The sequence below is a fragment of the Macrobrachium nipponense genome, chromosome 17, assembly GCF_015104395.2.
Source record: "Macrobrachium nipponense isolate FS-2020 chromosome 17, ASM1510439v2, whole genome shotgun sequence".
Lineage (NCBI taxonomy): Eukaryota > Metazoa > Arthropoda > Malacostraca > Decapoda > Palaemonidae > Macrobrachium > Macrobrachium nipponense.
Window position 1 is genome coordinate 34,373,311 of NC_087210.1, and position 72,089 is coordinate 34,445,399.

Consider the following 72,089-nt stretch of genomic DNA (forward strand, 5'->3'; position numbering starts at 1 on the left):
AACCTTTTTTCCACTTTCTGATTTTCTGGAACAAGATCCTTCTGTCTCTTGGTATGCATGACTGATGTTTACTTTTCTTCTTCGGTATATATTTATCCACTATTTTCTCTAATATTTTATATAATATCTCCGTATTTACCTTTATGTCATCACTTACGAAAATATTATACCCAATCTTTGTTTAATTCTTCATTTATTTCTGACCATTTTATATTTTTACTGTAGAAGTTGTATTTTCCATATCCTTCCCACTTTTTCATTTCTTGCTTATCTCTGTTTTCACTTGCTTTGGAATGGACTGTTAATTCTATGACATTATGGTCTGAAATACTCGCATTATAAACTATTATTTCTTTAACATAATTCATCTCGTTCACAAATACTAGGTCTAAAGTATTTTCCTTTCTTGTTGGCAGGTGATTTATTTGTTGAATGTGTATTCTAGTAGCATATCTAATAGCTTTTCGAATTGCCTCTTATCTTCTGCACTACTATTACTCTCTTTTTTATATGTATAAGTACACCCACAATCTCCTATTCGTTCTTCCAGTCTACGAAAGGAAAGTTGAAGTCTCCAGATAGGAGAATAGTCCAGTCCTTGTGATTTCTACATATATCATCCAATTTTTCTATTATTAAGTCAAACTCTTTAGTATTAGGAGGTCTATATATACTATGTTCATTAATTTTTCAGATTCAAATTCTACCGCTATTAGTTCACATTCTGAGTACTATATTTCTCATATATTTTTCCTTGTTTTTTGTCTTTCCCATATATTGCGGTTCCCCTTGATTCCTATTTTTCTATCTGATCTATAAGTTTGAAACCCTTTTATTTGATCATCATTCCAGTCTCTTGGGATACCAGTTTCACTTATATTCATTATATCTATTTTCTTTTCAATTTGGGTTAGTTCTTCTAAGTACTCTATTTTCTTTTTGAGTTACTCGTAACTAAACCCTGCGCATTCATCACTATGATGGTTTGCGTGCTTTCTCCTTCATTTAATATTGGTAATAATAAGGATTTTCCCATGTCTCTTTCCTGTTCTGGTATGTTGTTCTTTTTTCATTTCCAGAAATTCTGACATTAAAAAATCCAACTTTTCCATAATATTTGTTCTTCCTTCATCATAATTATTCATTTTGTGTCTGAATCTGCAATTTTCTCCATATCTGCAATATCCCCTTGCATAATAAAAACAGTTATTATCTCTTGAGTAGAATCTTGGAGCTGATGCATTGAAATTTTTTGCTGGCACCTCTGCATATCTCGTTGATGGCTTGCTTTTTTCTTTGTACCATGATATTCTTCATTCCTCTCTTTATTTGGTTTCTTTCTTATTTTGGATTTTATTGCTTGATTGGTTATTTATTTGATTATTTTTCATGGCTACAGGGTGCATATATTTACATGTTTTGTCGAACTTACATCCTTTTCCTTCTTTTAGGTTTTTGCATATTTTTGGATGTAGATCTCTGCAATCATCCTCATATCCATCTAAGTATGCACATTTACCATATATTTCATAGTTGTGACATACTTAGGATGTTTTGTAGTAACATTTTTCTCCATATCTGCAATTCCCTCTTTTCAAAAGGTTGCAGACTTTGTCTTTTTTGTATATTTTTTCCTCTTTCCCGTCATTGTGTAGATCTGGGTAGAGCCTCTTCGGCATTTTCTTTTGTGCTGTCATATCGTAATTTATTTCTTCGTAGGTATGCTGCTTTATAGCCTCATATGTAGTATCAATGAGTATCTCTGCATCCATACTTTTATCTTGTTCTTTGTTTTCCTTATCTTTTTCTGTCATTTCAGTTTTTGTTTACTTCTCTTACGTTTTCCTCTTCTTCTTCTTCTTCTCTTCTCTTCTTCTTCTTCTTCTTCATCCTCAACTATTTGTACATTCAATCTTGATTTAATAACATTGTCTATCCATGGTAGACATGTTGAGCAAAAAATTCTTGTGTCTTTTCTCATATCTTGCATTACCTCAGCACACTGTGGATGGGTCGGAATGTTGCATGCAGCACATTTTCTGATTAGGTTTTGTGGATTAACTATGAGAGAGAGAGAGAGAGAGAGAGAGAGAGATTGTTAGGAAGGAGAAAGAGGGAAAGAGTGAGGGAGAGTTGGAGAGATAGTGAGAGGGAGAGGAAGTGAGAGAGAGAGTAGAGGGGATGTTAAGGATAGATTAGAGAGATAGAGAGAGAGAGAGAGAGGAGAGAGAGAGAGAGAGAGAAAGTTTATTGGTTGCCATTCAGAGTTTTCTTGGGCAGGCCAGGTTGATCAGCTAGTACACACACACACACAGACGCATACGCACACACATATATATGTTACAGTAAGAACACGTACCTAGGGATTACGCGTAATCCCTGAATATTTCAGTGAATACGCGTAATCACCGTTTGCGCGCTCAACCGACCCCTGACTTTGGGATGGCGAGGCTTACCATGCACCAGTGTTCAGTTTGGCCAAAACTTCCTTCAGCTCTGTAATGACTTGTGAAGTGAACTCGGATCCGTTATCACTTTGGGAGAATAATGGGGGCACCAAAGAGAAGAAAAATGTCCAGTAGATCTTTTAGAACGTTAAGGCTCGAAGGATGCAAAACTTCGTCAGGTGATCCTGGTACACCATGATCCATTTCTTGTTGGATCCACTGGGCATGCTTTGCATGTCAATTAGATCCACCTGACCCCTTGACGAGAATTCCTTGGTGAGATTACGCGTATTCACTGAAAATATTCAGGGATTACGCGTAATCCCTAAGTACGCGTTCTTACTGTAAAATATATCATATATATATATATATATATATATATATAATATATAGATATATATATATATATATATAATATATATAGAATTATATATAATATATTGTTACGAAGAGCCAAGTATCTGGTTACTACACTTTACCATTCATTTAATGTTACCTCACAAAAGCCAGACACCTGAACCCTCATAACACGTTTAAACGACTGAATACTCTAAAGGCAACAGTGATCCCTTAACACTTACCAGTATTGCAGAAAATCAGACTAAGTTCATCAAAACAGGTGTGAGGTAATCTTGTAAGTAATTGAAATAATCAAAGGGCATCACTCCTTCAACAACTTTAAAAGTTTAAGTATTTCCCTGATTTCAGAAGTCTAAGTACTTCCCTGGTTCTAAGTCACTTCAAGTAAATTGAAGGAAAGCAAATCAATTACCACTCTATGTTTCTACCTAACATAAATATAGTCATAATCAAATATACTGGTTAAAGACAAAGAAAACACTTGCAAAAATTTTAAATACAAAAATTTATTATTGAATTCAAAAAGTGAAATTCACAATATCAGGGAAAATTACTGTTACTTGAAAACAAAGTAAAGTTTAATTAATTCTTGAATCAAATTAAGTATAATTAAATCAAAATTAATTTATCACAAAATTCAAGAAAATTAATTCAATCAAAATTCAAAAGTGTTAGGCAATAATTGAAATCAGAAATTAATTCACAAGTACTAAACAATAATAAAACTTGAAAAGAATTCTAAGTAAATGCAAATTAATTCACAAATGTTAAATTTACTTAAATGTGCAATAATTAAGCAATGAAAATAACTAAGTCAATTAAATTGTGAATGCAAATGAAAATATAAAATAAAAAGACACACTTCAATAAGAAATGAAATAGTGCACAAACAATGGAACAATCACACACAAAAATACGCAATGTGTTTAAAGTGTAAATCTTTTTCACTCAAAACACTGTAACCAACAGTTTTTACCAAACCTTCACAACCATCTGTTATTAGTTAACCACAGTTCCTATCAATTATTAGTTAACCACACTCCCTATCCATTATTAGTTATTAGTTGTTACCTAACCGTTATTACTTATTAGTTAACCAAACACTTTTCCCATTAACTTTTAGTTATTAGTTATTAACTAAACCGTTATTAGTTGCAACTAATAAAAATATAACACTTTACCTTTTTGGTATACCAACTTCTTTCTCTCTTGCTGCAGCTTGTATATCACACTTTCACAAAAAACCAGGCGCCGTTACGAAACAATGTCTGTTCAGATTCCACAAAAGAAACTAAATAACACTAAATAAACTCTAAGAAATATCAAATATGAAATTCTAAGTTACGAGTGACCAATTTACGTTACGTTAATATAATCTCAATGATTTCGAGTGAGAGAGAGAGAGAGAGAGAGCGAGAGAGAGAGAGAGAGAGAGTGAGAGAGAGAGAGATCTGACTGCCTCGAGGTCCTAAGATAGAATGGAATTTTCTTCCTTTACGGAAATTTGACAGGGCAGATGACCCAAAACGTTCTTGTCACGAATGCTTCCAGTAGCTTGGAAATCTGACGCAATCTTCATAAAGAAATGTGTAACATGCACGTGGTTTTGATCAAAAGATATACGCGTACGAGTCCAGTCTGTTAAAAAAAAGAAAGACGTACTCTACTCGATCGAAACGAAGGCTGAGCGACAATTAAGATTGACATGTTTTGATAACAACGCAAGACTCAATTCTCTCGCTATCACACGTGTTGATAGATTTAGGAAAGTAAACGGATCTCGCAGACCCTCTAATCTTACAGTGTTGACATAAAAGTTAAACATTCGTAGTTTCAAACAGACAGAAAAAGATCTCTCTCTTTTTACATTTTATGTTAATACATATATTCTTTTACAACACGTAATGCGAAATCTGAACGCACATCTTAAAACATCCTATTCTAAGCTATCTAGGAATCTGAAAAAATGTTACACACTCTACATGACATTTCAAAGAGGGGAAATATGCATTTTGAAACAAATACATAGATAATATATATATATATATATATATATATATATATATATATATATATATATATATATATATATATACTTAAGCTTTATTCTTTATCTCAAACTTTTTATCTTATCCCTTTCTTGGTTGACAAGTTTAGTAAAATTATGTTAAGTATCCCTTTGAACTCAGTGAATTAATGAGTAATATTCCCTTTGACAGTGATATATATATATATATATATATATATATATATATATATATATATATATATATATATATATCACTGTCAAAGGGAATATTACTCATTAATTCACTGAGTTCAAAGGGATACTTAACATAATTTTACTAAACTTGTCAACCAAGAAAGGGATAAGATAAAAAGTTTGAGATAAAGAATAAAGCTTAAGTGGGGACTCCTCTCTTATTCCAGACGTAACTTATGCAATTTGTCTATGTGTAGCAAAGTATGAGTGGGCTCTTCCTTCCTTTAGCAGAGTTGGAAGGCTTAACTTTCGGTCGTCAATGGAGAGAGATTTTGGACTGCTCTGTAAGCTTCGAGGAGATTTCTTTCTCTGGTAGCTAGCATATAAAGTACTGTCTTGATTATCTTCAAACAACAACATCTATCTCCTTTATACGACTCCTGGTACTAAAATAGGGTCCAAAGACAGCGAGAGATTAAAAGAATTTGGGACAGGTGTAGCCAGGTGTTCTCTCAGGGGGATAACTTAACAGTGTTGTGGGGAGGGCGGGGGCGAACTTGGACTTGACTTCTCAGCCCCTAAATGCACTATAATCGTCTACAATTTCCTTTGATTATCATAAAAGTGGAAATGTTCAGTTTCTTATCAAACAAAAGGCCCAGTATTCATGACAACTCCCCCTTTAAACATGCTTTCTCAGGGCCCATTCGGGTTGGAAAGTCTGTCAGAGAAGGTCGCGGCCAGATAAGAAACTGAACCTAACCTCCCCAAATCTAGCACTTAAATTCTACTTTAAATATAACTCATAGTAACGTAAGAATCGGCCCTATCTAAGGCTGAGAGCACACTGCCTATGTTTATTTAAGAAATATATTGTCTGTAGGCTGACAACATCTGGTAAGTGAATGCCATACAGAACTTAGTTAACGCAGTGCCGTTAAAATGAAGAACTAGATCACATGCGAATGATATCCCTAAGATCAATGATAATTGTTTCGAAACATGCTAAATATTAATGGGAATGTTGAGTTGCACCCCAAAATTTAATAAAAATAAAACAATTGTAAGGCAAATGTAACATCATGGTAAGATGCATATGCATCTAGTTAAAAGTGACTAGTAAAATATATATATATATATATATATATATATATATATATATATGTATATATATATATATATATATATATATATATATATATATATGTATATAATATATATGTGTGTGTGTGTATGTGTGTGTGCAAATGTTTTAAATAAATTTTTCTGTTAGAACAGGATACGTCTCAAATATAAAAGGCCCATTAAAACACCCTGGCTTAAAAATTAGGACTATAGTTCGGTGGACTAACACCCACTCTTAACAAGTAGTACATAACAGAAGGAGTTGCATTGGCGAAATATATATTGGGAGATATACCCTTAGGTGATGCCTGGGGTCACGCCGACGTTGGTTCTGTTTATTGTCTTAATCTGCTTCACGTTGCCTTAGGAAAGATATTGTCCCAGGCTCCATTGGAAAAGTTGACCCTATTATCTTGTTGTTTTATCAGTGAAGATTCTACCGTCTAACATTTGTATCGACAGCTGCTTTTGTATAAAAGTCGGGATGAGTTCCAATCCATGGTGTGGTTCGTGTTATTTATATGATGAAAAATTGCTGAAGTATGTTGTCCACATCTTACTGAGCGTTTATGTTGAGTTCATCTTTCCGAGAGAGATTTGCCTAACTTACTACAATCCCTACAGGGGATTTCATTAACCCTCATGTCTTTAGAAACTGGTTTCTGCTGAACGTTAATTAAGGATTTCCCCAGTGCATTCGGATAAGTGAAGATGAAAGGGTTAGGGTGGCCTAATGTTTGTGTGATCTCTCATAATTATCCACGTGAAGGATTATGATTTTATTTGTGTATTTTTCCTTTTCTTTGTTTTCTGTGGGTTTGTAAAAAATGCTCTTTGCTTTATGTATGGCTTTTTATATTGTGTGCTTGAGGTATTTTAACAAGATGAGTTGATTTCTGATTGTTTAAAGGTCTTTGTAAAGAAAATCTGGGGAGCAAATTCTCAGGGCTCTAAGTTACTTCCTATGCCGAGTTGAACTGAAATGTCAAGATAGCTGTAAAATTGTAGGTGTGAAAGTGAGAATGTCGCTTTCCTGAGGACAGTGAATTTGTAGTTGTTATTAGTTCTGATGATTAAGACATCTAAAAAAAGGGGGAATTTGGTCACTGTTTTCCCATTCTACTTTAAATTTTATGCTGGGACCAAGGAATTTAATTTCTGTAGAAAGAGATCAAAATCGCCCCGCTCGCTTTTCTGGTATGCTAAGATGTCGTCTATATAACGAAGCCAAATCACATCTACAGGTTTGATAGGGTTTATAATTACTGTTTCAATATACTATACTCCATATATAAGTTTGCTAACACAGGACTAACCATACTGCAACCGAATTTTTTACGGTAAAAGTTATCACCAGAGGAAAAGACTTTATTAGTGACACAAAGCTCTATAAGTTGCATTATTTTATTCAGTTCTATGGGGAAGTGGTCAGCAAATGGCTCAAGTTTATTTTTGAGAAACGTTAATACATCTTTTATGGGTACTTTTGTGAAAATGGGGTCTATGTCTAAGCCGAGAAGTTTTACGTTATGTACGGGGATATTTGCCGACCTAAATTTGGTGCAAAAGCCCTCTGTATATTTTATATGACTAGAAGAAAAATTTCTTAAAAAGGGGGATGGTAACTCAACTAACCATTTTGAAATTATGGGACGGCCAGAGAAATAAGGTCATTTGGGATTACTTTAAATTTCTCCAACATTTCTATATTTTTCTTACTTTTACCGATGTTTCTGATTTTTCTGAAGAAATCTATTGGGACATTATGGCTTGAGTTTTTTTTGTTAATTTCTCGTAACTAGTTGTATAATTTAAAAGTTCACTGATCTTTTCTTGGTAGAAACTCTAGTCCATTAACACAATTTTACTGTCTTTATCTGATCTAGTGAGTATAACTCCGCAAACTTGATTAAGATAATTAACAGAACCAACGTCAGCTTAGCGGTGACCCTAGGCATCACCTAAGGGCATATCTCCCACTATATATTTCGTCAATGCAACTTCTTCTCTCTTTCACTACTTGATAAGGGTGGAAGTTAGCCAACCGAAACATAGTCCTTAGCTATAAACTAGAGTTTTTTTTAATGGGCCTTTTAATTACTTGATATATATACATATATATATATATATATATATATATATAATATATATATATAGTATATGTATATATATATAAAATAAATAAATAAAATAAAACTACTGGTCATCTGTGTACAGACCTGGACTGTGATTATTATTTTTATTTGTTAGCTGTACTGATGCAGATCCTAAGATATTTCTGGCAGCAATATGATTAAACTAAAGATACGACTCCTTTTTAAAACAGCTAAGAACATACCCGCCTCCTTCACAGCTTCAGTGTAACGCTTAAAACCTTAAGCTTTTTAAGTTTAAATAATTAACAACAACCTACCAATCAAACCAATAAAACCACTACATAAGTCTTGTTCCTATTTTCCTGAATTGCTTGAAGGTACTCAGAAGATTTTATGAGAGTACTATTTATACTCTGTCCCCCAGAATATTCAGACCAGCCACCATCCCTCAGTTGTAGATAACAATGGCATAAACCATATAGACCCAGAAAACACAAAAGCAGGGTATAATCTCAGTGACTTAAGCTTATAGTTCTCTACCATAAAATTTAACACATACCCCACAAAACCACCAACTACACTGACACCTAAAGCAAGTAATTTCATTGACAAAGTCAAACAAATTACAGTAGGAGATGGAAACACAAGTCAGGAAACGGCAGGCCCTCCACTACAGCGCCAATACTCTATAGGTCAAGTCATTAAAATATCCAAATCTCTCACAGATGAGATATTCACCCCTAAGTCTGTAATATACAAGACAACCCCTATGACGAACAGTGAGAACAGTAGCTAAAGCTAATAATCAGAAACAAACTTCATTTAAAGGAATAAAAAAACCACCTCGAGAATAAAATCTTTAGAATGAAATCCAGCTAAAAAAGGAAATCCGCAGAGAGCTAAATTAGCTAAATAAATACACACAACCCTAATAGACATAAAATGAACTAAACCCCCCATCATACGAATATCCTGATAATCACCAACTCTGTGAATAATAAAGCCAACACACATGAACAAAAGAGCTTTAAATAAAGCATGAGTCAAAAAATGAGAGAAAGCCAAAGTAGCATACCAAAGCATCAGAATAGTAATTATAACACCCAACTGACTTACTGTAGAAAGAGCAATAATTTTCTTCGAGTCAGTCTCAAAATTAGCCCCCAGCCCAGTAAAGAAGTCATAAGCCATAGACTAAATCGAATTGAAAGATAAATTCAAGCAATGACTAAAGTAGAAGAATGAACCAAAGCGGACACAGGAGTAGGAGCGGTCTTTGCCGCAGGTAACCAGGTAGAAAAAGGAATCTGAGATCTTTTAGTCATAGCAGCTAATACTACTAAATCAATAACATATCTCCTGGCCAAAGACTCCTCGCCCACATAAAAATAAAAATTTCAGCCACCCCAAAAAAGATACCTAATAGGATAGCCACATCCCCCACACGATCAGATAAAGCTGCTAACATTCTTGCCACAGTAGACTTCTCATTCTGATTGTAAATAACCAAGGCATAAGAAACTAAACCTAAGCTGTCCCACCCAGGCAAAATACTGATTACATTAGGACTAATAATTGCATAGAAGGTACAAACCCTAAAACTAAATACATAAAACACTCAATATTATAATCCCTAGATATATAGCCTCCCCTGTAAAATAGGACCATGAAGAAATAAAAGACAAAAGACATAAGCATTATTGACATTCAGTCAATAATGAAAGCCATTTCAATACTAGCCCTATTAATTCAAAGTAACTCCCAGTCCATGAAATAACAACAGTCAGAAGAAAGCAGACTCAAAGAAGTAACTAAACTAGAAATAGACCCAATCAACAAAAACACTATCCTACTTCAATTTATCTTATTATTCTATAATACTACTCAGAATAAAAAAATTATATCTCTGTAGCCATAAACCAACATTTTACTTAAACTATCTAAGCTATTAACAGGTCAAAATAGAGCCCTTCAACACTAAAACATTCAAAGGCAATCAATGAAGAATTAAAACGAAATACAAAGCCCTAAAATACTTTTCACGCTGATTTAAATAAAACATATAAAGACTGCAAGCAGCCATGAAGAATGAAAGTAAAGCAAAGCAAAATAATCCAGAAGAACCAGATAGACCTCATCATCTAAAAACCTTAAGACCACAGAAGACCAGGCCCATATGGGCCACAAAAGAGTAAGCAGTCAAAGCCTTCATATCAGTCAGATGTGAAAAAAAAAAAAAAAAAAAAAAAAAAAAAAAAAAAAAAAAAAAAAAAAAAAAAAAAAAAAAAAAAAAAAATTCATTCAACAAAAATACTACCCACCAAAACTCACAATCATCTAAAATCCATAGCCGACTGAATAAAAAGAGGACATATTTGCACTTACCCATACCCACCCAGTTTCAACAATACGCCAGCTAAAATCATAGATGAATAAATGAACTAAATAAACAAGTAATTTAACGATAAAAGCCATACCTCTACAGACATACCACACAGCCAATGGGTTAGCCACGCACTCAGGAACCAACGACAAACCGAACTTCAGGAACCACCCCTCTAAATAAACTCATGATAGAGAGAAAGAAAAGTAAAGAACCATATAAAGTATAAAATAACATATAAACCCCAGCTTGTGATCGCTTAGGCTGATATCCTCAACTTTAAATCAAAATCATAGTAGGAATTAAAGAACTCTCAAAGCAAGCATAAAATATTAAATAATCAAGGCACGCAAAAGTCAAGACTAGGATAAAAATAAAAAAGTTGACTAGCAAAAATACCATGTCAAAATCTCTTATATTCTTAACCTATTTGACTTCTTTTGACTACCAAAAACAATTAAAAAACTCAATAAAATCAAAATATATCCAATATAATCCAAACCCAGCCTTGGCTCAAACAAGGGAAAGTAAACCCATTTTAGGAATAAACCCCGAAAATAAAACTAGCCAAAAATAAAGACAACTGAACAGACAACCAACTATCAACAACCAATGTTATCAATAAAACTATTAAAAAAAATTCTAACATCTCAAAAGATTAGTTTCCAAAATTATCATTCCCATACCTACGAACAAAAGAGCTCCCTCACATACAGCAAGGATAAGGAAAAACAGTACAAAATACAAATCCTCCCTAAAGGCCCAAAAGCCTGAGCCATAAACCAAAAAAATATTCACCATAATATTCAACATAATAAACTCCAAACTCAACAAAACATTTAATAAATGTTTATTCTTACCCACAAAAGGCAACCGGTAACACAAACAAAGCAACAGAACATATAGTCAGAAATTTAAATTGTAATTAGTTTCAATAGTTTAAATAATATAATGGTCTTGTAAACCGCAGATAAATGATAATTTTTGAATCTCAGAAAGGACAAATTATTCCCAGCCTTAGTCCCCAAAACTAATATTTTCTGTATCAGTAGACTATTACTATCTTTTTTAACATTAACAACAACTTCATTATGTTTCTTACAAATAACACATGTGCTCGTCATAGGACTAACTCTAATTCTCAGAACCGTTATAATCTGTGTAGCATTAGGTTTATTACCAAAATTTATGATTTTCTTTAATCTTATTCTTGATCTTTCTGGGAGCAACTCAAGTGTTATTCATCTATGTGTCATCTCTCGCTTCCAGCAAAACATTCAAGCTCTCAACCAAGATAATTTCAGCTTTTATTATCCCAATAATTGCATTCCCAACACTTCCATTCACAGACCAAATGATCATCCCAACTAAAGGCACAATAGAACTTTCAAAAGAAACCTCCAAAATATTCAATCCACCCAGATACTACTCATTATCATATATAAACCCCACTAAGCAACCCTGAGAGGCAGTCATTTTATACTTACTACTAACTCTTATTGTAGTAGTTAAACTAAGATCAACTTGCTCTGGCCCCTACAGACATCCTAATGACGGCACCCTTTTGAAAATCAGACCCACTATTCAAAATTGCCAACGGAGCTCTAGTAGAGATACCAACCCCAGACAACATCTCAATCCTCTGAAACTTTGGATCCCTTCTAGGGATATGTCTAATAGTTCAAATTACAACAGTGTTATTCTTAGCCATACATTACACTGCAAACGTAGACTTGGCATTTTCAAGAGTAGCACACATCTACCGAGACGTAAACTATGAATGACTCCTTCGAACAGTACATGTAACGGAGCCTTATCCTTCTTTATTTGACTCTACAGACATATTGGATGAGGAATTTACTATGACTTACATACACACCTGATCAGTAGGATTAATTATTTTATTCCTAACTATAGTAACAGCTTTCTTGGGTTACGTACTTCCGTGAGGACAAATATAATTTTGAGGGGCAACTGTAATTACTAATTTAATTTGTAGGAACAGACCTAACTCAGTCAATATAAGGTGGATTTGCACTAAGTAACACAACTTTAATGCGATTCGTTACATTCCACTTCCTATTCTCCTTTATTATTGCAGCAGCCTCCATAGTGCACATTTTATTCCTTCACCAAGCAGGATCTAATAACCCACTAGATATTTCCAGTGAACTGGCAAAAAATCCCATTCTACCCATATTTTTCATTCAAAGATATTGCAGGATTTGTAGACAAGCAGCTCTAATTATTCTAACACCCCTAGATCCCTACCTACTAGGAGACACTGACAACTTCATTCCAACTAACCCCCCTAGTTACCCCAGCCCACATCCAACCAGAATAAAACTTACTATTCGCTTATGCATTCTTACGATCAATCCCCAACAAACTAGGAGGAGTTATTGCACTGGTAATATCAGAGGGCATTTAATTTATCCTACCATTAACACAAAAATAAATTCTGAAGACTTACGTTCTACCCCATTAGTCAAATTCTCTAATGATCTATAATTAGAATCGTGATCTTACATGAACTGGAGGCCAACCCGTGGAAGACCCATATATCTTAACCGGGAAAATCCTAACAGTATATGTTGGTGTCTCTCGTAGGTTACTGAAAGTCTGCATCGATTATCACAGAGGAGTTAGCTAGCTATCATACTGGGGTTCAGCTGTCGAATCCAGAGTTTTCCAGTATACAACATACTAAAAAATGAAAAATGAATATTGAATATGACAAATTTCAAATTTTGTCGAGGGTTCGCTCACCTCAGCAGCTGGCAATCCTCGGGTCACTTTGTATAAAACAGGTACAAGTTCCGAAGTAGAACAACCGAGCTGCCTCCATCCCTCTTTTCTTAGCATAAGTTTACCCTGGACTTTGAACGCTTCTCCTTGTTGTCACTCGTATCATTTCTTTCCACTTGGATGGTAATACCGTTCTCCTGGTATTTTAAAACAAATTGTTTTGTATTTGCTTTTAGCATATTATTTTCAAGTCCGAGCCTTTTATGATGTTTTATTGTATTTGTGTATATTTTTACAGCTTTGATAATAAGGCTAGACCTTGAAACGTCAGCTATAAACTAATAAACTGTGCAAATGCCTGAGACGTCTTCCTCAATCCTTATGGATATATATATATATATATATATATATATATATATATATATATATATATATATATATATATATATATATATATATTTGTGAGTCATATCACATTAACGTGATTCATTACATACATCGAGCTACAACTGTCCTTTAATATCTAAGTCGCTCTATATCGGAGTTAATATATTTTCATATATGTTAACCGAAGGGGAATTTTTTAGTCGATAAGAAATTTGTTAGCTCACGGGTGCGAACCGTCGAACCCAACATTTTCAGGATGCACAGTGAAGTCTTAAACTAAAATTTCAATCAAACATTCGATATAGAAATCATAGGCTTTAATTTTCAGTTAAGAATTACGATTTTATAGAAAAACATAAAATATTGAAAATCCAGATTTTTCTAAATTTCCAGTATATTTTTCTTGATTACAAGAAATGTAATTATTTCTTGAACAAAAATGTAAACAATACTTTCCATAGTCTGTGGATTTGCACCAGCAAAGATAAATAAGAATCAAATAATTCTGAAAAGGCTTCAGTTATGACTAGAGGCTCCATTAAAAGATTTATTGGTTGAAAAATAAAACACAAGTTAATACGGAATCTAATATAAAGGCACATGAATATTGATAGAGAAATAACAGCAGAATATTCATTTACTAATAATTATAATGTGCTGCAGTCTGCAGATATATATATATATATATATATATATATATATATATATATATATATATATATATATATATATATATGTCATGTGGATTACACTGATGCAGCTTTCAAAACATTAATTAGTGTCACAAATGGAGACTGAGTATTTTCTGTATGATATTAATTATCATTTAGTTATTGGGCAAAGCTATTTAGTATTTCAAGAAATACATGCCAGCTAAAAAAACCAGATCAGTTGTTTATATTTTACTAGATGACGCTAAATTTACCAACATTATCATCAAATGCCGATAAAAATTAATGCCGTTCGTTTTATTATCCATACTATTAAGATTGTACCTTTTAATCCATTTATGCCAATCCGGTGGTCCGAAGTTAGATTCCCGGCTCTGCCAACGCGGAATCAGAGGAATTTATTTCTGGTGATAGAAATTAATTTCTCGATATAGTGTGGTTCGGATTCCACAATAAGCTGTAGGTCCCGTTGCTAGGTGACCAGTTGGTTCCTAGTCACCTAAAAGATATCTAATCCTTCGGGCCAGCCCTAGGAGAGCTGTTAATAAGCTCAGTGGTCTGGTAAAACTAAGTTATACTTAACTTAATCCGTGTAAAACATTTACTTTGAATGGTTAACAATGAAAATATATCTAAAAAATAATTCTATTTACCGGGAAAACCCTGGATTATATTTTAATTGTCTAATCCCGGGATCCAGAATCGGGCTCAAACTGGAAACCCTAGTTGTGACTGTTACAACCTCCCAGGTTGCAGTACAGGTTCTTTTTAGGTCTTTATATTCTCAAGGATTGCAGTCAGTAAATGTACCTCAGTGACAAGGAAGGACGGAAACAGAAACTCAAGAAAACTTAACAATATTTATTATAAACTAGAACAATGACTTAAATCAACCTTGTGAGATTAAATACACTTAATTTCACAGAATATTCAAGAGAACAAATACCTGGTTCTCGGGAACTCACAAGAAAACCTAAAGCTAATACACTAAGCCCTAAACAAGAGAAAATTTCAAGAGAGAAAACATACTTAATATATAACAAGTTGGATCCAAAATAAGGCTAGCCAAAATCACCAATAACCTAATAATAATAAGATAGAAAGAAGTAGGAGATGAAAACAAGGAAAACCTTAATATTCCTACCTATAACACCAAGCTAAGCAATGTGGAACTCAGTCCACTAAATACCAACATACAATAAACTATGACAATATATACATGTAAACATACATATATATATTTATGAATAATGAAAATTGGCAAAAATATATAATTTCACCTTCAGTGAAATACCAGAAGAGTTGAATTCAGGGCCGTGATCAGTCCATCAAGCTGCTAACGGAAGGGCAAATACTGTACGCCAGGTACTGAAGGGCAACACATCTCCCGATACGAGAGGAACGATAGTACGTCTTACCTGGCGACAGACTCCCTACTAGCCACCTCACGAGTCAAGTAGCTCTCACTCCCGTATAACAGCTGGACGAGGATGACACGGCAGGTAAATCCAGATTCCAGTGCCGGGATACAGCGATGACACAGGTTTTCCGTCAAAATCCTCAGACGGGAAAAAGGGGCAGAAACAGCGGTCGCAGATGACAAAGCGTCTGCTAAACTCTCAACAGCAGTGTGAAGGTCGCAGGTGACAACAACACCTGGGCGAGAAAAAGCCGTGATCCAGGGACACACTCAACAGACGTATATATGCGTCTTCCAAAATCCGTGAGGGAAATATCCAAGTGCGTGGTCCAAAAGGTAATTATCCAAAGTCGTCCTCCAAATCAAAATAAATGCTGCGACGGGAAAACAGTACTGGTGAGAGCTTGTCAAGACCCGAACTCCCGTTGACCGGTCGACCATGTCCACTCATCACCTTCCCAGTGTTTATAAACACTCAAAGCAAAAGAATAACAATCGTTAAAACGATAGTTCACTAATACACAAAAAAGGAGGAGGAGGCGCAAAAACACTGAAACAATCGTAAAGCCACTTAACTTACGGAAACACAAGAGTAAACATACTCAGCAAAAATTTAACTTAAAAGTAAACAAAAAAGTAAACAAGGCTGATTTAAATCAACAAAAGAAATAATAATAGTTTTACGTTAACCTAATAGTGACCTAAGATGAGTTTGTTTCACTTCTCATCCCAACCGACAGTACAGACTAGTGAATATTGGCTGTTAGGTATCAAGGTATTGAACCTAGGCTATCAGTATTATTATTATGCCTATGGATGAAGCTTATATGGGATGACAGAGTTGGAGATAATAATTATTTTACCGTAATGTTGTCAAATTTTATTGTGTCAATTTGACCCATGAATAAAGAACAATGATAATTAATTTTGCCTCTAGAAAGTGCAACAGTACTGTAAATTTATGGTGGAGAGAAAGGCACATAACAGCGACGAATTGGTCAACTATATTGCTCAAGTGTCTAAAATCTACAGCAGAGAAAATTAGAATTTTTATTTCTACATACAGTACACATTGTCCTTGGTAAATGCTGCAAAGATAATTTACCAAGGTTTAAAGACTACTGAGAATATTGGCTGTCAATGCAGCACGACCATAAGTAGTTGCCACCTTCTACAAAACTTTATGGCTTAACTGAAGAAAAATATAACAGGAAATTTAAATATTTTTATTTCTGCGTACAGTACATATTGTATTGTAGTAAATGGTGCAAAAATCATTGACAGTATTAACAGGACATCCTAGAAAACACGTTTTAAAGAGTATTGGGTTTCCCATTAGATTGTATGGGTTTGTGCCATTCTTTACATAATAATCGCATAGCAATGGCGCCAGGCACTGCACGTCATAGGCTGGCTTGGCTACTATGCGCTGTCCAATCTCTCTTCTTTATATCTATGGGTGGAACTGCAATAATGATAAATAAGAAACTGAATGCTAAAATAATAAGCTCTTATAAACATGCTAGGTCTAGATTAAGTATGATTAGAGTAAACATTCAAGGGGAAGAAATTAATATTATGTGTATTTATGCACCGTCTCTGGGGCGAATTGTAAGTGTGAAAAAGAAGAAATTTTCAAGGAAGTTTTGCTTCCCCTAATGCAAAACAATGTAAGTAGATGTATACATTTATGAGGAAAGATTATGCTGTAAGATGGGATATACATGGCTGACTTCATTGCAAATTGAAATGAAAAACAGCAGCAGTATCATTTTCTGATCACTCTTGCTTTTTATGTGATGTTAAATTAGATAATCTGTTACAGTCTGGAAAATTATATTGGAAACTTAATGTTTCTCTCCTTGAGGATTCAAGAGGTAAGGATGATTTTAAAGACCACTGGATAAAATGGAAGAGAGAGAGAGAGAGAGGTAATTATGAAACTAGTAGAGATTAAAATTAAGGGATTTTATAATAAAGTGGGTAATATGAAAAAGAAAATGAGATTTAATATGTTGAATATTCATGACTCATGTGGATAAGTGAGGAACTGAATTACGGTCCTTTCCAGCCATTCAAAAGTCTTGTATGGAGGTTTACTCAGATTTGCACCTTTGTGATATAGGAGATCAAGATTATGCAAACAAGACTTCTCGAATATATAGCAATTGAACTTGATGATGTTGACAGGAGATTAACAGAAAAGGAGTTTGATAAGAAAGAAATATTTTGCACAATGGAAAAACTTGCAAAGAATCGAACCCCAGGTATTGATGGGCTCCCAGTTGAATTTTATATAGCGAACTGGGACATTATAGATGATGATTTTATTGGATTAGTTAATTTTGTATAAAGGATGATGAAATTAGATGGTTCTCAATATAAGGGCATAATCACACTTATAATGAAAGATGGTGATGAGAAAGATTTGAAAAACTGGAGGCCAGTTTCTCTACTCTGTGTAGACTATAAGATTATTGCAAAATTACTAGATGAAAGAATGAAATTAGTGATGGGGAAAATTATTAATGATGGTCATTACTGCTCAGTTCCCGGGAGAGGCATTGTACAATGTAGCATGATCTTAAGGGAAATAATGTATTATGTTAATAAGAATGATGAGGAGGCAGCATTTTTGAAGCTTGATTGGTACAAAGCATTTGATATGGCAAATATACAATTTCTGCTAAACTTAAAATCGGATTTGGGGAAAAATACGTCGGTTGGACAAAAATGTTGTACGAAAATGCATAGCGCATTATATATAACTTCATTGGTGAATTTTTCGCAGTATTTAGATCGGTAAGACAAGGGTGCCCTGTGACCATGATGTATGCCATAAACCAGGAACCTTTTTATGTACACCACTATCCCTGCATAATAGTTTTTTGGAAGTCGATAGAATAGTTGAAAAATTTGAAAAGGCAACTGGAAGCAAAATTAACAGAAATGGAAAATCTAGAATTTATGGTATGTGGAAATGGAAATTTAAAACTGTATGGCCTATTGATTGGATGAAAAAGAAAATAGTGTATTTACATATTTTGGGAATTTTTCATTGCAACAATTACCAGCTTACGATAAAACATAACTGGGATAAGGTTATCAATGCACTAGTGTCAAAGTAAATTGCTCTTTGGTGAGCGCTGAATGGCCTTAGTTGCCCCATTGCTTGGCATTATGCCAAAAATCTATATAGATCAGATTCCGCAAAGAGCCGAAGAAGGTCCAATCTTCAAAGAGGTCGGTGCAGATTCTGAAGATATTATCTATGAGCCACCACTGTGGTATTACACCGAGATGGAATTTCTTCAAGACCAGGAAATTCCTCTACGATAAATGATGATGCTGATGGCTCTGACTCGGCAGGTGAATTCAATTTGGTAAGTATTCTTAAATTTTATTATGATAAAACTTACAATGTGCATGTGTATATATAATGGGAGAGGCAATTTTGACATTGACTGAAATGATAAGATACATGCAGCATTTATGTGTGCAAATATTCACAAAAAGTATCACTGATTTGCTTAGCTACAACTGAAGAACGATTGCTGTGAGTATGTTGCAAATCTGTCAAATTTGTATTTGCTCTGCATGGCTCTGGACCAACCTCTTAAGTTTTCAACGTTACTAATTTCTTCAATGTATTCATGTGAATTTCTCTTTGCTAGATAATTACATATATAGATAGCAATAGGCCAAAACAATTAGTTGTGATTTGATTTCTCTAGAGACAACAAAATAGTCCGTCTCAAGACCCCAAACTGAGCAGTTAGCATGCTAAATGTATTTTCGACTATGCGTCTTGCACGACTTAATCTATATTTAAAGATTTGCTTTTTCGCATCCACTAATGTATGAGCTTCATTAGATTTTCTGACAACGGGAAAGCATTATCACCAACAAAGACAAATGGAAGTTTTCTCGTACTATTTGGCAAATACAATACTGAGGCTCTGGCAAATTAAGAGATCCTTCATGAAACATTCCTCCAAACTTTGTTTCATCAAATACTCCTCCATCAGACACCCTACCATTAATACCTACATCTGCCATTAAAAATTCATATTTTGCTTTTACTACCGCCATAAGGACTATGCCGAAATGATTCTTACAATTGTGGTAAAAAAGACCTGGAATGGGCTGGCCTCTTGCTCTCCACATGCTTCCATCGATGGTAAATTCCATCTTTTATTAAATTCCTCTGCAATATTATTTCATTCATCTCCTGTGGCTGGTAGCTGTAAAGACAATAACCGTGAAAGTACTTATTAATTATAAGCTATAAATTCATCCAGCAATTTGCATGCATAAGTTTTTGTTACATGATTTTAATACAATTTTTTTTATAATTTTAGACCGATTCTCGTGAAGCAGAGCGTCCCCGTGCAAAGGGAAAAAGGAAGGTGGGTGAGCAGCGAGAAATATTATCCCTTGCATGCAAACGTCTTCGAGGAATTGAAAACAAGTATGAAAGACTGGCATCTGTTGGACATTGGAATTACAGGAATTGGATTCAACACAGGCAGTATCTGCTAAAAAGACTATCAATGGCTTTATCATCGAGGGTCAGATGGTGACTGTTGTCATTCAGCGGTTACTTAACACTGCAGACACCTCGGCCACAAATAAATACAAGAAAATTCCCAATGTAACTATGGCCACATTTGATACCTCCCAGCGACAAAATAACATTTCTGAATTCTTCTCTAATTTCAGATATGTACAAAACCATATAAAATTGGATGCGAAATAAAAAAAATTGTTCTTACCTTGATATAATTTTGGAGGCATTTTATAATGGCTATGCAAGTTTCCATATCATTGATGCTAAAATACTGCGGAGACACGGCAGTAATAAATTTCAAATCTTCAAAAGTGTTACCTGTAGGAAGATAACGCTAGGTGATTGATAACCGTTCAGTTGGTGAGATAGCTTCTCTCATAACTGTATTTCTTTTGGAGATCAATGGAGTCACCATAAACAAAAACTCCTCAAAGCATTCACTGTTTATCCTTAAGGAATTCTTAAGATCATTAGGCTCGCTTGATTTCAAGTTTGTTAACAGATTTCCATGGCTATATTCATGACTCCTCCTCCTATACCAGTCCTTCATCCAGCGACGCCTTTTGTTTTTCATATTCAAACGACGTATCAATGCAACTGATATACATACCGTTTCCAAAACAGCTAACAGTTAACGTCATGGTTGACATGTGTTTCGCAGATAAAAGTTTTCGGTGTTATCCATCATAGGAATATGAAAATCTCTTGTGAAAAGAATTAGCAAATACTTTTGAATAAGGTACCCTAAAACCCAGGAAATTATCTTTGTTTCAGGAAGCCATTTTCATAAATAGTTTGTTGCTATCCAGGATTTGATGTGTGACTCTTACGTTCTTCCCTTTTAAAAAAAATATATAACTAAAGTGAATTCTGTTATTTTTCAGTATATTTGAAGTGGAATGTCTCATCCCATAAACAGAAGTACACTATATCTAGAACTGAAATTTGGTGGTACAGGAGTAACTCATATTTACAGGAAGCCATTAACTATTTATTGTAACACTATGTTAAAAAATGTCTTAGATGATATCGGTGTATGACTATAGGTATGGCCAGATACTATTGCACAATTAGAGTGAGTTATTTAATTCAGTGCGAACCTCTGTGTCTCCCGATCACTATGTTTTGTTTATCACCTTTATACAAGTTCACAAATCCACTGGTTTTCCAGTATTATCAAATAAATTATGCTACAAAAAACTGTTACCGAGCGTTATGCATCCAGCTATTATGAAGAGTTTTCTGCTACATAACTGGTATAGGATATGGAAAAGGGTTAATCTTCCTTTCATTTTCCTTGAAGAACGAGATTTTCTGTTCAGATTTATACATGGTGTATTGTCCACAAACCTAAGACTTAGACTCTGAAGATCGCAGATAGTGTCACGTGTACCAAGTGTGGAGATAAGAGTTTCAAATGCATGTCTTATTTTTGTGAGAGTATTCAGTCCTTGAGAAGGCTTTTATGTGACACACTATTCGCTATTTGTACTACAGGCAGTGAAAAACTTTTGCATACAGTCATGAAGGATTATCGGTGTAAATACAAAAAAGGAAAATTTGTGCATTTATTTTCATTTTTGATTATTTGTGCTTTTTATGGAATAAGAGGAAAACAAATATTGATATGGAAATTTTGTCTGAATTGATAAAATCAAAATGGAAAATGAGACAACTATTATTGATAAAATATAAGGACACCTTGAGAAATTACTTTCCAAAGAAATATATCAATTATAAATTTTAATTGTAATTAAATGGCTTCATTGGTTATAGTGTATATTTATTGTGTATTTCTTTAAAATGTGATCCAAAATATATTGTAAAACCTATTCCCTTTTGGTGTTAGTATAAGGAACCTATGTTAACCCCTTTTTTGTTTATTTCCATAATTTGTAATGTACTACATCTTTTGTAGATATTACATATGTACTGAATTTTTGAAATAAAGAAAACTAACATATCACCACTAAAAATCTTTTACAAACCACTTACGACACAGAATATCAATAAAACTTAGCTCTCTTTATTTCGGGATCTCATAATTAGTATGGTAATATAGTTAACCCCTTATACCAAAGGCACAAATACCCAATACTACTTAATCTAAATTTTAGATAATTCCATCACTGTACTTGTTAACTATAATCTTTAAACAAAATTCTATTAATCTTTTATGAAATTAAACTCCGAACAACACACGTAATAATAACACTTAATCTTTAAGCAATGGCCCAAGGCAATCCCTCCAGCATAAATGGAGTGCTTAAACAATTGGCTACAACTCATACTACTAGATGCATTTTCCAATGCAACAACTATGTGACGTCTTATCTCACTTTATAGCCCGTCCCCACTAGCGAGCATGCCCGTCGGGCACTTCCAGCTATATTCTCTTCTGAAGCAGTGTTACCCGACAATCGCATCGTTCCTGCTCCATACTCGGGCGGTCGGTCTAGTGGAACAGGTTATAGGAAAAGTGTTTGCCCGTCAGGCGTCAGCAGTGCCCGCTAGTGTGGCCTTAGATAATGAGAGGGACGGTCGATGAGTAAATATCCTAGAGCTACTATCACTCTTACATATTAAAATAGAAATACAATTAAATCCACCTTCAAACTTTTTTTAAAAGCTATCCATCCATAACATAATACATTGTAACCCACTGATAACTGCCATTAGCAGCACCTTGACCTGATATACTTAATACAAATTACTTTTAATGGCTATATTAATACAACACCTAATAATGGCGGTATATACATACTGATACAAATAAATCGACCAACTGACAAATAAATAGTTGAGAATGTTAGTACATTAGTGAAATGCGAGGAGAATCGTTTCAGGGTAATAATGCATTGGTTCCACAGTCCGACGGGGTGAGGAATAGCCTCTGGGAGACTGTTCCACAGCCTGACGGGGTGAGCAAGACAGAGTAAGATCATTCATGGCATATCGTTTAAATGGCAGGTTCCTCTAACTACATAACTGATACTAATCTAGTAATATCTTTCAAATCTAGTATAACAGGGTATCTAATCCTGGTTCAAGTCTACAACATGACTACTGAACTATAAATTTCGTCTCTCAACTCAGTTAAAGAGAAACTTACAAATACACACCTTTTAACTAATTAATTCAAAGCCTCCATCTTTTCTCTCAGTCTAACGGCGGCGTCTGGCACAAACCTAACCTGAAATTCCTAGAATTACTGATTCAAAGAACTACTCCAAAATCTGACTAAATAAATCTATCAATTTTAATGATCCCGCATTTACTTACATGTAGATTATTCTTTAAACAGGACAAGCAAAGATCAAACTTTAAATCTCAAAATAATTAAAAAAAGCAACGGTAAAAACGTAATTTAAACTATTATAAATATTAGAATAATATTTATAATAGTTTAAATTACATTTTTACTATAACCGTACTAGACAGCTCTTTGATCTTACTTCCTTGTCCTTAACATATAAGAATCCGTCCATTAATGGCATGTCCCTGCCTTTCTCGCTTTGAATAAATTTAGCCATTTCTTTACGAAGGTTGTATCCTTTCGAATAAAAATTTCCTATTCAGTTGTCTTGGAATTCAGATGTCAAATTACATTTTTAACTACTGGTTCGAACAATTACTAAATCGAACAAGTGGTTTTCGAACCATAGAACAACTGTTTTCAAATAATTGTTTTCGAAGAATAGCCCGAAAACCACTTGTTTGATTTATTAATTGTTCGAATCAACAGGTTACGGACAATTCTTCGAAAATGTCATTTGATAGCTGTATTCCAAGAGAACTCGATAAGAATTTTTTTAGTTGAAAGGATACGCCCTTCGCAAAGATATGGCTGCATTTATCCAAAGAGAGAAAGGTAGGGACATGGACGGATCCCTATATGTTAAGGACAAGCAAGTAAGATCAAAGAGCTGTCTGGTCCTATAGCAGTATAACAACGTTTAATAATAGCTGCTAGAAATATCTTAGAATCTGCTTCACTACAGCTACCAAATGAAAATAATATTAATCAAAGTCCAGGTGTGTACTGTATTATGCAAAGGATCTTACATGTGATTTCAGTTTTCTTGTGGCCTTATGCTCTGCTTATAACTGAATATCCCATTGTTATTCACCAATACCTAAAATCCCGAAGACGCACTCACCTCTCATCTTACTAGGTTTTTGCTAAATTGGTCGTTTTCGTCGTTGAAGTGTTAACCAAGAATTTCGGGTAACTAGTCGGAATGTTTCCGACTTGGTACCTTTTATTTACTTCTTATTTTAAATTTTTATTTTCATTGATTTTATTTACCTGTCAGGAATAATATGCCATTTGTGTGCGTTCAGTAATGTTAAAAATTTCCTCATTATTTCACAATGACATTGTGGTTTTCCTTCTTGAAGAGTTATTTCCATTATTCGACTGAGTTAATTAATGTCAGCCTCCTTCAGAAAGTGTTGTGTTCCTGCACCCTCGCAGTATGAGCGGCTACTGTTTGTGCCAGTTCTATTTCCTTAGATTTCTTTCCTTGTCATGTTTCATTTCTTGCGTCATGAGAAAGAGGCGTGATCCGACCTCTAGTTTACTCGGGCGCGTGCTAAAATCTACAGTCAAATAGACCGTTGTTTTACCAACAAAAATAAATGTAAATATGCTATATTTTATTAGAAATGATTGTTCCGTATTGATAACCATCCACATTATTTATCTTTTACATTTTCATTCTAATAAATAAATCACAAATAACCCATCTTAAGCTTCCTGTATCTTTAACTCAAGGCGAAGCACACTTTTCAGACATTTTCAGGTTTTTCCAAAGACCTTTTCAAGCCCTACCCCCAACAACAACAACAACAACAACATCATCAGCAACAAAGTACTTTGTAGCCTTTTACTCTCCGAGTAAGCGAAAACTGAAACGTTCCACCTAATAACAGTGGACTCCGATGTCCTCCATCCTGTTTTAGCCTTGCCCTTCTCAAATCTCTCTCGGAAAGTATATTGCTTTCCTCTCCAAGCCCTTCAATACCCAACTTGACTGGGTACGTAGAAATCGTTCTCTCTCTCTCCCTCTCTCTCTCTCTCTCTCTCTCTCTCTCTCTCTATTTTTTTACTTAAATTCTACGCAGAATCTAGATTTTCTAAAAATTTTCCTCTAAACCATAAATCAGCCAGAATCTATTGCTCTTGTAAATACTGAATATTATAGAGCTGAGAGAAGAGGAGAGAGAGAGAGAGAGAGAGAGAGAGAGAGAGAGAGCTTTCGTAGATAAAGGTCAATCTTTTTGCGAAGTCTGTGCCGAACTTACAGGATTTTATGTTTTTATCGTGAGTAACCTATAGTTTGTCAGAACTGAAGGTTGTAAAAATCAATGGGTCTTATAACAGCTTTTTACCTTTAGGACGTGTAACCTGAAATCTGCACTGCAACAAAAGCCAATTTCATTCTTATAATTGAATTTTCTGAATGCTCATTTCGTCTGTCACTCACCTTTCCCAAACTTTTTTCCAAAATTCCTTAATGCCTGTTTGATCATGAAGTAAAAGTTTGTTTAAACTCACGATATAGACCATGGAAAATTAAATCATATCAAACGCTGGTATTTTAGCATGAGGTGAAGTAAAGGTGACGATTGTTAGACTCTACTTATTCGTGTGAAGAAGGAGGAGCCTAAAATACACGTTTACAACGCGTCCCAAAGGAATCAGTCGAAGCCACGCCCTATCCTCTGGCTCAACTATTAACACCACAGACCAACCCTCCCTTCATCCCGACCCATTTTCCTTCTTCCACTACTTTCATTTCCCCCCCTTCCTCTTATCCCCTCCCAAACACCAACAAAACCCAGACCAAAATCACCCCACCCAAATGTAACGGTCAAATTCCTTATCGGGAGCAGCGCAGCCAAGAACTTGTAATATCGAAAGCTGTTCAACTAAAGCTTTCGGGTAGCTGCCGGAAATCATCAGCGCTTTACATATTCTGTATCGACAAACACACCCATTTTCAAAATTATTTTCAATACTTATTGTAGTTTTCTCTATCTACACTGCAGTACTACACACGCGCGCTCACGCACACACAAGCATACGAGTGTATATATATGTATATTTGTATATATATATGTGTATATACATATATATATATATTATACACACACACACACACACACACACACACACACACATATATATATATATATATATATATATATATATATATATATATATATGAATATATTATTCGAGCTACAAATGTCCATTAATATCTCATTTCTTCTCTATCCGCTGGGCACTGGTTCGAACCCACGAGAGGACGAAATTATAATCAACTAAAAAATTCCCCTTCGGTTCGGTAGTGCGAATTAGATATTAAAGGACATTTGTAGCTCGAATGTATGTATATGAATCACGGTTATGTGAAATGACTTATATATATATATATATAATATATATATATATATATATATATATATATATATACATATTTTTAATGCACATGGCGAGACAGTGATTCACCTGACTGTTTCGCCGTGTTTAGTACTAGCCCTGGGGGATCAAATATCTCTAAGTGGTTTTCGCTACCTGCCTGAAAATTTCAGATTTCAGGCAGTTCTCGAAATGCTCTGGTTTCGCTATCTGCTTGTAACCTATATATTATATATGTATATACATATATATATATATATATATATATATAATATATATATAGAAATATAAATGTATATATACATAGTATATATATATATAAGTATATACTTATGTATATATAATATATATATATATATATATATATATATATATATATTATATATATTATATAGTATATATTCACAAATATTAAGCGACAACACACACACAATTATTCGAGCCACAAATGTCCATTAATATCTATTATACTATATATATATAATATATATATATATAGTATATATATATATGTTATATATATATATTATATATATATATATATATCTATAGATAAATATATATATATATATATATATATAAGATAAAAAAATGGAAGGTGTAGCAGTAAACCACTGGTTCTCCTTCCTTTGTGGAATTTGTCTTTATTTATATATTCATCACATTCCATATTTTCATATCAAAGGTTATCATTTTTTTTTAAATGTTCTAATTTTTCTACTTAATTGTCTTTTTCAGTTTTCTATTCTTTTTAAATTTTTTAGATTTTTAGTGAGTTTCATTTCTTTTAATTTTTAGATTTTTGTATCTAAATATTTTAATTTTTTATTATTTTACCTTAATGTTTTTTAATCAAAATTTTTGCTTCGATTCTATAAATTTTAACGTATATCTTTACATATCTAATTATTAATTTCCCAATTTACATTTTATCTAAATGTTTCTATTTTTTATTCTTTTACCTTAATATCTGTTGTAGATTTTGCTTCCCTTGTATAATCTTTAATGCACATGTTTCCATCTACGTATAATTATTAATATTTAAAGTTACATTTTCATGTAGATATTTTCAAAATATTTCCTTATATTCATTACTCTTTTTTTATATTTCTTTACTATTCCTTTTCGTTTCTTTTGATTTCAGTTATTTTTCACTATTGGTATTGAAATTATATGTTCATTATTTTGAATATAAAATGTTATAATTTTTATTTTCTATGTAATATTCTGATTTTCCTTTATTTCCTATTATTTTATGTTATATAATTGTTTTCGTTTTTTTAATTTCTTATGATTTTTATTTCCCTTGATTTTTTGTTTTTTATAATTTTTGCTTCGATACTATCATTTTTTATTCTTATTTTTCTATATCTTTATCTAATTTTCAGTAATCAAATTTATATTTTTATATGATTATTTTCATAATTTTTATTTTTCTATCTTTGATATTTTCGTACCATTTTATTTCGCTTATTTTTATTTCTGTTACTTTTAATATTATAATTGAAATTACATATGTTATCTTTATTGATTATTTTTATTCTTAATTTATATTTTTTATTTATATCATTTTTATTTTCCTTTTAAGCCTATTTATTATTTTTGTTTTTCATTTCATTTTATTTTTATTTTTTATCTTTTATTATTTTTACTTTTTGCTTTTATTATCAATTCACATTGATATTCCTTTTTTTTTTATTATTATATTTTATATCATGTTTATTTCCTTTTAAGCCATTTATTATTTTTGTTTTTCATTGCATTTTTATTTTTGTATTTGTTTATCTTTATTATTTGACTTTTTGCTTTTATTATCAATTCACATTGATATTCCTTTTTTTTTTATTATTATATTTTACTTTTGTATTTTCAAATTCTTATCTTCATTACGCTAAAGTTTACTTTTCCTTACCTGTTTAATTCATCAATATTTTATATGATTATTGTTATATTGATTTGGTTTTATTTTTATGACATTTTAATTTAGATTTTTTGCTTTTATTATTGATATCTTCATTTTCACTTTTTATATGCTATTATTTTATCTCTTTCAATTTTATTGCTTTCATTGGCGAGAACGCATACATCATGTTTTCACTTTTGCATGGCCGACAGAGATATCATCCATCGTAAAGACACCGTAAAAATGTCCTCAATTTGGTTAAGTTACCCTGTGATTGTCTGTTTAGAAGCTTTCCCCTTAACAATTGCCTTTTGATGCAGTGCTGCAGTGTTGCAGGTGCCAGTTGGTTAATGGCATGTATCATGGAGGAGTATAGCATTACGTGGTCTACCTTGTAGGGCATCAAATCATCCAAGGATAAGCTGAAAAAGTAAGCGACAGACTTTGTGAAGAAGACCTCCAGGTAACAGGACCAGATAGCGATGATGGCAGAACCCTGTCATTAGGAAATAGAATAGTCGACCTTGATCTGGTTACCTCAGCAAAGGGTGGGTTGCCTGTGTGCATGTGCATGGTGCTAAATTGAAGGCTGCTGCAATGGAGTTTGCAGATCTGCATGGGGTTGTAAACTTTAAGGCAGTTGGCTGTTTTGGTTCAATTCGCCATGTGATTTACAACAAAACGACTCATGGCATAGCTTTGGATGCTTCAGAGGAGGGAATAGAGGAATAAAAGACAAATTGTAGTTGGACATGGACAGCAACCACAGTGATCTGGTGTCATTTAGTAGTCTTGCTTTACTTTCAAGATAATTTCCAATTGGTGACATAACTTTTGTAAGGAGGTTGTTCATCATTAGACACAGGAGTCAGGACCTTCGAATTACTAGACAGTTGATGAAGGTTTTGCTTCTCGTGGACATGTACCTACACATTCTACCACAAACCAGTTGATTAGTAATGAAGGTCATATTAGGGTCAGAATTTTGCATGCAAATATGACTGTTACTCATTCAGCTGATGGAGTAAAGTGCTATCGTTACAATGAAATGGAATAAGTACCTGGAGGAGGTGATGTTGGTGTTCAAGAGTGAGGAGAAAGAGCAATGACTCTGAAGAGTCTGCAAAGGAGAAGCCTGGATCATGCTTGGGACTTTATCTAGAATGGAGAAGAGTATATGATCAACTTCCAAGGTTTCAATGTGGAACATTTTTGTGAATAACTCGCCAAGGGTGACTACTTTCCTGAGGATGATGTGCAGTTGGGATCCTGGCTTCCAATATTTGTTCAACACTGAGATAGTTCCTGCAGTTGCTGCTGATGAGATTGAGGGGGGAAGCCCCTTAAAATGATGAAGATGAGAAAGACAAGTTTGTATCACAACTAGTGCCTTTGTATAAACGCATGAGGATGGTCTAACATGTCATTCAGTGTTATGGAGAATCTCAACATTGACTATAATGCCTTCCCCAGGGCTTTGGGGTTAGCTAAAGACACTCGAGAAATCTAGCAGACAGTGATTGTGATACAGAATTGTTGATCTTATATAACATCAGAGTGCCACTGACAGTTTCTTCAGACCCTTAACCCTCTTGCACCCAAACCCATCACCATCCATTCTTCGGTAACTAAGTTGCTCAGCTCAGAAACACAAGCAGAAACATTAGCACGCTTTGCTCATGTGTGAGCCTCATTTATCCAGGAATCTGATGAAGCTCTGCCACCTCTTGGCAAATCAATGCCTCTACTGACCAGTTCACCACTTCATGACCTCGAGGAAGGACAGGAGGTACAGAAACTTGGTGTAGAGTGTGTTGGAGAATGAGGAGGAGGAGGAGGAGGAGGAGGAGGAGGAGGAGGAGGCTTGTGAACCTTTCCACCAGTTTCTAAAAGTCTGACTGTCTTACTCATATTTTGCAAAAATATTCTATGGTATGGTAGTGTACTGTACCATAAGTAAAGTTCCTACAGTAATGTGTTGTGTATAAGCATACACAGTAGTGTATGTATATCTTGTTACAAATATAGGAAAATAAGGCAACTAATTTTGGTTTAAGATCAGTTTTCAGTTTTGCGTGTGGGTTGTTGTTTACAGGCATGACTAGTGTTTATGGTTAATCAGTACTGACAAGGTTGTGGGGAGGTTATGGTTATGATGTTGCCATTACACATCTGTAAAGCATTTCTTTTATCATTCTGGAATTTATCACTCTGCAATTTCATGGGAAACCTATAAGACAGCACATAAATCACCTTATTAGTCTTTTAACATTACTTGATTCAATAGCATTTGTTTTATCCAGGCTGCTAATGATGGTACTAAAGATTTGATTCCTATGCAACAGGTTTGTATTTCCTCTCTTAGATGAATATCAGGAATGGTAATGGCTAGCGTATCATTAATAGATTTGAGAATTTGTTCACCCTCAGAGTTGGGACCTGATTTACTTCAGAAACTTATTACTCAATGCTGAAATACCTTGATGTCCATCAAAAGTGCATGTTATTTTAGGACAAATCTTTATTTAACGATTGAAAACCTTTACTATACGTTGTGCCATTAGCTGCTGTAGCATTGCTGAGATTCTACCACTGAGAATACTAATAGTCTCTCATATCACCATGCCCAGATTTAGCTCAGTCCTACCCTGTTTCATGCATACTGAAGGAAGTCACTGTGGATTCATTCCAGAACTGTTGGACCCAGTTTCAGTAGTGTCCAATATAAATTGCTTTGTCAAGGGATTTCTTGAAAGAATGGAGGTTGACATATACTTTGATGCCATGGAGTTTGACGTAGTATACTTTGACGTAATACATTACATTGAAGACTTACTCCAATTTGTTTTAAAAGGAACTGTAAAGTGTTGAGAGTGCTCATTAACGTAACCTGGGGTGCACTTTCGTAAACGATTCACGTGGGTGGAATAAACCAATTGTGAGTACACCATGTTTTAGTAGTAATGTTGAAAAAGAGTTTCTGAAATAGAAGGAATTTGTATAAACTTCCTTTGATTTCTGTAAGTCAACATTTTCGTCACTCTCGGGAATTATTACGTCGTAGTTGTAGTAATGTTTGTCGTTATCTGCTTGCTATGTTCACACGAAACTAACAACCGTTTACGGTCCTAACTCGTTTCGAAGACAATCAGAGTGAACAAAAAATTTTGTTAAATATATTAATAGAGCCAATTTCAGTGTAATCCTTTAGATTATTCTCCTTTTCATTTGCTGTTATTGATGAATATTTTTTTCTGTGAAATAAACACCTTTAGAACTGCGGAATAAGAAGTATGTCATTAGAATATGACCAGAGTTGAAAGATGATAGAAAGCGGAACTTGAATTCAGGTGAGGTTCACTGGAAAATAGGGGCAATATGCTTTTGCTTGTTTGATGGTTCTAGTCTCAATCTTCATGTACTCATTCGTAGTCTTAGGAAAATTAACTTCTCTCTTGATGACTTTTTTTGGGCGAATTCTTGGTTCATATTGCGTTAACGATGGCATATCTATTTTGGAGAAGAATCTCCCTTTCCCAAAGAATTGAGCATCATTCTGTGCAGCTTACAATGAATCGCTCGCAAAACACCGTTACCTTAAAAGCCGACTGGTCTCCTTTCTTCCGGAAAACGGTGGCAATTTTGCTCAGATTTTATTGAAGAAAGTTGTGTTATAATTTAATTAATCGAATAAAGGCAAAGGCACAGAAATTACCTCATAAAATCATATAAGAAAAATGAATAAATTGTCAGACCGATGAGACAAAACAAACAGAACTCTGAAAACTCTATAGAATAGTAATGTCATCACTAAGCAAGTCAACTGGATTACTTTTCCTCGGGTTTTTCATATAGTATATTTCACCAGATGTTCATAAGGAAAATGCTACATTTAGAATCATTCTAGCTACTTACGAATTAAACGAAGTTGTGAATAAATTAGTTTGCGAGATTTTCAAAGGTCATCTTAATGCATGGCATATAATGCAATGGTATGTTTTCAAGGCAACCTATCCTCCACTACAGTTAGAGAGGAAAAAAAAAACCCTTTACAATAAGGTCAATGTCCAACTCAAAGTATATATGTGTGTTGTGTACGTATGTACAGGAACTGAAGGCGTGTGTGTTTATATATGCACGCGTCAACGATCTCGTGTGCTCACATGTGCATGGTTGCTCCGTCCTGACCACACCCACCCCCGAAGCGAATGCCTACGACACTAACCTCCTCTTCGTTCGCATACCTTTCAAACCACCCCCGTTCATTGCCACGCCCACCGTCATTAATCTCAGCAGATGATTGGTCAGCTGATATATATCTATTTATCTGTCTACCCAAGTAGGTTCATATACTGTTACCTTGAAAGAGATGCCTCCTCTTCTCACTGAAGAACAGCGTTTAGGTTCAATAGGGTAGAGAGGGTTCGGGGTCTCTTAGATTGGTGACCCTCAACCCAACCAGGGTTGTTTTCCAATATTACTTAATATATGACATCAGCTACAAGATATGACTTTAAGAACCTTGATTTTATATTACTCATATTGCTGTTTTTTCAGCGAAATCTTTTATAGTGCTTCTGCAAATAATAATAAAATTAAATAAATAATAATAATAATAATAATAATATAATAATAATAAAATAATTAATAATAAATAAATAATAATAATAATAATTAATTAATTAATTAATTAATTAATTAAATTAATTATTATTATTATTATTATTATTTATTAATTAATAATAATCAATAATATATAATAATAATAATATAATAATTAATAATTAATAATTTATTATTATTATTATTAATTTATTATTATTATTATTATTATTATTATTATTATTTCTTTGGTAAAAAGCAAATTTAAATGAAAATCAAGTCATGGATTCGTACGGTTCATATCTTCATTAAGTTTTCATTGTTGTTTTTGCTTTTGTTTTATAGTGTTATTGCTGGTGTTAGAAATGGTACTGGCAGAGAGAGAGAGAGAGAGAGAGAGAGAGAGAGAGAGAGAGAGAGAGAGAGAGAGAGAGAGAGAGAGAGAGAGAGAGAGAGAGCGCTGGAATGATATGTCTAATTTTAGGCTATTATGTTTTCACGAGCCAGACGATGTAAGAAGAGAAGGTGAAATAGATTCCGTGGGGAATATCGTCAGCATTAGTCCCTTTGGCGTTGGAGAACCAGTTCTTCAAAGATACGTTTGGTTAAATCTCACAAACGAAGGGTGTCACTAATTTTTATATGTGACGCTGAGATGTAAATGTCTCTCTCTCTGAACACAATCCAACTTGTACCCAGCTTGATGGAACACATGGAGTACAGAACTGTGTAGTGTCATTGCTTGTTGGCGCATTTCAACTTTTTCAGTAGTCTTTTCAGATTCTGACACACTAGAAAGCTGACAAGCATTGCATTTTGCTGCTGCCTCAACGAACTTATGATGAGTGTCATTTTTGTAACATGCATTTGTATTGTGATAAGCAAAGTCTACAACTCCCCTCTGCTTCATTATCTTCATTCTTTTAAAAACTACGTCATTCTTTTACATTGGCGGCTCTTTTCAATGATTCACGACCAACAAAAGAGTGCATAACTTGTCTTCTTGACAAATTAGGCACTTTATAGGAACTTCTTGGCATTCAACGTCACTAGTAAGCAGAGCACCAAATTTTTTTATATCTATTATTGCATTGTCAACTTAATAGGGTTCCATATTGACTACAATAGTCAGTACTGTAATTGTTGAGTTATCAACCTACCAGGGTTCTGTGTTGGTTACAATAGTCAGAGTCACAAAATTGAATTATTTCACTTATTATTCACTCTCCAGGCTGATACCATAAAAAATCTGTAACTTGATAACACTCCTATGGGAATCTAAAACAGAGAAGTAAAAGAGTAATTAGCAAAATGGAATGAATGAAATGAATTGACTAACATTCCATGTCAAAACCACAATCTTATCTTAACCACCTCGGTGGCGTGGTTGTTATGGTGTTAGCGTCCCACCTCGGTGGTCGCGGGTTCGATTCTTGCCCATTCCATTGAGGAACGAGAGATGTGTATTTCTGGTGATAGAAGTTCACTCTCGACGTGGTTCGGAAGTTTGTAAAGCCGTTGGTGCCGTTGCTGAATAACTACTGGTTCCATGCAACGTAAAAGCACCATACAAACAAACAAACAATCTAATCTTAGAAACAATGGCTGAGTATTATTAAAATTTGACAAAAGACAGTATTAGAGTTGTTTGGCTGACAGATTATTAGGAGCATAGGCATTATTTAATTATTTTTTCAGGTAGACTGTTGTGTTAAAGGCTCTTTTACATTTACTCATAATGGCTGTCTAACTGGCATAATGGAAATTATTACATTTCGGCCAAAAGCCACATTTCTTTTATACCCACCTCAGTAATTCTTAAAGTTAATGACCTAATAACCTTATTTCAAAAGGAAAATTTTCTGGACACTGAAATGTATAAAGAGCCATAGTACAGAGACGGGACTATGTTAATGAGTGATAGATAAATAATTTGTGATAGGAAGAATATTCATTATATGGGAAGATGTGCATTTCCCAGTTCTTACCTGTGCTTCATTCACACTCTCCTTGAGTGCCCCAAAGTCTTGCGAGACTTATTTCAAGAGCACCACCATCACAGGTTCTCCTCCCTGAAGTAGGCTGCGTAGGCCTCACTTTTATTTTACCTGTGAGTGCTAGTGAGTGCCCCACAAGAAGATTCTTACTCTGAGAGCAACGCATTACTCAGTGCCACCTGCCACATTTGACAGACCAGACCTGTGAACTTCAGCCTATAAGTGCCACCATCACTGACACTCCACTAACCGACATGTTGAGTGCCACTAGTGCCTCATTCGGTCCTAGTACCCCAAGGTACTATACCTGCTCGTTGCCTGTGGAGTTTCCCTCCCACAGACTTATCCATAGCCTGCTCGCTATGACTACTTATGAAGAGGCGGTGGATTTTCTACATCAAGCTGGAAAGGAGTATGGGAACTCCTGAGGATTGGCTCCCCATTGCCATGGCAATGTGGATGGGTGGCTGGCTGTATCAGGCCCATGGCACCCCCCGGATGGGATGCCTTACCAAACCTGGTACCTCCTCATTGAGCCTGTTCAAATAAGCTCCCCAAGCCTGCCAAATGCTCGGACGCCTGTCCAAACTCTAGCAGACTCCTCTGCTTGAATCTCCCTCATCTGGGAGGACTGCATTCCCGCCACAGCTGTTGTCAGTGGCAACAAACTCGTATAGTAATCTATAATAGTGAGGATTGCAGGAAAGCCAGGCTACCCTCGTTATACCTGAAATTGTACATAGGTTACCACATTCAAATATGGACCATAGGCATAGCGAACTTCCTACCAGAAGACTGCGAGCTACTCAGGGGGGAAGACCTCCTCACTTGGGTACCCGTCTCATTTAAGAGCTGGACCCACCAGAAGCTAGCCTGGTATCTCCAATAACTGATGAGCTTTCTGAATACCTCACGGCAGCTTTCCTGGGGTTCAAAACATCGAACTCACCCTGTGAGCACACCCCGAGGTCTGTGCTGAAGGCCAGGACGACTTCTCACTCCCAGACTTGGACCATGAGCACTAGTACCTCACCACCCTCATGGACCAGATTGAATTTGATGCCTTAGAGCCCAGCCCAATTGAGATCACAGAACACCCCATATAATCACCCGGCTTTGTTCCTGGCAACTCGGAGAACTACCAGAGAGTCCTGAATATGACTGAGCATGATAGCCAAGACCAGAGCTATGACCCTTGCACTCCAAATCAGTGGATCATCACCGTAACCGCGGTGCACCAAGAGGTCTAGATGGGGCCTGAAGGGAAACCCACAAACACCAGGGGCTCCGGATGCTGCCAGCCTTTCCAGATGCCCCCCAGCCTAAATGCAGAGGGCCACAGGGACTGCCATGAGGGTGCAGAAACCACGGTAGTCAACCCTGGACCTTTCCAGGGGAGCAAACTTAATACCCAACTACTCGGCAGCAGGGAATACCTTGCTGGAGCAAGTTCCAACTTACTATCCCAGGCCTATTGGGGAAGAGCAACTGTCTCCACAGTTTTCAACCCCTATGTCACCAGGTTTGTTCCCCCGTGGAACAAAGGACATACCGATGAAGATTGGTCCCTATGAATGGTCTGAGGCAGAGGTACCCTGTGCCGAGGACAGCACTCTAACCCATGCTATTTACAAGTATGGGGAGGGCTACTCACTCCGCCTGCTCTGCTACGTGATCCTGGCAACCACCAACATCTCCCCTGAGGATCCATCGGAGCAGTACTATCAGAAGTCTTGCATCGTCTTATAGGGGGAAACTTTTCACCAGTGAACCCCGACTGTAGTTCTGCTCGAGTCACCCTTGCCTCTTTGAACAGGAAGTCTAGTAGACTCACCTTTGAGCAATAAACCTTAAGGGCTGTGAAAAACATTCGAAAGCTCTTTCATCAAATGTTCTCCATAGCATTTCGCTGCTCTATCCAGAGGCAAAGCAAATGGCTCCCATGATAAGTTACCTTCTTTACCTCATTTGTGTATCCCACTGAGAATATTTTCCTACCCGCACTGTTTCCAGTGCCTACCTGTTTGTGTAAACCTCTGACATCGATCGCAACGGGGCCTTCGCTGAATAAGGACAAAAATTTTTTTGAAAAAATTGAGCTGCAAAAGTAAAAGATACAGGCAAGTCTGCTTAATGATATAGTATAATCCTAGAGTTTTTATTAAGAATAAATAAAAGCCTAGTTGGATAGGATTCAAACTTGATGCAGACTAATAAACTTTATTTTACAGTGGAGAGAGAGAGAGAGAGAGAGAGAGATAGAGATAGAGAGAGAGAGAGAGAGAGAGAGAGAGATTCAGAACGTTTGTCCTTGTGAAGACTTGTGAGATGTTGACAGTCGTAAGACTGTCTAACATCTTAATTGAAAGGGGAGGTATCAGGGCCAATATAAAACGAGGTGCAGTCCAAATCCTATAGATTATGTTGTTGTTTTCCTTAAGGTTATTTTTCTTATTAACATTCCTTTTGGTGTGTTATCATAGGGAAAAACGAGGTTGACATTAAAAGATTATGAGAATGATTTTATTTCAAAACCATTAAAGTAAGGCAGGCTAAGAATGTTCTTAGAGGTTTCTTTCTCCATATTATTTTCACTATAAAACTTTTTGTTGGTTTATTATAACAAATATCTAGTACATGTGAAGGGTAACATAAATCTGTCCCTATTTTTCTTAAGTTATCGATTTCTTGATCCAAATACTGAGGACTGACAATGCGCAATGCTCGTAAAAAAACATAGAGGAAAAAATTGATATTTTGATATCAAGGTGATGCCCTGAATAGAAATGGACATAAGTTATTACGGGATTCAGAACTAATTAAACATGGTTTTTCATCAAAGCACTGGAGAAAGGTGAAAGTTGGCAAGAATATATTTTTTAACCCTACCTAATTTTTGCAAGTATTATTTAGTACCTAAATTTAATACTTTTGATATTTATAGAGTAAAATTAAGTCGCTGATGCCGGAACCAAGAAAATCACTGGCAAGAATCCTAAAACAATTTGTGACATAAACATAACATGATGTCATGAGCCTCGCGCCCATCCACCAGGGAAGTAGCAACTCACTAACACAGTCTAGGATTCAACAAATTCGATAATGGCCAGCAGGATACAGAATTGTCCCCGTGGTTGCAAGATTGCATTTGTGATACAGTTTGCCACTTGGTATACAGGCGAGATGACCCCTGGTAAGATTTACTGTAGCGTAAACAGGTTATTATTTCTATAGTCGATAACAGTTACTTGGAAACAATCATCTCTTGCTACAGCAAATAGAAAGCTATAGTGTCGAAACCTGAGTTAAAACAAAACCGCCTGTTTTTGTATTCCAACCCTAATTGAATGTAGATCTAATAAATGAGCTATAGAGTGATTCAATATGTGGATGAATTATTACATTGAATTATTTGTAAAGGAGGAACAATGAGAATATCAAGAAAATGGAAGAATTCCAAGCTAACAACTGAGTCCCATCAGGACTGCTCACTTCCCCTCAAATCCCCCATGTAGGCAGAGCTTTGTCTACTTACTTATTGCATCAGGAGGTGAATTGCCATGGTGAGCAGGTTCCTCTAAGATACATCATCGCCTATGTAGTTACCCCATTTGTCTCTCTAGGTCATTCTTGGCCTTGGTCCCAACAACTGTTGTGAAAGTTGCATTGAAACCTCCACATAATAATAATAATAATAATAATAATAATAATAATAATAATAATAATAATAATAATAATAATAATAATAATAATAATAATAATGCTAAATTGAGAATGACACTGCAATTAATGGGACTATGATAAATTCCGCTCATCATCACTGATATCCCTGAAACCTAGGATGGGTAATAATATCAATTAGTGAATATGTCATTAGCACGTGGGAAGAGCCACAGTGAAGAGACATTTTCTCCATATGTAAACTTCTCTTGACTGTGGGAGGAGACTCATGACGTCATAGGCTTACGTCACTATTGTGTTCAAAACCCTCACCTACGATTTTGACGGATCTGGCATAGGAAACTCACTTTTACTCTGATAAGTACCAGAACTATTGAATATAGGTGCTAAATAATACTTGCAAAAATTAGGTATAGTTATAGAATATACACTTTCCAACTTTCACCTTTAGGCTTTGATAAACAGGTACAGCCGAAAAACCGTATTTCATCGGCACTAAATCCCTTGTCAGTTGGTATCCTATAAATACAGAATTTGCATTGAAATGGTTCTCTGTGTATTAAAACATCTAGGAAAAGGAAGTAATTGTCTTTTTCTAATTCTAAAGTAAACTTAATGGGTGGAACCTGATTATTCAAATTAGAGAGTAAATCACATCAATACCAGCAGGCAAAGCAGCTCTAATATCGTTAACATATCTATACCACTTTAAAGGAGTATAAATTATATCTGGTAAATATCTTTTTTAAAGAATTCCATATAAAAGTTTGAGAGGAGCAAGGTTAAAAGTTTGGTCATTGCCATACTAAATATTTATTGGTAAAATTCACTATTGATCAAGTCATAAAAAATTTCAAAGGGACAGTGAAAAAAATCCTTAAAGATATGAAAATTTCCCTCGTTACCTTACTTGTACGGATCAGTAACAATGCTCAAAAACAATAATCCTATATAGCCTATCATTGGCACGTTTGGCTTAGTGTCATACACTCTTTCGAAATATATTACCAAACTCTTGTCCGAGTTACTTGGAACTATCTACGACTTGCACATATATAATTCTCTAGATTTAGATGATAAATTAAACAAAATAACTTTTTTCCCCAGAGATAGATTGGTTAGTTTTGATGTTTGTTCTCTTTTACACTAAAGTCCCTATAGATTCTATTTTAGAGTATCTTAGTAATGAACTAATCCATCATGAATTACCTCTACCCATAAATCATTTTATTTCACTCACTTTGTTTGATTGTAAGTTTATATTCAATGATGAATTTTACTAACCAATACTTGGTATGTTAATGGGCAACCCCTTATCCTCATTTCTCTCAAACTTGTATATGGAATTCTTTGAAAAATGATACTTACTTAATATCATTTTTACTCCTTTAAAGTGGTATAGCTATGTTGATGGCATTTTAGCTTCTTTTGTTTGCTGTTAATGCTGTAAACGATTTATTCTCTAATTTGAATAACCAGGTACTATCCATTAAGTTTACTTTAGAATTAGAAAAAGACAATTACCTTCCTTTCTTGGATATTGTAATACACAGAGAACCATTACAGTATAAATTCAACTAGTCAGCAACTTAACTTATGTACATTTCTATTCAAGCCATCACCTTACTATCAAAATATCAATTTTTTCTCCTATGTTTTTACGAGCATTGCACATTGTTAGTCCCCAGTATTTGGATCAAGAAGTCGAGTACTTAAGAAAAATGAGGACAGATTTATGTTATCCTTCGCATGTACTAGATATTTGTTATAATAAACCCATAAAAAGTTTTATAGTGAAAATAACATGGAGAAAGAAACCCCTGAGAACATTCTTAGCTTGCATTACTTTGGTGGTTTTGAAAACATAAAATCATTGTTATAATCTTCTAATGTCAAACTTGTTTTTTTCCTATAATAACACATTAAAAGGAAAGTTAATAAAAATAACCTAAGGAAAATAACAACATAATGTATAAGATTCCAGCAAGGATTTAGATGTACGAATTAAACAGCATAAGTATTCTGTCAAAACTGGGCAAACATTTAATTCCATATTCATTCATTCAAGTGAAAACTCTCACAGAATAAATTTGAAAGTTCAGTGATTACCAGATCGGAAGATTTCTCTTCACGTAATCTTTAAGAATCCAGTTGTAAATTTAACCTTAGCCCTGGGATGTCCTATTTGGGCCCCTGTATTAGTAAAATATTCAAGAATGACCTTAAAGATAAAATCACTCAATTACAAATTAGTTACCTTATATATATTTTGTATGTAATCACATGTTTGATACTTTTTGTGTAAAAATGTTCACCTTGCAAAAATTGTTAGTTTACCAACTGGAGAGTTATTGAGTTGTATATTTCTAAAATCTTTTGTTGGTCAGTCATCATTTTGGTATACTCTCTAAATTGCCTTGTCCCTGCTTCTGAGATGTTGGGTTTGATCTTTTGTAAAACCTCTTAACCATGTTTCGGTAGGTGTACTAATCCTTCAGTTGTGCTGGATTGCAAGTACATATTGTTTTCTTTGTAAGCCCCAACTGTCATTTATACTAACTCCATTGCTTCTCTTTCCTTCGAGTATTTTGTCTTAATTATATATATATATATATATATATCTATATATATATATATATAGATATATATATATATATATACTATTAGGAAACAGAAACCTACCACCACGAACCATTCTATCTAAAAGAGATGGATCTGTGGCAGAAGGAGAAATCCCGCTCCCTTCTCCCTCCCCTCTCCCCCTTCCCTCTTCTCTCCCACTAACACCGTAGACTGTTATTCAGTTTTCCCGGGCAGTGATGGGTTGGCAGCTAGCAGCTATATAAATATATATATATATACACACACACATATATATATATACATATATATATATATTATATATATATATATATATATATATATATATATATATATATATATATACATACACACACACACACACACACACACACACACACACACACTATATATCTATATATATATATATATATATATATATATATATACATAGTGCAACAAAGTGCCAAGTATCTGGTTACTACACTTACCATTCATTAATTGTTACCTCACAACAGCCAGACACCTGAACCTTCATTACAGGTACGAAACGACTGAATACTCTAAACCTAAAGGTAACAGTGATCCTTAAACAACTTACCAGTATTGCAGAAAATCAGACTAAGTTCACTAAAACAGGTGTGAGGCAATCTTATGAGTAATTAAATTAATTAAAGGGCATCACTCCATCAACAACTTTGAAAGTCTAATATTTCCCTGATTTCAAAAGTCTAAGTACTTCCCTGGTTCTAACTCACTTCTAGTAAATTGAAGGAAAACAGCTCAATTACCACTCTATGTTTCTACCTAAGCATAATCAATCACATAATTATTTACTTATACTGGTGAAAAAGAAAACACTTGTAAAAATTTTTAAATACAAAAATTTATTATTAAACTCAAAATTTATAAGTGAAATTCACAATCCCACTGTTACTTGAAAACAAAGCAAAGTTTAATTAATTCTTGAATTAATTAAATAAAATTAAGTAAAAATTGATTTATCACAAAATTCAAGAAAATTAATTCAATCAAAATTCAAAAGTGTTATGTACTAATTAGGTTTTGGAAATTAATTCACAAATGCTAAACAACAAAAACTTGAAAAGAATTCTAAGTAAATGCAAATTAATTCACAAGTGCTAAATTCAATTAAATGTGCATAGATTAATTAATGAAAATATCTAAGTTAATTAAATTGTGAATGCAAATGAAAACACAGAAAAATGTGGAAAACAGCAAAATTATAAAAAGCACTAATCACACAGAATATAAAATAAAAACACACACTTCAATAAGAAAAAATGGATAAATGCACACACTGAAAAATCACGTCAATAAGAAAATGGATAAAAGCACAAAAAATCACTTCAAATGAAACACACACAAAACATAAAAAAATGTAACTATTAGTTGTAACTAATAAACATAACACGTTACCTTGGTACCAATTTTCTTTCTGGTGCAGCTCGTTCAAAAATTTTCACCACACAATTCACAATATTTCTCAAAAAAAAGGCGCCGTTACACACTTGTAAAATGTTTGTTTAAATTCCACAAAAACACTAAATAATACCAAATAACTGTAAGAAATCCAAAATCTAAGATTTATGCGTGACCAATGATTATGTATAAAATCTTTACAGAGAGAGAGAGAGAGAGAGAGAGAGAGAGAGAGAGAGAGAGAGAGAGAGAGAGATCTAAACGCTATGAGGTTCCAAGTCTGAATGAATCTTTCTCTTCACACGAAAACTGAACAGTGGATGTCACACAAAACGTTTTGGGCATGGGAAAGATGGTGCAATCCTTCTAGAAGCTTCTAATATGACATAACTTTACAGAAAAATCGTGAAATCTACATGTGGTTTTGGCAAAGACATACTCGTATGAAACCAGCCATGAATTGTATGCTTAACAGAGACACGTACTCGTCGAACAGAAGTCCCTTATCAGACTTGATGACAGGTTTGGAAATCAATACGGAGATCTCAAGATCTCTTAATCTGAGGTGTTGACATATTATGGAAACAATTTCTATCTTGGAACAGACAAAGTTAATCTCTCTCTCTTTTCATATTCTACGTTATATTAACTTTTACATCATGCTATATGAAATCTGAACATACATTTTAAGACATTCTATAACTCTAAGCTAAATAAGGAATCTGTAAATGTTGCAAAACTCTTTCATATAACATGTCATACAGTCAAAGAGAAGATATATGCATTTTGAAAGTAGCAGCATATATATATATATATATATATATATATATATATATATATATATATATATATATATATGCTGCTACTTTCAAAATGCTATATCTTCTCTTTGACTGTATGACATGTTATATGAAAGAGTTTTGCAACACACACACACACACACACACACACACACACACACACACACACACACACACACACACACATATATATATATATATATATATATATATATATATATATATATATATATATATTATATATTTATATAGCTGGTAGCTGCCAACCCATCACTGCCCGGGAAAACTGAATAACAGTCTACGGTGTTAGTGAGAGAGAAGAGGGAAGGGGGAGGGGAGGGAGAAGGGAGGAGGATTTCTCCTTCTGCCACAGATCCATCTCTTTTAGAGAGAGTGGTTCGTGGTGGTAGGTTTCTGTTTCTTAATAGTAGCAGTTTTGATTTGGACCATCGATGGATAGTCTTTTATTTTGTTAGTTTTTCATTAGTCGTATTTTAACAGAGATCTTTCACATTCACACACATCTGTAAGTTTCGAAAAAAGCACGACATAAAGTTCATTCATTGTAATTCGTCAAAAGTTTAGAAAGGCTCTTCATTCATAAAAATCATTTAAACCCTCGGAATGGCATGAGAGTGGTTCATTCGTTGGGATTCTGCGAAATGCTGTAAAAGAATGAGACAGTTCATTTAGTAAAATTCTGATAAATCCCAAAAGGCACCATACTCACTTAATTCATTAAAATTCGATATATTCCCGGATTAGCGCCAGATTTAATCTTTCCGTTATGATTCTGTACGATCACAAAAAGGCAATAAGCTCAGGCTTTTGATTAGAATATTATAAAATCGGTATGTACTGTACCATTAAAAATATATAATATCGTGGAAAGGAATCTGAATCAGTTCATTCAATTTTATGAAAACTTATAAAGGCACCAGACTCACTTCATTCATTAATTCTAATGCCATGAAACATAAGGTAAGCGCCAAACTAATTTCATACATTAGTTTCTATAAAATCTTAAAACGGCACCAGACTCAGACTGTCCATTGTAGCTATAAAATCTAGGAAAGGTACTAGACTCAGTTCATTCGTGAAAATATCAAATTTCAGAAAAACGTTTAATTTAGCCCTTATAAATTAAAAAGAAATATTAAAAATGCGCAATACCCAGTTCATTAAAACTATAAAATCTCGGAAAGTTCATTCATTTTAATTCATTAAAATAAGTCAAGTCTTCGCTCTCCGTACATTCATTATAATAAAAAAAATCTGTTGAGGCAATAGTATAGCTTCAGTTCATTCGTCAGGAAATTATAAAACATAAAAAAGCTACTTTCATACATAACAATTCTTTAACTTCATGGAAATACATCAGACTCAGTTCTTTCATTATAATTTTGTAGAATGCTAAAAAGGCAGAAGATTTGATTTAAGAATTATAATTCAGTATCATTCCGGAGGGGAAAGAAGTTAAAGCCTTTAACTATTACTAAGTAATATCAACAACGAAAAGGCAACGGCCTCGGTAATTTCATTCAAATTCTTTCACTCCCTTGAAAGAGGTCAAGATCAGTTCATTCAAACAATTCATCGAAACCTTCAGAAGACACCAGATTTGCCAAGTTCATTCATTACAATTCATTCATTTTAATACTATAAAACATTAGAGAAAACACTAGGGTATGTTCATACAATATAAGTCTGTAATATGTGCGAAAAGTCCAGCTTATAATTTTGATTCCATGCATTCTCAGAAGAGCCCCAAACCAATTTCATAAATTAGATTTTCATAAAATACCGGAAAGGCACCATATACATTCATTCATTATAATTGTATAAAATCCCAGAGAGGCACTGGAATCAGTCCATTTAATATGTTTTCACGAAATGAAATCTGGGAAAGACGCAATGCTCCATTTACGTATTATGTGAAATTCTAAAATTTTCGGAAATGCACTGGCATCAATCCACACATGTTGTTTCTGTTAAGTCTTGAAGGGGCCACCAGTCATATTTCCTCCATTATTATATAGAATACCAGAAAGGCAGGGCACAGTTCGGATCATTCATTACAATGTTATCTAATTCTAGAAGCAAGAGGTTTAGTTTCTTCTCTAAAATTCTGTATCATGAAAAACTGCCAGACTCAGTTTTTTCATTAAGATTCTTTGGAATTTCAAACAGAAAGAATCCAGGCTCAGTTCAACCGTTATGATTCTAGAACGCCCGGAATGGCACCAGATTCTTTTCTTTCTTTTCCATGCTACAAAATACAGACCGGGCTCGTCATCTCAATAGACTCAGTTCATTCATTACATGTTCATAGAATGTTGAAAAGGTAGTCTATTCATTGTATTTCTGTAAAATGCTGGAATGGCACCAGCCTCAATTCATTCCTTAGAATTCTGTAACATGTGGAAGGCTGTCAGGATCATTCAGACACTTTAGTTCTAGGATATTTCAGATAGGGATCTTGCCCAGTCTAAAAAAAATGTGAAGGGACAAGGCTCAGTTCATTCATTATGAGTATTTGAAATTCAGGCAATACAAGTCATTTCATTTTGTATCAAGACCGATGCTGCTCTACTTTTCAGCTACAAATACTTCTAGGAAATTCACGTACTTCAATAGTTGAAATTCTTTAGAAGTCCTGAAACAGCTACTCATTCCAGTTGTTAAAATCCTGTTGAAAATGGCCAAAATACCTTCACTCAAATTCCATAAAATCTTGAGTTCCGCCTCACATTCATTGAGATCATACAAAAGCCTCTCTAGAAATTCTTAAGTTTAGTAACAGGAATTCTACACAAGTCGCAGCTTAGAACGTCTCTTGTCATTTGAAATTTAATTTTGAATAATTATGACAGTCACAGAAACACCGTCATCTCTGTCGTGTTAATCTGACATGTCTGAATAACGCCCTGACTTCAATCGCTCAGTTCTAATCAATTACTTAATAAAACAAATTTCAGTTCAAGAAATTGGCCAAAGCTCTAAAATATCTCACACTTCAGTCATTGAAATTGCATAAGTTCTCTTTGAACGCTCCACATAGCTTACAAAAAGATAACATCATACTATACTCACTGGAGTTCTCAATAAAACTAAAGCAATACGAATTTTACCTTTTGAAAATTCTGCGTAATACAAAAATATCAGATTTCAATGACAGAATTCAGTGCAGGTCTAAAAAGGCCCCCATAAGAAAATCAAGGGATTTTATCATTTAAACTTATATAACGCCCCACATCCGCCTTGAACTTACTACTGACTGACGAAGTGCTTTGAAAATGAACAGTTTCAAAGGGAGGGCCCCGTTGGCTTTATCTCTTCAAGAACAGGGATGTTGTTATTAAAAACAAAGGAAAATATAGAATACGAGTACATGCTAACAAGATGTACTTCGTTGTATAAGAGTTATGCTAATGCAAAGGAGGCTTTGCATCTTTCTGTTCTGACTTACATGCACACTCACGACCACATAGAGAGCGCCTCAGTGGCGTGGTTGGTTTGGTGTTTGCTTCTCACCTCGGTGGTCGCGGGTTCGATTCTCGGCCATTCCATTGAGGAGTGAGAGATGTGTATTTCTGGTGATAGAAGTTCACTCTCGACGTGATTCGGAAGTCACGTAAAGCCGTTGGTCCCGTTGCTGAATAACCACTGGTTCCATGCAACGTAAAAACACCATACAAACAAACAACCACATAGACTTTCCTAGGGGATTAATCAATGCAATCTATGGTACTCGTTAAGAAAATAAATGTTTAAGTTATGTTAACAGAACTAAATGCTTTCCAAGTGCTTAAAACATTGATAACTGATACGGATGAACTTGCAAAAATAAAAGTGTATAAAATTACAATAGGCAGAAGGAAGGCAAGTAAAATGAATTAGGAAAAATAAAAACAAAAATAACAATTAATGCCTTAATAACTGCAATGAAAGGACAAAAAAATATAGAATACTAACACCATAATAAGCAACTATAAAAGTTCTCTCTCTCTCTCTCTCTCTCTCTCTCTCTCTCTCTCTCTCTCTCTCTCTCTCTCTCTCTCTCTCTCACCACTTAATAAACTTGGAATCCCTTCTCTCTCTTATTTAGTTGAACTATTCAAGATGGCATCCAAACCGGCAGGGAGCATTCGGGCTTTGTATGTATATTGTTAAGTAGACTTCTCAAATAAGAATGATTTTCTCATTTCATTTAAGCATAGGTGTCAGGAAACAAGTAATTATAACTGTTGTTCTGTTACGATAAAAGGCCTTCTTTCAGATTATGTATAAAAAACACGACAGTTCTGGTACTTCAGTGTTGCTTTGATGATACTAACTTTTTCATATGCCTTATTTTGGTGAAAGTTATAATTAATTATTTCACAATAACAACAAAAATGGTGGGAGTTTTTTTGTGTGAATTAAATAACGGCATTTAGATGGGACACGAAATTTACATTAATTAATGAGCATAATGTTTGTAAGGTTAGAAAACATGGGGCTGAAAATGCTACAGACTGGATTAATGGTATTTTCTGCTAAGCCACACCAAGTGAAAAGTTTGGAAAGCCATCTAACATAGAAGTATGTAATAGACATTTTGCTAATGGTGAAAATTTCTTTCAAAGATAAAACTTGAAGAACAATGTGGAAAGTATGATGCAGGAAGTATGATGTGTATCTGAAAGATTAGCCAACCGATGCTAAAACCACCAATTTTTCACTCTCTGTCAGGAACTTGGGTATAACCCTGAAAAACTAATGAAAGGTAACTTCTGTAATTAGCGTTATTTGTGGTTAGCTTATACTCCAAGTAGGTCACTGACTTTGATAGGATACAGGAAGAAAATATCTCCCCAAAACGATGAATGTCAATGGAACCCATTTCTCTAACACGAAGCATCCTCCCACATCACAGGCTGGCCTCATGTGGACAGAATTGGTAATGTTCAAATTCTGTCAAGTACAAATCATGGAGCTAGCTGACAGAAAAATCCTACCACACTCGTAGCTTTTCTAAGTCTCGTGGTGAACTTTTCCGCTGCGGATACAAGACAGTTTGGAACGCTCCTCGTAAATGTCAGATGTCACACTTGTAATTTACATACATGTGGCACTACCAAAGTTCTTGCACTAAAGAAATGAACTAAAACTGTTATGAAGTTCATATTTTATCATATAAACAGCACATTATGTTGTAAAAAAACTAGATTGTGTATTTTTTCTGTAAGCTTAGCTCAACACTGGATAAATAATGCTGCTCAATAAATTTACTTAGAAAAAGTGGGCTATGCATGCCAGTGTAAATGCAGAATACTGTTTTTAATTAGCACATTGTTTGACGTGTAAATTTTACTGGTCATTTTCAAATAATCATTTAGTCTTTGAAACAATCTGGATTTCAAAGTAAAAATTTTAAAAACATTGAATTTCTCTGTGAAGAACGTGTGAATTAATATTCATTTTGTTTTCACTGGGAAAAAGATGCCTGCACAAAGAAAAACTTTTAATGAAGTCCATCTAGACAACCGTCACGACTACATTATTAAGAACACTACAGTATGGTTCTGATCTTGTAAGACTTCTGAAGTCTTTCAGAACAGTTCTGTATTATCTCATGATGCCCAGTTGTTACTGATGCAGATCGGGATCTTTAAATGTCAAATCCTCTACGATTTCCTTTAAGTTTATTTTGATAAGATGAGGTGTTGATGGTACAGGCTGGCACGATTTTATGTGTTAATGCGTGAACCAGTTTTATAGATATTAAAAGATGTCTTACTTTATAAACGTGATATTTGTGTAGATGGTAGAACTTCATTATGTTCGTAGAACTGTGCAAACAATTAAATTTTATTTTAATATAAGTTACTGTGCTGGAGTTGAGGACTTTTACATAAATATACAAGACCGGAACCTCCCTTCATTTAATGTTGGAAGCTTATACAGATATCTCGCTGCAATAGCAACCAGTTTAGATTACATGGTTGACTGGCTGCAGCTGAGAGCCTCACGGGCTGCCTAGGAACACGACCCTGTGTTGGCTCACGGTTAGCAACATCGAAGACAGACAGAAAGGGAGTTAAAAGCCTAACATGATCAAACGTTCTCTCATCTACTATGACATTCAGGGCCTCTGTAACACGGTTTTTTCGCAATAACTTTTTATTTATGCAGTTCATAAATATAACACTTATTCAGAATACACATTATATCTACACATAAATTTTGACTGTATTTTGCATTACGTAGGTTGAATAAATTTGGTACTTATAATGTAAAAGTGACTTTTTTTGAAGACGGGCCAACTTACTCAGAGAAAAGGTTTCGAACGTACTCGTTACGTAACTTATGACAGCATTTCTTCCCTCTTTCTCGATGGATGATTGGCTATACGTAACGAAGGCTAAACCTCTGGCAACAATGACATAGAAATTTAAATACAAGCAAAGCAGTACACCTTTATGAACTCTGAAACCTCTCCACTGATAATTGTCATAATGAACAAACCAACAAAATATGTTAATAAATACAAAAACACTGCGATTATTAGTCTAACTCCCAAAATAAGTTTCCTAAGAAATTACAGTTTACTTTATAGGTCACAATCAGATTGGCAAGATGTAGGGAATAGTTGGTAATTTTCAAAAACATAGTAGACAAGCTTGATTTGATAACATCTATATCCAATGTCAAGCAATTTTTATTTATTGGCTATCTACCTATTTACTAAAAAAAAAAAAAATAGCCGGTACCATATTTTGGCTTTAAACCTTCACCAATAATGATCGTCAGAATGATGGCTTCATGAGGCTCCACCCACTTTGGCCTCGTTATAATTCAGGATAACACTGAAGGCTATCATGGGCATTGTTGGATTAGAAAATTTAACTTCTGGCTATAAAAACTCATTTCTCGAGTAGTTGTAAGAAGTGCTAAATGCTAGCACCTCAAGGATCCCAGCAGTAGGCTAAACGTTTAATTCGTGTATATTACTGCTATACTGTTACGGCACTACTGTTACAGTAGTATTACTACGCTAGCACAGATACCCCACCCACATCTATGTATCGTTCCGCCATTCATAAAGTCTTTGGGTTTCAGAGCCGATGGAGTTTCTGCCTGGTAGATGGGTGGGGCAACATTTCGTCAAAAGGTGTTTACCTTGCTTACGTAATGAATGTTTTTCGACTCTTGGCTCGTAATCATTGGCCATGGCGTCGGCTAGATAATTTTTACTCTATAAAAATTAAAACCATCGGGTTTAGGGTATTGATAATGCTGACAAAATTTGTGTGTGCTTGTAAAATATGCATATGTCAACTTTCAGCTACATCCGATGCTTTGATAAGGAGCAAAGTCCAAAAAACCGTGTTACAGAGGCCCTAAATCTCATAGTAGATGATTTTAGTGGCGATTCTTTGAGCAAACAAAGCAATTTAAATAAACTTTTTCAGTGCAAGGACTACGTACAACAGGTTATGAAATAGGCCAAATAGACTACTAATAAATCTTGATGTTTAGAATGATCCACTTAATTTTTTTCCTCTGAAGTAATGCTGTGACATTTTTCCGACTTTGAATCAATGATAGGCAAAATTAATCTAGCAAAGTAAAACAAAAGTAGAAGAAAATATTCCTTAGCATAAAACATATACAATGAACTTGTTTTTTCTAAATGACTAGGTTCGGTGGCAGAATGAGATAAAACATTAACAACAAATGACAAATCTAAATAGGTGCAAAGTTTGCAAGGTGTTCAATTAATACTTAGAGTCGTGCGCTCTGTTATCATTAGTCATTTACAACAAAAACTTTATACCGTCATGATAGCGGTCCATGCACTTCTTGAGCTCCCAATCGGTTTTAGCATTCTAATTAACAATAATTATAAACACGCCTAGTCTTACAAGGTTATTTCAGAATGAATGGAAGCACGCAGTAGTTTACCTCCTTTCAGTCATAATGACTTATTTTAAAAACAAGGTGCTAAAAAACTCGTTACCAACGTGCTATGGAACTGTCTTCGCTAAAACAATCACCTTTAAGGCACCCACTACTGTCTTCAAACATTTTTACCTTGAAACAATCTTTAATCAAGTAATGGGAATAGTTTATGATGCTCGTAATATTGATGAAAAATAGGATTTCCCATGTGCTACCTATCGAAACTATAATGTTTAACTCATTTTGCGATTATTTTACAGACCTAACGCGGGCGAAGGAATCGGGTGTATATGAACTAAAAAAAAAATGTTGTGCTATAGGACTTGATTCTAGGTCCAATAATATTCAGTCTCTCCATAAATGAATTTCATTATTTTAAGACACTGGGGTAATGTAAATAGCACTAAAACTTTCTTTCAAAAGAAAAAATAAACATAGAAAGGTTAAATGGATAACTATGGCTAAAACACTTTCTAAGGTTTCATCATGTAGGGTTCCAGATATTTGGAAGTCTTCCAAAGTATATTAAACGGATTTCCATAAAAAAATATTCTAAAAAAGTCTGCTTTTACATTTACTTTTGTGATAGTCTTTTTCGACCAACCTTTGTGACAGGATTCTCGTAAATGGCATATGATATGGCTGTAGCGTTTTGTACTGCGTTTAGAGGAGATATAATCATAGGCGTTTCACTGTATTAGTATTTGTTGTCATTAGGATAAATCTAATACCCACTGTAAATGAGAGTTAGCAAATAAAGATTATTATTATTATTATTATTATTATTATTATTATTATTATTATTATTATTATTAGGCTTCATTACCACACAGGTAACGGCATATTTAGGATTTTTGAAATCTTAAATATTGGCGCATATGATTCAACAACGTTTGACAATTGTCCAGTCACAAACACTTCAGTGAAGGGGTCAGGTTCCGCTCCATGCCTGGGTTTGGCAATGTCGGATTCATCAGACATTTTGCAGTGTTCGGGGCCCGTATTCAAAAGTGAAGCTGAAGAGTGTATGTTTAATTAATTCGTAAGTAGAGTAGATTTTAGCAAGTATTTTGCTGGTGTGAACGGAGAAAGTGAGAGTAGACTATAGCACAGAGAGAGAGAGAGAGAGAGAGAGAGAGAGAGAGAGAGAGAGAGAGAGAGAGAGAGAGAGAGAGATGGGAGGGCATGCGTAATAAGCGTACTTGTCTGGCAGCTCATAAGTGAGGAGATAAAGATATATCCGGTGGGGGAATGTGGCGTTCATCAAATGACAAAGAACAAAGACGTCGCCCCCTGACTGGGCTGCTGATATGATGGGGTACATGCGTGTACTCACACAAACGCGTACATATAAATGTATCTAAATATAAATAAATAAATACACGCATATATATATACATACATATATATATATATATATATATATATATATATATATATATATATATATATATAGATATACTACTATAATATAAGCATTAAGCTACAAATGTCCTTTAATATCTAATTCGCTCTACGTCAGAATCAATGTATATTCATATATATTAATCGAAGGGGAATCTCTTGGTTGATAAGAAATTCGTCGGCTCATAGGCGCGAAAAACGGAACCAAGAATGTATCCAGGACACACAGTGAAGCTCTTTACCCACAAGGCTATCATGAGAGGTATAAGTTAACGCAGCCTCTCACTTACAAATCCCTAATTTCGCTCAGGTATTCGTTGTTTAGAGTCGGCATCAACCCACCTCGACCTTGACAACTTTGTAGTGCTCTTGTAACAGGTAGTCATACGATGAGTCTTATCACATCACCGTGATTCATTTATACGTATTAAGCTACAAATGTCCTTTAATATCTAATTCGCTTTACCTCGGAATTAATATATTTTCATATATGTTAACCGAAGGTGAATTTTTTAGGTGATAAGAAATTCGTGATTGCCTTGTAGGTAAAGAGCTTCACTGTAGGTCTTGAATTCTTGGTTCCGTGGTTCGCTTCCATAAGCCGACGAATTTCTCATCAACTAAAAGAATCCCCTTCGGTTAACATATATGAAAGTATATTGGTTCAGGGGTAGAGCGAATTAGATACTAAAGGACATCGCACGCGCCCCCCCCAGCCACCCCCCCCCCCCACCATTATATCAAAGCAATTTCAGTGTGTCCACATTGTGCGAGGAAATCTAGAAGTAAAAAGTCATTTGATTAATTTACGAGTAGATATCAGCTTAAAAAAGCAGAAGTTGCTAAGGATACAATTGGTTGGAGAGATCTAGTAGCTAGTGAGTTTGGAGGGCTATAAAGTAATTTTCCACTTTTTGCTTTAAATCTGCCTTGTCTATCACTCTGATTACTCAGACAGGAGTATGCTTCTAACGATAATTATGTTTTATTTATATACTCTACATGATTATAAACAAGTTCAGCTTCTTTCATTCTGCTTATTTACTGGAAGACAAAGCAACTGAAGATACATGTAGTAGTGTACTGATATGACAAAAGCTAGATATGTCTGTATATTTGTCTTCGGTCGAGAAAATCAAATGACATTCTTCGTCATATTTTTTACTCAATACCAGTTCAAGAAGACAGGGAAATTCACTAAATTGGCAAACATATTATTCATTTCCGCTATAGAAAAATAAAAAGATTTAGGTAGTCATACGAATATCAATGTGCAAGCACATACTTTTATGACAATATAAACTTATTGAAAATTACTAGTAAATTTCTTATGGGTGAGCGTAAGTAATCATGTACTGTAGTACTATGCGCATAAAAAGGCGTCAGATAATTGAGATGAGTTGGGGGTGGGATGGAGTTACTCTCCTGAGAATTTTAGAATTGTCCTGACAACCAAACAAGAATGAAATTACGTCATGGAAAAGAAACAAAGCAAAAAGTGAACAGATTGTACACCTATTATTAGAAGCTCAGAATTTTCAGACATCATTCCTGCCAAAGACATTGTTACATTCAACAATAAGATTATTGTAATTCCTAGAGCTTGTGTTTCTTAAGGAATAGGAACTTCGACATCGCTGACACATAGCTGTTAAATAAGAAAGGTACATTTCAATGGTTACACTGCATTGATGTTTAATGTATGAAACTTCAATCATTTTCCATAATTCTAAAACTTTTAATAAAATGTACAGTTGGCTTTAAACAGGCAGAATTCATTAACTTGAATTTTTGTTCATTTCCCCGCCTGAATCGAGTATATAATCGAATTTATGTAGTACATAACAAACTGCAGGTTGGAACCGACTATAAAACCTAAATATGCTCATTTGATACATTGGCTTTCGCATCTGCTATCCCGATACACAAAATCTAATTCATACTCAAACTTTATCTGAAACCCCGTGGTTCTCTTTTCTTTCTCGCTATTCAGAATCACTGTGTTATATCTTTATGAGTCCTGAGTCATCTCCTAGACAGAAAAAAAGCAATAAACTTAATGTCAACCTTCATCCCGGTGTTTCTTCGAATGTAAACAGTTAGAAATGTTCTCAAAATTTCATAAAGGTCCCACGGGACCTTAGGTGAGAGACCTTAGGCTCAAGGCGCTCTCACAGACCATGATGAACATAACCTAAATTGTTGCAGTGACGTAATACATGAGTCAATTTAAATTCTTGTATATTGTTGGTAGGACGAAGGGTATCCCTTGTTATATACCTAGTTTATTTCTAAATCTGAATATTGTTCACACTTGTTCATGCTATTTCAAGAAAATTGCTTTCCTAAAATCTGTCATATATGATCTATTATATATGATGCTAATAATGTGTTGCTTAATTTTGATCCTTGTCAGCTAAAGGAAGGTACTATTATGCCGTTTTCTTCCAATCTTCCGGCATACACGGGGATGAAGATCTTTGCTTACCGGATGGCGAATGTGCGACCTTCGAAAGGAAGATGACAAAAGTTGCCATAAAATGTGCTCGTGAGACGGCACCTTTATCCTACCTGCCTCTCCTCTTCCTTTTTTTTTTTATATAATTTTTCCTTGGCTATGCCTATTGATTGTAAACTCCATGAAGATCACGTCTCTTTCTTGTGCCAAGCAACCAATCGCTTTTTTTAACAAAAGAAAAAAGTTTGAAAACCAGAATACCCTCACTCTGCCATGATAGAAAGAAATCAATGGCGCTAAATTTCTTTACTTTTTCGGCTAACAGCAGCAAACAATTATCTTTGACCTGAGGAGCTATACAGCATCCTATAAATCAGGGTTCTCTCATTTATGACCAACGTGTGATCTTGCAACCAGTTAAATGTTGAGTCTTCCACTCTTCCTACGAAATTACCATGTCATTATATAGTCAGTTTATAACGTAGGCATTGAATTTATCTTGCCCCAGGTATGACATCAATCAATTTATTATCTCTATAATAAAAAGTCACGGAAGCTCTATAGAATTTATTTTTCCAAATGTGGGATAGGATACAAAGTCATTTTTCTGTTTTAATCTAGCCATGGCTACTTTCTGACATCATAATTACGTATAAACATCCAACAATTCAGTTAATTATACAAATAATTTCATTTCCAACCAAAGATTCATAACTTTTTACTACTTTTGCATATCACGTGGAGTATTAGAGAGGTAACTTCTGCTTCTGCAGCGCCCTTAATTAAAACGGTATCACTTTGCAGCGTCATAAGCATGTGATAAGTTAATAAAATTTTGTATTCAAATCTGCCACACCCGGTAACCCATCATCTTTCTTATCTTATCATGCAGCGTTCTTTTTCTTATGGTTTTCCCATAGGAAGCGTTATGAAGGCCAAAGCCAAAATCTGATATCTATCTATTATCATTTTGTATGTGACCATCAGATCTACTTAAACAATGAGTGTCAAACATGTGGATTGCCTTATTTTATGCCTATTCATACGCACACTTACATATATATATATATATGTGTGTATACACACACACACACACACACGCACATATATATATATATATATATATATATATATATATATATATATATATATAAAAAGTGTGCGTATGAATAGGGATAAAATATTTTCATATTTAGAAATGTGCCTGGCTTATGGCGTGTTCTGCCGTATTCCAGCCATATCTACTGAAAATTAATATCTGATACTTGACAATGTCGTTAAAATTAATAAAAAAAACTTATCTTAAAAATGGATTGTATTTAAGTATAGTTCTCATAACTAGGCTCAATGGTTACAATATGACGGTGTCACAAGAACAGGTTTACTTCTGTGTTTTACATACATCCTGGGATGATGTCAAAATAAAAAGAAATGATAATAGAGGCGTTCATGCTTTTAGATGGACTGAATTTTTTTCTTACATAAAAAGAAGTTTTTTTTTTTTTAATTCACAAGGAATATTCTTGCTTGTATTAATCAAAGTTGTTTTGTAGAAGCAATTATGATTTCAGCCGTTGTATATGTGCAGAAATTGATAATTTTCCGCAGTTAAAGCTGTAACAAGGTAGTTTACGTGTCATTGGCATTTCCTATATTTAAGACCGATAATTACAGACACTACCCTATTTACAAACGATATTTAAGTTCCGAATGACCCTTCGTATCTTGATTTGTTCGTAAGTTGGTTTTTAATATGCAGTGCAAAGGTTTTTGTTGATGTTTACTTTTAAATTTTGCACTGCTAGTAAGAATTTTTGCAAAGAACATGAAGAAGAAGAAGAACCTGTTCATTTAATAACTTCCCTGATTATCTAGAGTATTCTCGTGATTAACTATCACATATTCTTACAATCATGAGATTATTTGTCCATACTTTAGAATATTTCTTCTTATTTCTATCTTCCCGATTTTGCTCAGCCTGTGGTGAATAAAAATTTTCTATATTTAGTTTGTTTAAAATTTTGAATTTTGTTTTAATTATAATTTTATATTCGTATTACCTTTCTAATATCCAAAGTAGTCTGTATGTATATAAAAATGGATGTATGTATGTCTGTGTATGTTCCAGCATATCTCTGAAATGCATAAGTATACTAAACTTGGTCTACGTATGACTTATTATCTGGAAAAGAATACTGGACCTAAAGGCACCAAAGGGGGCGAGGTTGGGGTGGAGGTAGGAAAGGCTACCCTGAAACGGGGCTGGTTCTGACCCTAGAATTTAGTAACTAAATAAACTCTACGGTGTTATCACACCTCATTTCGGTATTCATATGTCTTACTATCTGGAAAAGAATACTGTGGGCGTTAGACATCACTGGCGCAAGGGGTTTGGGGTTGAGAATGGGGCGACGTGTAAAAATAAAAAAAGCAACTTGGGAACGTCGACCTCAACGAACATCTGGCATCGACCTTAGAAAGAAAACTGCGTGTGTCATCCCTGCTCAGAACCATTAAATCTAGGGCTAGACCAAACTCCAAGATACAAAAATTGAATCTTTATTTCCCCGAAAACTAACACGATGAAAAAATTAAGTGAATTGAAAACACAGCTAAAATTAACGTAAAGTCATCTCAAATGATTACCACACCAGTTCCCACATTAAGTCAAAATAGCTCACATAGATATCACTATTTTCCCTAAACTCAGAAATGTAAACATATTAGTAAACAAAAATCAGAATTTCGATTGTGGCGACACTGAATCCACCTGAGAGAAAAGAAATCATAACCTTCAGAAGTCAAAAATAAAAATGAATGAGCATAAAATAATGGAAATAAAAATAAAGTTTCTTTATCCATGGGAGAAAAACTGATCAGAAATTCAATGTATTTTCCACTGCACTTTAGCTTGTCTTGGGACACCTGTAAAATGTTCAGTGTTCAACAAAAATCTTGTAACTGCCAACACTAAATAGTTATATGTAGTTCTTGTGCGCCCCCTCAGGCTAGATTCACTGGTAATCAGTGAAGAGCTTGTTGTCTAATCCCGACTTATGCACTCACTATCAGAATATATTGGATTTTTTTTTTTGTGTGCCCTGATAGGTATAGAAACTCACATATGCTAGTCTACTCACAGTTCTGATGTTCATGTGTACAAACACACTGAATTGTTCTAGAATGTTCTATATGACATCATTATCAGGTGATATCCGTGACATCCCAGTAGGTCGCTCTGCATGCTTTTGTGCTCGCATCCTCGATTCGAACTGTTTTATGATCGTCAGCAAACACTGTCCGTCTATCCAGAACATTCCTGATAGAGTCTGTTGCTCTCTAGAAAATATGCATGTTCTTAACCTCTTTAGTAGGGTGGCTAACAAATAGATATTAGTGTCTAATCCATAGTTTTCGAGGTTGCTGAGATGAATGGTTACACTCCCGATGTATACTTTAAGTCCAAGTTCAGTCTTAATAGGAATGTGAGAAGGGGTGAAATATAAAATGTTAAAAATGCTGGGCAATGTAATTGAAGCAGCTATGTTAACAGGAAAGGGAGAAAGTGCGAGAGGAGAGGATGCGAGTAAATGAGAAGACAGAGGGAAAGAGGAAGGGAGAGCTAGAGAGAAAGAGTGAGAGAGAGAGTATATTAGTTGTCATTCAGAGTTTTCCTAGGAAGCGCTGGGTTGGTCAGCAAGCTTTTTATAATACTGCATAATTTAAAAGATATACATGATACAGAAAATGTGAAATTTAGCAATAATAATTTAAGAGTAGGAACTAATATTCTTGTGATTGTAAGAATACATGAGAATGCTTGTTGTGAAATATTCCCTCACAACAGTGTTTACTGATTTTATAATTTTATTACAATAATAAATGATCTCACGTCTACCCTTATGGAAACACTGGCCTAACGAACAATAACACAATTCATATTGAATGAGAAAAACACTGACACCAGTCGGGGAACGTTAAGGAAATGCATAACAGTAAAATTATGGCCTCAGCCTAGCACAAATTAATGAATTCTGAATCCTAGCGAGCCAACTTACAAGACCCGATGTGTAATGATCCATTCAGCGACACGAGAGCTCAACGTGTCTTGCCTCGATGGTCTCTGGAATAGGAAGGGCATATTTGGCCCAGGTAGCGTCTCCGTACGGGCACCTGGGCCACCAGTTAGGTTTTTTCTCAATGTAGGTTTTACTCAATCTATCATTTTTGTGACAATCTCAATATAAATTACATTACAATATGAAATGCAGAAGAAATTCCCACGACTTTATCGATTTGCCAACTCAAAGATACGTACAAAACACATTAATCAGAGGAGGAACCATCGCTCCTGGTGCCATCTTTCTTCTTCTTTATTTCGTCCTCGAGATGCGACGGAATCAGGTCGAGAGAAAATGGTGCACTCCTTTTTTCACGAAATAATCTAGGTAATCAAGGAAGGGGTTAAATGAACAGATTTTCTTTTCTCATGTCCTTCTGTTCTTTGCTAAATGAACAGGCACCTAGAACAAAATTTGAATTTATGGTTGTTAAGGGGAGTGAAAGTTCGTAAGTTGAAAGTTTGTAAGGCCGAAAAAAAAGAATGATTCCCCTACAGGTTTGTCGATGTCCACGGGGAGACCAGCTAAATATTATTAGAAAATTAATTCATTCATTACGACTGTTCTCATGCAAGTCTTGCAAGAACGACCAAGAAAAATGGGGAAATTATAAGAGGACGTATGCTTAATATTCTTCTTATTACTGGCAGCTCCTTTGCTAGCTGTAAACATCAACACTTAATTTGACACTATCTTAATTCTAGTCTGAAAATCACCTTGTGCCATAAAGAAAGAAAGAAAAAGAATTATAGCCGTCAGGCGGGTTATTACATAATTAGCTTGAAAACTCCTTCACTTGTGGTGTTATCCATGATTTCGTGGAAAAATGGAAATGCAGGGTCTGAATGATTTCAAATTGATGAGAAGCCCTTTTTCCATAGCAACAATAAGTATATGAATAACACAATAAACCAGAAGGTAAAGACAAAGAGCTTGCGTAACCACCGATAATTTGAAGTTATACAAAAGTCTAAGCTATAAAAGAAAGAAAAAAGTTTGCCAGCACGAGTTTTTTTATGCGCGTTTATTTGTGGCACGTTTTCCTTTTCGTTTCCACTGCCGCAGACATTTTTAATTCCATATTTATGGTTTCGCAGCGATGTGGCTTTGTTAAGGTAAAGAGTCTCTTTCTGATTACGGTGTTTTGTTGGTATGATAGACATACTTTGTAAAAGCTCAAAGTAGCAATGTTAAGAAGATCTAAAATCAGTCTCTTGACGTCAAAAAAAGTCAAAAAGAAAAAGAAAGAAAGAAAAAAACAATAATCAATTACTCTCTCTCTCTCTCTCTCTCTCTCTCTCTCTCTCTCTCTCTCTCTCTCTCTCTCTCTCTCTCATTTACATTTAGATTCTAAAAGATTCCAGATACATAAAAGAAAGCATATACATTCCCGGATTCCAGGTGTGTGAACTAAAACAAACTCATAATCACGAAAAGGTGGAAATCAAATGGTTCCAGAAACACGAAGGAAAGCGAACACCCAAATGAATGAATTAAATATGAAATTATTGAAAGACTGACTTTAGATTCCCGAAGGGAAGCAGAGGAGTTAAACAATACAGATATATGAACGAAGCCAGATGTTAAGAGAAAACTAGATTTACGCCAGACGGCAGAAATGTTTAAAGATTCCTGATATGAGAAGGAATAGATAGACAATAAATTAAACATACCAGGTACCCAAAGAATGTCAGACTCACTGAAGGATTCTAGATGTGCTCAAGGAAGCGGGAACGCTGAATGTTCCTGATGAATTAAACAATGAAGAGATTCCTGATGCAACCGATAAAAAAGCAGTACATAAGTTGTCTTTCGTAGGGGTTGGGTGGTTGGGGGAAGGGTGGAGTACTGCCGTCAGTACATGTCAGAGTAGTGCAGAGTTAACTCCTCCTTACTTGAGGAGTTCTTTGCAGCGTCCCTTCGACCCCTGGCTGCAATCCCTTTCGTTTCTTTTACTATACCTCCGTTCACAATCCCTTTTTCTAACTTTCCTAACCATTGGTTTACAGTGCAACATTTCAAACCTTTTCACTGTCATTTTTCCGTGTCAGCTCGGTATGACCTCATAGGCCCAGCGCTTGGCCTTTGGCCTAAATTCAATATTCTATTCTATTCTACAAACGTTATCGGATACATCAGAAGCTCTGGATGCAGAACGAAGGCAGAGGATTAAAGGACTCGAAATTCGTGAAGCAAAGTCAGACATGAGAGGATTCCTGATACTTGAAAGAAGTCAGATTTTACAGCAATAAAGTTACACAAGAGAAGCCACAGACGATGTAAAAGGACAGAAATTGTAATGGATTCCTTATACATGAAGGAATGGAGACGTATCTAAATATTCCACAGTCATTGAAGAATTCTAGATACAGAAAGGGAGACAGAGACACTTAGACATTTCAAAAATAAGATAGATATCCAAATGAACCATAGAAGACAGATATTTAAAGAATTTCACATAAACAAAAGAAGACAGGTATACATTGAAACAATGCATGGTTTGCGGAGACAATAAAGGAAACCAGAGATATTAAAGGATTCCAGGCATGCAAAAGAAAGTAGGGGTATCAAATGATTAAAAATAAACGAAGCAGGAACATGAAAAAATTCTAGATACGCGAACACAGATAGGAATATTGATGTATTCCAGTTCAGTAAAGATGGCAAAGCCATTCTAGGATTCCAGATACACACACATACACACACACACACACAAAGTTATAAGATTACATATAAGAGGAAGAAGGTTGATATTAAAAGACTGTAGAAACACGGAAGATGTAAGAGCCATTAAAGGAGTCGTCCAGCGAATGAAAGAAGGAAAAGGCGGCGACGTCAAAGGATTACAGATACACAGCAGAAGGCAAAGGAATGAAAGAATTGCAGACGAACAAAAAAAGAGAGAGGCAATAAAATACTTCAGGCAAAGAATACATCACTATCGTGAAATGGAATATTTTTTATTATTGTTATGTTTTTCACACGATTAGGCAATGAAAAACACGCACGACTGTAACCAAGATCGAGAGCGTGTAAGCTTTTATATATGAAAGTTGTGATAACGCTTTGAATCCTTATCCTAATTATGTACTCTATACATCTGTCCGCTTTACAATAATCGTTAACCATTTTTGTAAACTGTGTAGCTATTGGGCAGGGTTTATGAGCTTTATTGCCTGAAAAGAACTTCTAGATGTCTCCGCATTCACCAATCTCATCATGTGATGCAAGAGACATGACTTTATTAGGTACTTTTCGTTGAATACTTGCATGCAATTAATCCTTACACGTCTATTTGTATACTCTGGGGTGTTCGGAAAAGAGGACTAAGCAATTTATAGTTTGCGCTTGTATATGAGAGAGAGAGAGAGAGAGAGAGAGAGAGAGAGAGAGAGAGAGAATGATTAATTTTACAAAGAAATATATCTAGAAAGAGAGTATATCAAGCAGCAGGGCTTTGAAAGTCCGAAAATGGTCGTGTTAAGACCAGTCCAATTCTCCCGAGAGGCTGTGACGTCACCGATGCCCGCCGCGCCACTATTCCCTTGATCTTTCTTATGAGGCGGATTAAGTTTTTCCAAAGGTTTGGTAGAATATAAGATTTTTTAAGCTAAAAAATAGCTTTAGTGGCTATAATACATTTTATTATCAGAGTTTCCAATATACAGGATTTACTTTAAGGAATATTTAATAAGATATGTCAGTGAATAAGACAAATATCTATATAGTTATAATGTAATATACCTAAGTATGTGGCATTCTTTCCATTTCTTTCGTTCCCATAATTTTTTTCCTCTGTAATTCATCTTAGAATCATCATATTTGTTAATTTTCATAGTACTGTTCAGGTACTGCATATTGAAGAAGATACTTATCTTTGCAAAAAAGCTCCCTTGAGTGTTTTCCCTGAACTGATTTTTGTGACTTGCTTTAAAAATGTGATTATAATGACTGCTGTTGCTGCTAAGAGGAAATGCTGACAGAATTTTCTGGTATATTTGAAATATTGATTCATTGCTTCATTAACCAATGACACCATGCCATTGTGTTTCTTGCGTGAAAAGACTTTCAGTAATGATGCCATGAAACCTGCAAAGATGAAAGACCACCTTGAAACGGTTCACTCTGGTAACAAAAAGTAAAGACCTTGACTATTTCAATACACTAAAGGTAAAATTCAAAAACCGTTCAAATACCAAGTTTTTTTTTCAAAGCTCCAGCTAATGTTGATACTGAAAGAGGTTTGAAAGACTCATACATCTTCTCCCTCATGGAAGAAAGGAAAGGAAAGGTCCACATTATCGCTGAGGAAATCATAATCTCATCCATTAAAGAAGTTATAGAAACTGTTACGACACAAGATTCTCGCTCTGTTCTAAAACAAAATGCCATTAAGTAACAGTACAGTGCAAAAAAAAAAAAAAAAAAAAAAAAAATGATGTAGAAAAACCTTGGTATCGGAACTTCGGTATGGTAAGTTATGTCTACAACTAGATGAGTCAGCTTTTGGTAACTCAAATCTTCTTATGTCCTATTTGAGGTATTGCAGTCGAAGTCAAAGGGACATTATTGATGAAATCTTGTTTGCCAAATATCTCACACCTGATGCAAAACGTGAAACAATAATACATGAAGCACTATTTTGAAAAGCACAATATTCATCTCAGTGCTTGATGTAAGTACCGCACACTGTGTCCTGCACAGACAACATCTTTGACATCAGGGCAATTAATGATGACCATCGAATCTGTTCATTGTATTAATTATCAGCAGCCCTCCAGCCATTTAGCATGTGTTCCTTAAACATCATCTTGCCTTGAAGCCTCCTTGTGATCATGCCTCGTTGCAGTAGGACGGAACATTAGCGACCTTACAGTATTGTCTTGCAATTTTATATTATGTTTTCCAAGTTACTTTCAGTGAAGTAAATAGAAAAACTGATTATCGCATCTATGTTCCTTGAATACATATCGGAAATAAAAAGATTTTATAATTTTACACAACTTCTGACACCACAAAACGGAAGTACAGAGCAGATACAGAAAATTAGAATGAAGAAAATAACGCATTATTTTTTATTATCATACACTTATGACATACCTGATAGTTTTCAGGGCTAACTAATAACATAGTTCAAAGTGACTTAAAATACTATGAGGCAGAAAAGTAAAATGAATGAAGTTAAAAAGTCTAAACGATAATTTATTTCAAACATTCTCATGCTTTCATTATCTTGAAATTCCCGCAACAGTTTAGAGCTGTCCAAGTCCGCAGTGTACTTACAGACCCCGTATGTTTTCTGTTGCTGGAATATAGTAGGAAGAGGAGGCCTCGCCAACAAAGCTACGGTTCCCGGATGCGGTTGTTTACATTAGGTAGCTGGAGCCTCCCAATTTTTCAAGTATGTTAATTGTATTTAAGTGTTTTGTACGCTTTTTAAACAATATAATGCGTATGTCAGTAATCTAAGATGGAAAAACAGCAAAAACGCATAATAGTGTAACTATGTTGTCACGTGGTCCCATTTTGTGGCGCCTTTATACTGTTCACCACCATAGCTTAAAAGGAACCAAAAGTGGAAGGTACCGAAGTTGAATATTTTTGCCACTTTGCCAACTGAGATTAGCATCAGTGTTTTACAGGATGAAAGGAAGGCTAAGGGGTAACTAATGCATGCACCCTAATAACAATAATACAAGTTAAATGTGTATGGTGGACGTAAGACTAACATTTGCTCATAGAACGATATACATCGAAAGAACAATGTCTTTCAAAGACTGTCGAAACCTATAATGAGAAATGTAGGCCAACATGTTTTATGTTATGGAAGTAACGTTCAAACTCACGAATATGTTTGAAATATACTGTTGTAAGTTTAAAACTCACCCAAATACATCTATCTCTACCCATGAAGGAAACGTACATGTTAACGTCACAAACCGTTGTTGGCGGTATTAAACACTGTATAGTTATGGAAAACACCGATAAAACTATGCTGTTATTGTGGTATTTACAAACATACTTCATGACAAACCAATTTACATTCTTGAGTCTTGCAGTAGCAACAACTATTATTCATCCTATATATATTACTGGCATCTAGAGGAATCCAAGTTAGTTTTTTGGTTGATTTTTTAAGTCCTTGTTATTTTATACTATTAAAAGATGATATGGTGAACTGAAGCGAGGTTTGCCAGACTAGGTAAGATATGTATATATATCCCTTTGGAAAGCTGTTGCTCTTTTGTCCTCTGCAAATAATCCTCTTTCTGTGTAAGAAACATGGTCGTGATTTCCCCTGACCTGAAGTAACTAAACATAAATATCTATAAAGCAACTATACCCATATACATATATATATATGTATATGTATATATACATATATATATATATATCTATATATATATATATATATAAATATATATAATATACAGGGTGTTTCGAAATTAGAGCACCCTCCCCTCTACAGCATAAACTAAAATTGATATGGACAAAAACAAAAGTAATTCAGAACAGGTATTTATTTAAGTTTCTCTCTGAGTATTTAATATTTTGTGTGGCCTCCAGCTGTCTGTACCACAGCCTGCATTCTTGAGGGGTTTGATTTCAGCAAATCGCAAAAAAGCTGAGACTCAAACTCCATTTCCCTGAGCACTTCGGTCACATCTCTTCCCAGGTCGTCAAGGCCTGGTATACCATCATAGATCCCTGTGCGGACTTCAACATGATCCTTTAAGATACAACCAATGTTTTCACACGCATTAAAGTCAGGGGAGCTACCTGGAAATTCACTTGACTAGAACAAATTGACACCACTGCTGCAAAGAAGCTCCTATGTCTGAAGAGCCTTGAAACATGGCGCCTTATCATGCAAAAATATGACTTCTTCATCAGATAACACAATTTCAGGATCTTTGAGGAAAGGAAATACTCCACCAGTAAGCACAGTTTCTCTGAAGTATTAGCCATTCCATGACTGTCTTTTTTCTTTGATGATCCACATTAACCGTTTGGCTGTGAAACAAAAAAATAAAAATTTCCAAACATTCAGGAAATTCCACGACTTGGCAATAGTGCACATCATCATTGACAGCCAACTTTGCAGCCCAAATGATGTCATTTTTATGATTTGGCTTCCTGATTGTGTAAATGAAGAATTCATCTCATGTGACAACATGGAGAAAGTCAGTTTCATCCCAGTCTTTAAGAAATGAACCACAAAACCATGCATGGTCTTCTCTCTGTTGCTGAGTGATGTTGGGCTTGCTGATAACATGACATGGCTTGATATGAGATTTTTTTCAACTCATGATATACAACACTATAACTTCTCGTTTTTCCCCCTTTTTTTCTAGTCCAATTTATGTAAAGACTTTCTTGGTCTACCCACTGCCTCAGCTATGCTATCTTTTGACTCCTGAGAAAGGACTTCAGGCTTTCCAAGATTCTTACTCTTTTTGTGATGACAGTCATATGAATTTTTATTCCAGTTTCTTTTAACAAAGGATTCATCTCTTTTAACGATTTAGCTATCCAGGAACATGAAATGAAGGATGTGCCAGCATCCCTAGCCTCTCTGAAGGTTATAGCCCGGATTCGATCAATCCATCTGATTTCCTCTGAGTCGTTAGCCATGGCTGTATCTTACACCGTCACTCAGTCTGAAAATACAAGAGATGTAAAATGAAAAATAGCTTAACAGAAACTTAAGATAATGTACTTGGAGATAGGCTATAGCAGAAAACCTCATAACTTTCCATTTGTTCTGTGGAGGGCGGCTATAATTTCGAAACACCCAGTACATATGAATACTATATAGATATATATATATATAAATAAATAATACATATATATATATATACTATATATATCTATATATATATATATATATACACACACACATATACATATATATATACACACAACACACGCACGCACTCACTCACACACACACACACACACACACACATATATATATATATTATATATTATATATATATATATATAATAATATATATATGATATATATTATTATATATATAAAATTAATATATATATAATAATATGTATGTATTATGTATGTATGTATCATTAACAATTGAAGGTCATGATGAAATTGAGGTTTTGTGATAGGACCGGGCAAGTAGGAATCAGGATCTGGAGAAGAACTGGTGGGAACCGCGCGCAGTTATCTTAGCCAGGTTCAGCAGTCACTGCTTGCGTCACTAAGTAACTCAACAAGGGGTTTTACGATTAGAGGCTCGTGCTTTATCTGAAGGCAGCCATACTGGATCATGGAGTGTGGTAGTCAGTTAACAGGCATGCATAAACACTCATATCTTTGGAAAGAAAACAAAAGCGTTTACTAGGGACTAGATTACATACCGCCGATGAGAAGCCAAAGTCATACAAATATTGACCTTTACTGCCCTGCCTTGACAATCTTAATAGCTTGAATTGCTATGGGAGACCGGGACCTTTATGCTAAATGAAGGTCAGTTTTATTCATACTGAATGTAAGGGGTACAGGGAAGAAAAATGTGTCTTCTCGTGAAATAATGAGCAGTAGGTAGATTCAAAGGCATAGAACAATTATTCTATATGTTATAGTAGGTGGCTGTCAGTAGCTTTAAGAATCTCGGAAGAGTAAAAGCGCTACACATAAAGGGAGAAATGTCAGTGTCGAAATCGACACTCGCACCGCACGATGAGCTCGCTACTGCTTTTTCAATGTTTCCCTGATTCCAGGAAAGATTCTTAACTTTTTCAATGTTCCCCTGATGTCAGGAAAGATTCTCAACTTTTTCAATGTTCCCGTGATGTCAGGAAACTAGCAGATCCATTTAGGGCGCTCCGGCAAAACAGCGTCGTTCCAGCCTGACACACAATGTGATGGAGGTTAGTATTCTGGATTGACAGAAGATAACGGACAGCATCATAATCTACAAAGGTATCTCATTAATCCAACTTTCAATTCCCAAGTCAGGCACAAAAGAAAATCAGATTTTGCGTTCGGGGAAGTTATAAAAGTTTCAAATATAAATGGATTCCGTAGCCACATTAAAAAAGTATTCATGTCATTTACGGAAAGACACACAACAAAAAATAAAAATATTATCTGGAGTTATTTATTATTAGTATTATTTTCATTTATTATTATTCATTACGTGCATACAGTTTCTACTCTACGTCATTAATGCAATGATATCTATTGCCTGAAATAACTAGAAGCAAGAAGATTGATAGCGACCATAAAATTCGAGGAAATTCAAGCTATATACACAAATATGTCTCTCCATTCTTGGTTTAGACAATACACTTTGCCTATATTTCAAGCCTTTTATTTTCACACTGCACTACATTTTGGCATCTAGTCTTCTCGTTAGTAGCACTCCGTGTTGAAATTACCTATGATACGGAAAAAAAAGACTGCATGAAACATACAATTCATCTTCAGTAACACGAGAGAGAGAGAGAGAGAGAGAGAGAGAGAGAGAGAGAGAGAGAGAGAGAGAGAGATTTGCGCACTGGGTTTCCCCACACTCAAACCAAGTTTTACAGTCACAGGTCAACATCAAATGACCGATAGATGGACGCCGGAAAACCCCCATCATTTATCTTTAGCGGTGCTGAGATAGTTTGTATCATAGTAATTAACACATATCCTAAAAAAAAAAAGTTACAGACTAATTCTTGTCTGGTTAGCCGACGATAAAGCCGCGAAGGATATGGTACCTCGGACAGAATGTTTACCATATTGCGCCAGAGTGAGTATAACACTAAGGATTAGAGAGATGCTTTTCATTAATGTAGTGCAATGCGCTCTTGCAGAACCTGTGGAATCTACTATCCACTAATGAAGCCATCTCATGAATATGAAATTTCTAGTAGATGTTCATCAAAGCTATCTTCAAGAAACAACGATGAAACAAAAGGAATCATATACTGTTTTGAATTTTTTAGTTACCTCGGCTTCATACAAAGTTATTTAGGTATATGAAATAAATACTTCTGTTTACGATATATTCTAACAGTCAGCATAAGATTGGGATGTAAACGAGTAAAAAAGGTATAGTATATGCGATAAAAATTCACACACACACACGCACCACACACACACACACACACACACACACATATATATATATATATATATATATATTGTGTGTGTGTGTGTGTGTGTGTGTATGTGTGTGAATATATATATATATATATATATATATATATATATATATATGTTGTGTGTGTGTGTGTGTGTGTGTGTGTATGTGTGTAATAATGCATTTATAATGCCATAAAATTTATATATTCAAGGACACACATGTGAATATATATATATATATATATATATATATGATATGTATTTATATATATATATATATATATATTATATATATATATATATGTATATATATATGTATATATATATATATATATATATATATATACATACTACATACATACATATATATATATATATATATATATATATATATATATAGTATATACATACATACATGTGTGTGAGTCAATACATATATGGCATTATAAATGAATTTTATCACATGCGCCCGTTACACCCTTTTTTTCTATGTTCATGAACATTAAGCCACAAATATCGTTTAACATCCAATGCGATCAGACGAAGTAACTTGCAGGGGGTATGTTTCTTTCGGCCTTGAAAGGGTCGACTGGTACTTTAGTGTAACAGTGACTTCATAATATTATCTCGCCGCATCTGTCTGCATAGTGACACTACAATGATCATGATTCGTTCGCACTAAAGTACGAGTGAAAAGGTTAACGCACTGGCCTAGTGTGTTCCTCAGCACCAATTCACGCAAATATTGGACCTCATTTCGTCGCCGCGATAATTGGTTACAAGAGTTCTTTAGTGTCAACCACGTGGATGATAGTCTATAAATATTAATGGGTTACGTACCGATTTTTAAGATAATAATAATCATAATAATATAAAACGAAGAAGAAGAAAGTATTAAAAATTGTATTTATCATTAAAAACTCCTTCAGGAGTTTGCAACTGAAAGCCTCCGGGTGCATAGATCAGGTTCGGTCTAGTTTCCGCGAACCCCATCGTTCCTGGCAAAGAAAGCTTGACTCGCCAAGAAAAACTTTCCCCTGTGTCTTACACAAGTGGAGAGTTTATTAGAAATATAGTTTTCCATCTTGCACTTACCATATCTGTGTTATGACTTCATAAGGATTCAAGTCGAGGCAAAGATACTGAGACGTCAGGTGAGGCGCAAAAGTATTTCTTTCTCAAGCAATATTCTCATTCCTCAAGGCTGTTGTGGCTGCATAATTAGGATTTAGATATTTGGGGCAATTTTTCTGTAGTCAGTTATTTTATCTGCGACTGTTTCAGAGACGGATGTGTAATGATGTGCTTTTGATATTCATCTAAATATAATTTTATTGTCACTGCGCGTGTGAGGTAGGGTTCGTTAAGAGTAGTGACCAATGAACTTATACTTGGTGTGATTAAAACGAAGTTTATAGGAAAAAAAATCTGCTCCGACGTATCACAGGAGGTAACTATAGCTTCTGGCTGATCGTACTCGTAGGGATAGTGGTGTCGGCGATTGTCATTTGTAAGTTTCCTTTTGAAACACACGACTAAATGTTTATGTTAAACTGAAAGCGTTGAGTTCTTTTTATTTGAGTGAGATGAATGGAGACTCGAACCTTGCCTTGTTCTGCTCTTGTTTTCTCTTGTGTTGTTCCTCCAAATAAGGGTTTCTGTTTATAATCATCACTAACTCTCGAAAATTCTGGCATTCCACCAAACTTATCTTATGAACTTCTGTAAGTAGTGCTCAGCCACCTTTACCATCTTACCAATGACCTTTAATACTCTTTCCTTGAAGAACAGCGCTGTATCGGTGGAGCAACTACTGACAAAAAGTTCCATGATGAGCATGTCTTTTAAATGATCAAACTCTTTTCTGTATCAGTCATTTCAATCCACCTGATGAAATATTTCTTTGGTCTTGATACAACCTGATCTGCAGTTTCACCTTGTTCTGGTTTATTCTCAAATAAGTTCCTACTAAATCCTTCTTTAGTCGCCTCACAACTATTCAAAAGTGCTCTCCTGTTGCTTTCATAGTTCAAGGCTTCATCAAAAGGTATACCATAAAAAAACTTGAGGATGAACCGAGACAAAAAGCCCACTTGGCTCTCTGCTAACCTCTCAGATGTTGCGTTGACCATCCATCATGTCATTGGGCTTCTCATCAAATCTGGGTAACTTAGGTTTTACATTAACTACTGGTGGTGGTTACTGTGTTCCTGT